Source organism: Eschrichtius robustus, chromosome 10 (assembly GCF_028021215.1).
Source record: "Eschrichtius robustus isolate mEscRob2 chromosome 10, mEscRob2.pri, whole genome shotgun sequence".
Lineage (NCBI taxonomy): Eukaryota > Metazoa > Chordata > Mammalia > Artiodactyla > Eschrichtiidae > Eschrichtius > Eschrichtius robustus.
Genome location: NC_090833.1, coordinates 53,468,989 through 53,540,816, shown reverse-complemented (window position 1 = coordinate 53,540,816; position 71,828 = coordinate 53,468,989). Strand labels below are relative to the sequence as shown.

The window sequence follows — 71,828 nt, the reverse complement described above, 5'->3', positions numbered from 1 at the left end:
ACTCTTTGTCTCTGCCGTGGTACAGAGGACTTTGGCATTAGACAGAATTGGCTCAAATGTAAGCCACACCCCTGGTGTGGAATTGGTCAAATTAGTTAACCTCTCAGAGTTCCAGTTTTCTCACTGGTAAAATGGAGATGACAGAAATACTGAATTATTATGATGTGAGAATGTATGTTATCATGTATGTAAAACTCTTTAGCACAGGCAATAAATGGTCAGTTGATGTCTCTCTCACTCTCTCCCCATCTCTCTATGCTCACCACCCTTCCCAGCGTCCTCTTCTATCTCTTCCATTTTACAACATGTGGTGCCCTAATCCAGGGCCTAGATCTCTAACAGATGGTGTTCTCCCTGGCTGGGCTCAGGGAAGAGTTCCCAAAGAGAAAGCCGTTCCTGATCCAGGTGTGTGTTTTGAAACCTTTCTGTGCAGCTATTTCAAACTTGAGCTCCCGTTCCTTTTGTTGTGCCTCTGGCATTGCCTACTCAGCCTACACATTCCTCCTTGCATCAGGGAATTCAGAGTCCGACCTGTTTCTTGGATCATCTTACCTTCCTTAACACCAAAGCTAAAAGAACTTCCTCAATCCTATGGGTTGAGGCCATTGGAGCCCTTGCTTCATTCTCTCTTTTACAGTTATTTTTATTTAAAAAATTATGTAGGTATAGTTTTGAGAGTTAAACATTTCTACAGTGATTATGATGAAAAATAGTCTCCTCCCTCACCTCTGATCCCAGCCACTCAGAAGCAGGTGCTATTAACTATTACTGCTGTTATTGCTAATCTTGCACTCCACTTTCTAAATGATAAGACTTTATTGCTATACCCTGTTTTTTCCCTCAAGTTAGATATTTTCTATTGACTTCTTAGAATAAAAGATGAAGATTTTACTCACTTAAAAATCTTTCCCAATTTTCTACCTCCACGTTCTCCCTCCCTACATCTTTCCATTATACAATTTTGGATTATATTAACATTTAAAGTTTAGATTTTTAGAGTGATGTAAATCTTATTCCCAATGGTAGTATTTTTATTATTTTACTTGTACAACTTATAGTATTTTTATTATTCTTCTTGTGCAACTACTTTTAATTTCCTTGGAAATAATAATCACTTAACTTTTTATTTGTTTGGTAAATCTTTTTAAGACCTTAAATGTCTGAAAATGTGTTAACTTCACCACCACGTTTGACTAGTAGCTCGAGTAGAGAATTCTAGATAAAACTAATCTTTCTTCAGCATATTAAAGCCATTATTACATTTCTTCTAGTTTTGGCATTGCTGTTGAGAAGTTCAGTGACATTGTGATGTCTGATCTTTTATATCTGACCTACTTTTTTTTCTGGAAGTAATTATGACCTTCATTTTGTCCTCAGTTTTCCGAAGTGTTGTGGTGCTATATCATGGTGTGTGTGTGTGTGTGTGTGTGTGTGTACTGTGCTGGGCCTTCAATGGGCCCTTTCAACCTAGCAACTCATGTCTTTCTTTTAGTCAATACTCATAAATTATTTCTTTGATAATATTCTTTATTTCATTTTCTCCAAACTCTTTCTGAAACTCTCTCTTTGAGTGTTGGATCTCCTAAACTCATCCTCTAGTTCTCATATATTTTGTCTCCTATTTTCTACTTTGTCTTTTGTTCTGCTTTTGGGAAATTTTTTTCACCTTTATCTTTGAGTCCTTCTACGGACCTTTTAATTTTGGTTCCAGTGTTTAACTTCCAAGAGCTTTTTCTTATTCTCTGAATGTTCTTTTTTACAGCATCCTGGCTTTATTTTATGCATGCAATAGCTTTTGTCTTAAAGTTATGAATTCTAGAGATATTTTTGGACAGTTTCCTCTGTTTTCTCCACTGACACTCTGTCTTCTGAAGTTCTTTTTTTCCTGTTTGTCTAATTTAGTTCATTTTTCATTGTGGGAGATTTTCCAAAAATTTTTGTGACCCTTGGTTGTTTATTCATATGTAAGAGTAAGGGGATCAAATGCTGATTAAAGCTCTGTGAGCACTAGGTGGGCTTGCTGGCTGGTGGTTTTCCCCATCCGTGACTGGGTTCAGGACCTGGCCATTTTTAGAGGGAATTCAACCATTGGCAACTAAAGATACTTTTCCTCGGTCAAATTAAAACCTTCAAATTTTTGTGGTGTGTGTGTGTGTGTGTGTGTGTGTGTGTGTGTGTGTGTGTACAGGAGTATAAATCTGCCTGAATCATTCTGGGAACTAACACAGTTGGGGCTCTTAAGATGGACAATGTTGACTCCCAACTTGATTACCCTGTTTTCATCCAACGTCTTTCTGGTTTATTCATTCCAGAGTGTAAGCTTGCAGATTTCTATCAGGATTAGGGAGTAAGTCATCTGGGCTATGAGAAAAATCTAAGGGGTTTCTTATTTATTGTATAGGTGGGAAGTAATGGAAATACTCTTTAAAATGGCAAATTTAGAAAAATTGGATACAAAATGAATGCTCATCAACAGGGACAAGGTTAAGTAAATTGCGGCACAGCCATATCATGACATACTATATAGCCTATAAAACATGCTTTAGACAAGATATATTACATAGGAAAATTGTCATCTTGTATGGCTAAGTGAAAAAAGATGAAGGCTATAAGAGATGTGTAAAATGTGACTGTGTTTTTATTAAAACAAAACTAAAAACTGCCTTACTGTAAACTTTCTATCTCTATAAATATTTTAGTAGTAAGACAAGGGATGTGTTCATAAAATAATCCAGAGGATAGAGCTCTTTAAAAATAAGATGGAAAAGTTTCCAAAAATTTTTCGTCCCATCTGATAAATACAGCTGTAAGGAAATAGTTTTTCCAATTACTCTGGCTATTTATTTTCTACTTCTAATCTTTTCATCTCTATGGCTCACAGATGCTTCTGCATGATTTTTTAGCCAAATTAGGAAGTGGGGTGCAAGCTCTCTGATACCAAGTTATCCAGGACCCTGCAGCAAACTTTTGTGGCATGAACTCAGGAAACCAAAAAACCCTGAGGCCAGGAGGCGTATAAAATGAAGAATGAAAGCGAGCAAGTTGCAAACATCTTTGGAAAAAAACAGCATTTAGGGGGAAAACATTCAGTCTTTTATTATTAAGATGTTAGCAATAAGCATTTTGACAATGCTCTTTGTGAGGTTGAGGAAGTTCTATTCCTAGTTTGCCTAGAGTATTTATCAGGAGTAGATGTTATATTTTCTCAAATGCTGTATCTGCATCTATTGAGACAATCATGTTTTTAAAAAAATCTATTAATAGTGTAAGTACATTGATTTATTTTCAAATTGTAAACCAGCTCTGCGTCCTTAGAATAAATCCCATGTGGTCATGATGTATTAACTTTTTAATATATTGTTGGGTTTGATTTGCTAATACTTTGCTAAGAATTTTTACATCAGTGTTCATGAGGGTTATTGATGTTTTCTTATAATGTTTGCCTGGTTTTGGTATTAGAATCTTTTGAAATGACTTGGGAAATATACCTTCCTCTTCAATTTTCTGGAAGAGATCAGGTAGAAATGGTATTTTTCTTTCTTCTTGAACGTTTGGTTGAATTCTCTAGAAAAGCCATTTAGAGGACCTTGAATGCTAGGCTCAAGAGCTTGGCCTTCACTCTGAAACCTTCACTGGTCTCTATGGTAAAGAGATGATGTCTGAAAAGTGTGTTTTGGGAAGATGGATCTGGAAGCTGTGGGCAGGAGATATGTTGGCAGTGAGGGCCTAGACAGAAGCAGCAGGAAAAACATTATAATTTCCAAAATTTCTGCAGATAAAGCTTTGCTCAACTTTTCACAGGCTTGAGGGAACTCCCCACATAAAAAGGAAAGTGACTCCATTTGATGAAAACTGCAAACAGGCTGGAAGGTGGCTTTTCTTCACGGAGAGGCTCTAAGGGTGGTGCAACTGTTGTCACTGAAAAATTAATCTTGGTGCCCAAGGTTTCTAGTTCAGCTAAATAAGTCCAGTCTGGCTTTACGCCTGCTGTATGAAGTCCCCAAACCAGAGTTAGATTTCAGCATTTTTAAGTGATTGAAAGTTTTTTTAAAGGAAAGTGATTATTGTGGTCTGAACGCGGGTTGGAAAAGAATTTCTAGACACAAGGCAGAATGTAAAGGAGATAGAATTTATAAGAGGGAAGGGTCGCTGCCAGAACAGCGAGCTGACTTCTTAGTAGTCTGGGAGAGTCGAGCCCGAACTTGTGCTATTGATCAGTTTTTATAGCCAGAAAACAAAGGGATGGTCTGAGGTGAAAATTTCGTTTACTGATTGGTCGAGGCACATATACCTTCCTTCTGTAGGGTGGGAGTGGGACAGGCCAGATGCCTTTCCTTATTTGGGACAGGTCCCATGGCCCAGGTGGGCGTCGCCCAGGTGGTCTCAGGAATTTCGTAACCATCGCAACATGGTGAGTAGGGGGTGTAACGCTGAAACTTTTCAGGCAGGGTCGTCCTTTGTCCTTGAAGCATCATTGTCCTTGGAGCGCCACAATTATTTCAGATTTTCTTTTCTTTACAGGTTTAAAGAGTCATAAAGGAAACACACATCTTAAGGACTCGTTCATAACACAACTCTGTAAATTTGCTGCCTGCCCTCAACACTGGAGATTTGTCATTTTGAATAAGCACAGTCTTCTGTTCTGGGCATAATATTCTACATATTTCCTTCTACACTGTTAATTATTTTAAGAACAATATTGCAATTTGATCATCTGATTGCAGTAGCCACTCACAATGAGTTTCACTTTATTGCATCAGCTCTAGGGATAGGATAGGCCAATGCCAACCAAGGAGCTTAGTAACTCAAACTGCAAAAATAACAATATGTTATTTGTTTTAAGACTGAAGCCATCATATTTTACAAGCTCTTTTCAACTCATGAGTGAAAATACTTCCCCAAATATAAGTTTCATGAGAACATTTTTCAGCATTTTCTTCTGCACCGCAACTCAAACAATGCCTATATATTAGTAAAGCAGGCACACCTTTCTAATATAATGCAATGCTGTTGGGAGGGAGACACAAGTGACATCAATGGAAAATTCAATGTATTAGGGAATGACTTTCATTTGGCATCAGTGTGAATGACTTGGCATTGTCAATATGGGTGGTGTTATTTTAAACACAGAACATCGTGCACAGTGATTTTCATTGTAAACAAAAAGTCCGTGATGTCAAGCTTCAGTAAAATGCCCTTCTGGGAAGTGAACCTACAAAATGTACACAAGGCGAAGGTCTTTTTTTCAAGCATCCCTGAAAAAAAAAAAAAAAAAAGCTCACATTTGGATAATACACATTTGTTAATCTCATCTGGCCCTTATAACAACTATGTGAAGTGACTTAGTCAAATTTTATCGTTGACTCATTTTTCAGATGAAAAATTGGAGGCTTGGAGGTGAAAGAGAATTTTCCAGGATTATAAAGCAAGTAAGTGGCAAAACTAAGATGGGAACTCAAATCTCTTAACACTGGCTCCCCTGCTATTACTATTAATGGCACACTGCCTCCCTGGCGTGAAAACACGGATATGATGATGAAGCGATTCCTAGCTTGCAGAGCTCAAAATACGCACACCTGGTATGTAACAAAGGGCGAGCTGATATTACACCCCTGGTGTTGAATAGTTTGTAAGTCAACTCCCAAATGTTATAGTTCCACAGAGAAAAAACTGTTAGGTTTTTGTTATTAAATAAGATTAATTCTGTCCATTAATATACTGTTTTGATGATATCTCAGACAGCGTATGTGTAGAATCTTAGGGAAAAAGGAGACAGTCATGGAAAATGTGAATGTATTTAAATGTATAAACCGGGGTTTATAGGACAGTTTTAGAATCCATAGATAGGTACCAGGAGATACAGGGATCCCTGAAATTAAATGTAAATTTTTGTATGTTTTTAAAATTTTTTTGTTTTGTTTTTTTCTGGGCAGATCCTTTGGTTTCATCAAACTTTAAAAAGGGATGTGATTATTCTTGAAGAACAATTACTCTACTAGACATAAAAACAATTCCCCCTTTCCCACACCAAGGCAACCCCCAAAGATTTCTCCATCTCCTAAGCAATCAGAGAGCTTATTGTCTGTTTGCCACGTTTATTGGGTACCCATTGAGCACAGCTTTGCCTTGTTACCTAACTGTATCTATAAATAAGAGAGAGTTCATCTTAATCATCTGTGTTTGTTTCAGAGTACCCAGAATCCTCCTGTGTGTGTAGTAGTGCTTAGTAAATCACGGATTCATGAGTGTTGACTTTCAACTCTCTGATAACTAAGTCGGATTTTATCATTGACTCATTTTACAGATGAGGAAATGGAGGCTTGGAGCTGGAAGAGAATTTACCAGGATTGTAAGGCAAGTGGCAAAACTAAGATTGGAACTCAAATCTTTTTTTTTTTTATTTATAGCAGAATAACAATTCTTTACTCTTTTTTTGAAGATAAGGGATAGAAATGCTTTTCAGCTTTGTGTTTTGTGTCGCTGATTACATTTTCTACAGTTTTTTTTTTTAAATTAATTTATTTTTGGCCGTGTTGGGTCTTCGTTTCTGTGCGATGGCTTTCTCTGGTTGCGGCAAGCGGGGGCCACTCTTCATCTCGGTGCGCGGGCCTCTCACTATCGTGGCCTCTCTTGTTGCGGAGCACAGGCTCCAGACGCGTGGGCTCAGTAGTTGTGGCTCACGGGCCCAGTTGCTCCGCGGCATGTGGGATCTTCCCAGACCAGGGCTCGAACCCGTGTCCCCTGCATTAGCAGGCAGATTCTCAACCACTGCGCCACCAGGGAGGCCCTGGAACTCAAATCTTGTAACACTTTTCCCGGAATACACAAAGGCGTGTGGGATCAAGCTTTTTGTAGCCATGCTATGTAAGGTACTCCGTTAGCAAATTAATTCTAAACACTAAAATGAAGTAACAGTTGTGATTATCAAGTTACAGGATAACTTTTAAAATTGTCTCAGCAGTATATAGTAACCTAGATGAGTGTTACCCTAGTCAGTGTAATTCCCTTGGCTGGTTATGTGTTTATTTCAAAGATGGTGCTGTTGGCTGGAAGTATATTCTGTTAGAGTTCCTCATTAGGACGGCCAGGGAGGGTGTCAAAATGGTTTTAACCAACATGACAAATTACTATGGTCCCTGACAGAACGCTCAGTGATTTTTGCTGTTTCAGAATATTCAGTCTACCCTCAAGGATATAAGTTTTGCTATAACAATATGTGAGCAAAAGACAGCCTTGTGCCCCCTGAACCTAAGTCCACAAAAGGACCTCCAACTTGGGTGGGGTGTGGGATATGTTGGAATACGTAAATAACCTCTCAAGGGTACTTCTTGAATGAGATTATGCTCACCTGAAGGCGTCGTGCTGGTATGCTTGTTTATAAAAATTGCTTGCATTTGTGGGGTTAAGCTTAACGAACGGTATTCGAGCATTAAAAAGTGCCCAACTTTGTGCTATACATGGGGGAGGGAGGGTGCGGGTAGGGGGACAAAGATAACCAAGACCGAATTCTTACATTAGAGAAGCTTTTATTTCATTCAATCAAGAAGGTATACACATAAAAATAGATAATCTCTATATAACGGGGTAGATAAGAGACACGTGAGCCAAATTGGGTCAACAGGGAAGGCTTCCTGGAGGAGGTGACATGTGAACCGAGTCTTGAAAGAAGAGTGAGAGCCAAGTGAGGAGAGATGAGAAGAGCACACAAAGCAGAGGGAAGAGCATGAGCAAAGGCACAGCTTTGTCTGGGAAGCAGCAGTTTGTGGAGTGGGGTGGAGATTACAGTCAAGTGTTACCAGAGCGTGGAGTTTGGGCTGAGGAATTGCAGGATAGGGGAGAATTGAGTAGCAGGGGTCGGGTCATGGTGGTCTCGAGCCTGAGCCTAAGAATGCCGGCTTTCATTCTGTCGGCAGGCAGCAAGAAGTCATCTAAGACAGGGAGTGCCACAGTCATATTTGCACTTTGGAAAGATGACTCCATGGTTTGAATTACTCCCAGCCCCTACAGGCCATTGCTATGATAAGTTCTGTACACTGACTAACTAGCAAAACACTGAGCATGCATCATCTAAAGCCACCTGACCCCACCTAATACATGTCATAATTTGTGGCATCATCTGGAGTGACTCTGTCCCTTAAGCTCCAGATAATATGGGCTTGAACTTCCATCTCACATTCTGTAGAAAGTCCATGGTCCCCGTTCTAAGCGTCCCTGGGGGGCTTCTGCTCTCTAAGCTCTTGCAGCTACTGAGTTCAGTTCAGTTCCTGGATTGTTCCGTTAAGTCCCTTCCCTGTCCTGCTACCACGTCTACCCAGATCTGGGACTGGGCTCCTTTCCAGGACGTTCATCAAAAGCCACTCACACAAGGTGTGAAGCCACACGCTTTCCTGAAGGGCTGAAGAGGTGGAAGGGTTCACAGTGCAGAAAATGTCAGCGGTCCCAAATTGCCTGTTAGACGTTCCTGCTGTCCGGCAGCTGGAGCCCCAGAGGTCCGTGCACACCACGTGGCTCCACCCTCTTCTCCACCTTACTGCTTCCCAGCACTTCCCCACCCCCCTCCTGAGGCCTCTTTTCTAGAATGCAGAGCAATTCAGCAGTCTGTCGCTCACTCCCCAAACCCAGCCCAGGACTTCCTTTGGCAACTCCAAAGATTTTCCTTCTCTCACAGCAGTATAGAAATTTCCTTTCCCAGGACATTCCCAGCCCTCCTGCCAAGGCAAAAGAAGCTACAGTTAGTTTGGGTTTTAAATCGTCTTTTTTTTTCACCTTCACGTCACTGGATTTCTAAGAGAACTAGAGATTCCGTCGAAACCGGTGTGCCACTTTTGGCGAATTGGCACTATTAATGAGGTCCGTGGAAATCTTATCTGTCTCCTAGAGGAGACAGTGCGCAGAGCGCTGGGCACACAGTGCCTGCTGCAGAGGAGGGAGAAGCCGGGGGGAACGGCACGTAGCCTCTAGTCCCAGCCTCGTCCTCTCCGGAGGTGACCGGATCCTGAGATAGGAAAGGTTGCTTCTCTTGTCTGAATGGAAGCAGGTACCGGGGCTGACGTCTGGGAAGAGGCTGTTTTCTGTTTCTAAGCTGTTTGTTAATTAATATTTGGCTTCTGTTCTGTGACATGCATGGGTGCCCTTCAGAGACTCACCTCGCTTAAAGAGCCTTTCCTCTAAAAGAGGAAAGAAAAAAAATTCCTTTCCTCAGATTTTGGGTCCTAGGAGGCACTTGTCTTTCAAAACAATGTTCTTCTTTTTGTTTTTTTGGTTTTTTTTTTTTTTTTTTATATTAAGGCTCACGAGCTCTTGTTGAATTTCTAGGCACATTAGGAGAGTAACTGTTACTCTGTGGGTCATTGTCTGATGAATGGGGTCTCCTTGCTGGGTAGATATAGGCAGACATTATCTGCTTCCCCACCTGGGACCTGTTACCAATGGTATCAGACAAGTACCTGACTCAGTGACCTTGGGATCCCTTTCAACTGAGAAATACCAGGATTCTGAGATTTGTTGGGGGAAATAGTTTCGATAATCTGCCAATGCCTTTAGAGACCAGGTGGGTAACAGGGAACATATCAATACATAGCAGTTGGATAGATGGAAAATGCTGGATCCTGTCTAAAGCCATTACATTGAAAAAAATATTGTGCGACCTATAGAAAACATGCCTGTAGAGGACATTGCTCAAGAGCTAGCACAGAACTCTGTACAAAAAGGACCCTGTCAGATAGGAGGACTCCCTTTGAATGGGTGCAAAGCTTGTACTTCTGTGCACTGGGATTTAAGCTCCAGGCTCTTCTCTTCTTCTAGATGCAGACTTCCTTTGTTAGGGAGGAGAAGCATGACTTTCCCTCCAGCTACCATGCAGCCTCATTGAGTTTCTCCACCAATGCTGCGGTCATGCCTGTCATCCCTGCCCAGTCAGGGGGCAGCCAAACTGATACCCGCAGGTAGAGAGCACAGCTGAGATAGCAACCAGCTAGCTTTTCCTGGAGGAGGGGACCAACTATCACGACACATACTACAATCCAGAGACACGGCTTGTACACGTACTGTGCCCTCACCATCCCCATGACTGCTGCATGTGGAGTAGAGCTTTCTTCCATCCCCCCCAGCCCAGCCCAAGCCATGGCCATCTACCTGCCCTACTGCCATAGTCTCCTAACTTATCTCCCTGTTTTCACCGCTGCTTCCCTGCAGCCTATTTATTCTCAAACAAAGCAGTCAGCACGATCCTTTTAAAATAAGATGTCCCTCTACTGCCCCCAAACCCTCTTAAGTTGTCCCATCACTTAAAATCCCAAATCCCAACCACAGCCCTAGAAGTCTACATCACTTGGTCTTTGCTGCTCCTTTCTCCCCTCCCTCTCTGCCTTGGTCACCTCCACCTACATGGCCACCTTGCTTTATCATAGATGAAACAAGCATGCTCCTGCCTCAGGACTTCTGCTTCTGCTGTGTCCTCAGTAGGCCACTTCCACACTTCTGCCAGGTTCTCTGCCCAAGTCACCTCCTTGGAGGGCTTCCTTGACAGCTGTTTCTAAAATAGCTCATTCTATCATTCTCTGCCCTCTACTCTGTTTGTTTTTCTTTGGAGTTCTTATCACTACCTGACATATTAAATGTCTGTTCCATTCCTGACTCCCAGCTAGAATGAGCACCATGAAGGATGGGGCTTTGGCCTGTTTTGTCCTCCACTGGTTCCCCAGAATCCAGAACAATGTATGGCACATAGGTGGTATTGAACAAATGCATGAAATAAGGACAAATGAAGTGTGTGTGTGTGAGTGTCTGTGTGTGTGTAGAGGCGGTACCTTTTGAAGGGGTTGGTTCATATATATCCTTCCTCAATTTCATTAAAAGTTCAAGAGCTTTTTGAGTTCCCTCCTAACTGATGATCAATTTAGGATATGCCAATTATAAAACTGTCCTAGAACCTTTCAGAAACTCTCACTGTAAGTCCCCTGATGCCAGAGAAGGAATGCCAGTTCTTATCTAGTTATCTAAAATCATCCTCCAGCATTTATAAGCCCTTCTCAGGAAATCACAGGGCTATTTGTTTGGGGTCAGGTAAAAAGGCAAATTTGCTTTTAGCTTTAGAGAACTAGTCCTCTAAATGGACGAATTTAAGAAAACATACATGACTATGGGTTTAAACCATACTCTCTGCCCTCAATCAACCAGTAGGCAAGAGATACCTCTAAATAAGAACCTAGAGCATTAGTTAAATGTTCAGACCCAATACTTATCATTCTTCCACATCTCTTAGGTTATGGGCCCATCACATTTGCTGAGCATGATAAATCCAAAGATCATGCTAACCTCACCTTCTGGAGTGGTACAAAGTTTAACATCTTTTCCCCCCACTGATTAAACAGACCTCTCTGTATAACCGGTGAACTTAAACCAGTCACCTGGGCTCTTTAATCAGCAGAAGGTCACACATACAAGGATTTCTGCAGAGCTCTTAGGGTACAGCACGATTAATCTTGATTTCTTGGAGTGAAAAAAGATCTCCAAATGCTAGCATTTCGAGGGGAGACCTAAGAGGGAACACTTGCAAATGGGATTGAGTATGAGTGCAGACCAAAATCAGATCTCCAAATGGACACAAGAATTTTAACTTTAAAAAAAAATGAATTATGATTTTTTTGGCACTGGAGAAGAAATAGCAGCTGTTACTTGAGTAAAGCACTTTATAAGTGTTGCCTCTCCGTCGTAGGAGGACCCTATGCAAGTAGGTGTTATGATTTTCAGAGGACAGAAGTTTGGATGATAAGCAACCTACCCGTGGCCACAGCTAGTCAGGTGGAGGAGGGAACACCCAAACTTACATTTCTGTCACTGCAAAGCTGGTATTCACTCAACATTTCACTCATTAAGTGAATCTTAAATTCATTAAGGACTCTCCTTATTTTCTTCCCACTACTCCCTGAGCCAATTCCAAGGTTTAGCACCTCATATCACTCAAACATTTGGGAGCCATTGCTTGGAAAAAGTTTCGGATGGAATATCTATATCTAAAGGCTCACAAAAATTTAGCCTTATCATAAATGAATTTCAACACAGACCACTTAAGAGCTGATGAAGGGAAAGTATCAAAATGATTTTTCTTGCTTGTCAAGGCCTGTCTTGTCCCTTCACCCTGGGGCTTCCTACCTTTAGGGCCTGTTCTCCGTCATCCACAGGGAGGAAGGTCTGGCCTAACATTCTTTGGTAATAGTGGCTTTGATTTTCGTTTCTCTCATGGGAGGGGTGGAAAGGGGGAGTTGGAGAGGGTGACACATTGGCTGTCTATGGTGAGGCACTAACTATACTTCTAAGGATGGCAAGAGAAGGGACATCTCTCATTCTTCCAACTTGATGGGTCCAGATCTGGTGGTCCTGGTTGGTTCCCAGAAAGGGGTGACTGAGCCATATTCAGTTGAGAAAAGGAGAAAGATTTGGGTAAAAACTTTTGGAAAAGTTCTCTAGACAAAGGAAAGGCTCACAACAATTCTCTCAAAAATAAACTTTATTTAGGTTAAACGTACAGTTCATTAATAAAAACAATGTTTATCTACAGGTCAGCAGGATGGGATGTGTCCCAACATGTGCCTCTAGAATTCTGAAGATTCTGAGCGTGGTAACTGGTTGTACGCTCTGGACTCCTGAGGCCTTACATGCTCTTAAATCACATTTTGGTATCAAGTGACATTTTTAAAAGGGCAAGAGAGTTTTGTCCAAGCCAGTCATTTCGTTCAAAGAAATCTTCCCCCTCCTTGCGCATGTGTGAAATGTGAGCAATGCCCAGGTCTCGGGGTAGATTCCAGAATACCTAAGATCCAGTCATAGTTACAACATCATCACTCTGTGGACGCAAGTTCCAATTCGTTCTGTCTTCTTGGACATGTATCTCCTTATAATAACCTTAAAATTTAAGACTTGTTGTGTTACAGCTTGTTTTCCCCAGTGTCTTCATACACAGGAATGATGTTGCATGTCTATAATTTCCTTTAGGGACTCTTTATCTTTCACTTTGCAATCCAATAATCTACTCCTGCTTCTGTGATGGCCAAGGAAAATAATTCTGGAACTTCTAGCATCTTGTAGGCATGGCACAGAACTAATACACTTATTCTGTGCCAACCTGATGTGGAGGTGCTAGCGTTCCACCCCTGTGTGCCGCCATATTGGAAGTCAGCCATTGTGGGCATCTGAGAAACTGTGGAAGCATCCTAAGGTCATTAGTAAAGGGAACTCAGCAAACATACAACGTGACATTTACCTTAACCTTTACACAGCACTGCCTCCTGTCCTGAGAGGAGATGCCAGTAAGCACATAGGGTTTGGAATCATTTGTTATTTGTAGCCTCAGTTTTCACATCTATAAAATGGAGGTAATACTTACCTATTCAGTTTGTTGTGAAGATCAAATAAAATACATGAGAGCATTTATTTAGCACATTATTAAACGTATGGTGAGAAGTTAAGGGAGATTCAAAGTGCTTTAGCTGCCATCCAAAGCCTGTGCAGGCCCCCAAATATTTATTTCCACGTCTTAGACAGTGAAGTCAAAAGGTTGAGGCAGAAACACACCCGCTCTGTTCCTAGGGTTCAAAGCATGTAATCCTTTAAGCCTTTTAATCTATATAAAGGTACTGTGTCTACCTGAATTTCAGACTTAGATCTCATCAGATAGGTATAGTGGAAAACAGTTGGGACAAGGTCTAATGCGTGTTACACTCAATGAGTTAAGTTACCTGTAATTCTCACTGGGCAAGTCGCTTACCAGTTTCTAGACCGTGCCACCATAAATACAATTAGAGGCATACCTTTGAGAGTGACATAGAGCAGTGACGTGTGCCTTGCACCCTCTAAATGCCAGATGCAGGGCTGAGCTTTCGTGTGCCTTCTCACAATCCTTACCGTGTCATAGCAAGACAGTCCCCAGCACCTCTGTGTACAGAGTGGCTTAGTGACTTGCCCAAAGGTACCACATGCAAGGCTGACGCAGCAGCCAGCACTCTTAACCTCCTTACTGCCAATCTGACTTTGCCCTTGAGCACAGTGAAGAAGAAAACTGTTTATGATGTGCCATAGTGTCGCCCGCAGAGCCTGTACCTCCACCCTCAGCCTGCCTTCTGCCTGCCTCAGTGACTGTGGATGCAAGGAGACTGACAGCGGGGCTGTTGGTCAGTGGTCCCGCTTCGTTCCTGTCTCTCAGATGAGCCAGGCTCAAAAACACTAAATGCATTTGGGAGACAGGACAGAGATGGGCCACTCCTGTGGGCTGTTTCTTAGTAGCTTATCCCTGGACCCCGACATTTCACATATAGGACCTCACCACTATCTCACATTCAGCTTTTCATGTAAAAAGAAGGCTGATCACCCTTCCCATGAAGTTATTTTGAGCTGGAAAGCTTCTATGCTTGATTTGAGAGAAATAAGTCCCAAAAATGTCATTGTTTAATCTTCAAATTCGTTCCCGCTGCATTTGGAAGTAAGATAGCTTTGAAGCCTTTTTTGACTTTTATGTATTCCTGAACTTCCACAGTTTAGGTCCACGATATGGCTGAAACATGGACATACAACTCTCAATTTTCCCAAAGAGTCAGGCTGAACACTTGATTATGAAACTGAGAGCCCAAAAATCAATGATAAAGACTAGCAGGTTGTATTCTGCATTCTCAGACCTAAGTTGTCGCAGCAAAAGTGTAGATGCTTTTTGAGAGTTTCCCCACCATTAAAAGCAAGAAGTCCAGCTTCTACTGGGTTCAAAATAATAAACTGCTTCCCAAGGTAAGAATTCTAGGAAATTACTCGTTAGGCTGCATGACACGGGAGTACACCCCATCAGAATCTTCTGGTTGGGTGTGAGGATAGTTAAAAGGCAAACTTCTGTGGGAGGGAGACGCAAGAGGGAGGGGATATGGGGATATATGTATGTGTATAGCTGATTCACTTTGATATACAGCAGAAACTAACACACCATTGTAAAGCAATTATACTCCAATAAAGAGGTTAAAAAAAAAACAACTTCTATTTAGGTCTCCCGTTTCTAAGTGTTAACTGAGGGGTTAGTCCTTCAAATGCCCTATAGTTTTGCTATTGAAAGCCTGTCTTCTCATTTTTTGAGAAGGGCTATCAGACTTCCAAAGATATAAGGAACAGAAGCAAGTGCCAAAGTTGAAGTCTCCATTTTTTTGCCTTGTGTTCATCAAGAATTGAATACCATAGGTTCGGAAATGATACCAAGGCTTTAAAATAGCTATAAGAATGTTTTAAGAGAGGTGGTTGATCAACTGGGACTATTTCTTGCCAAATAGCTTGCAAAGGCCACTTAAAAATTTGGACTCAAAGACTCGACTGGATTTCTTTACCAGAGGCCACAAACCTGTTTATTCATCTATCAATATCAGTCTTTCTAGCAGTTGGTAAAGCCTCTGGAGGACTTCCTTTCTGTGACTTGTATGACAGGCTCATTTAACTTCAAACAGCCACCTTTAACGTTTGCTAAGCTTCATATTTTATCTCTTAATTCATTCTCATTTCCCACATTAAACTCTAGAGACACAGCAAACTTACAGCAAAAGGTTTCACATAGGATTCTTTTTTTTTTTTTAATTAATTAATTTATTTTTGGCTGTGTTGGGTCTTCGTTTCTGTGCGATGGCTTTCTCTGGTTGCGGCAAGCGGGGGCCACTCTTCATCGCGGTGCGCGGGCCTCTCACTATCGCGGCCTCTCTTGTTGCGGAGCACAGGCTCCAGACGCGCAGGCTCAGTAGTTGTGGCTCACGGGCCTAGTTGCTCCGCGGCATGTGGGATCTTTCCAGACCAGGGCTCGAACCCGTGTCCCCTGCATCGGCAGGCAGATTCTCAACCACTGCGCCACCAGGGAAGCCCCACATAGGATTCTTAAAGTTCTTGTGTGGATACTGATGCACAGGCTCTAGTCTCCCATGAAGTCTTACTTTGTGCTGAATTGGCTAGCCATGTAACTATGCTAATTTCCATAGAAATATCTAGTTACTTCATTTCTTCAAGTGAGTTTGTACCTTTTAAGTCAGAGTTTCTGTCCTTGGCTACTTCCTGTGGAGAGCAAGGTAAAAGAATGAGATGCTTTAGACTCTTTGAAGGTTGGAAATTGGGATCTAGAACCTGGAGGAACACACTAGGGACTGGAATCCAGGAGATGATGGAGAATCTGCTTGATTTTCCTCTTAAAAACTATGACTTTGGGCGTTAGAGTTGACTAATACTGTATAATCCTTGTAATGGGGGAAAACACTGGTGTCTTTAAGTTTCCTAGGAGGGAATTCTGTATTGCTCCAAATGAATAAACCAATCAGTGCGTTTTGTACCACAGCAGGGTCAAAGTCCCAGTCAACCAAATGGCCTTTAGAGTTTACATAAGATGAATGCTCACCTACTTATCAAATAGGCACTCCAGACACCTCACATCAGCAGGCCACATCCTGTTTAGTGTTATGACTACCTGAAGATGAAGCAACAGGTGGCCAGAAGAGAGTCCTACCTTCACAACTACGTCCTTTTGCGCTACATGTTTGACCTCCACATCTCCCATAAAAAAAGGTTCACGCCCATTCTTTCTTTCACTTTCATCCATTTGACCAAAATCTCAAGAGGGTATCTATTAAACAACATGACAGAAGCACCTTCTTCATCCAGGATTATTGATCTCTTTGCCTAAGCCACAAGCCACGTGTCCACTGTCTTATTGATATTCCATATGAAGGTGGACTTTGACTCATCCACTGATCCATTTAGCTACTCAAAATATCTTCTCTTCCTCCTTTGGCTACTGCACTGATCATTCAATCCATGAAGATTGCTGCACCTTCTGCAGCGGACTCTCACCTAGAGCATCTTCCCAGGGTTAAAGCCTTGTATCTTCCCTTGCTTGTTGGCTTCCTGTGGCTTTGGAGAAAGAAATGGCCAATCTGATGGAAAACTTACGCAAGCTCTGTGCTACTTTTTCTTCTACCCAAAGTTCTTATCTACTCTTCATATTACACGTTTCAAAAACTGTCCATAGAAGGAGTCCATCCTATGCCAGCCAGCCTAACAAGTTAGATCATCTTACAGATTCTCCATGAAGTCACTTTAGAACAGTGGTTTTCAAATTTTAGTTCACATCAGAATCACCTGAAGGGCTTCTGAAAACACATATCCCTGGACCTTACCCTCAGAGTTTCTGATTCAGCAGGTCTGGGGTGGGGCCTGAGAATGTTCACGTTTAACAGGTTCCCAGGTGATGCAGATGCTAACCTTAAGTCCACTGAGAACCACTGCTTTAGACTGTTCAAGAATGGCATTTCTGCTTGTTACCTCCTCCCTAGGAGCCTAGCTCTCCTCAGGGTCGACTGTCTAGGCGTGTAAAAGGAGGAAGTCCTTACCCATGCTTTGCCAGGCACTTGCCCTTGAACAGTATATAATGATAGGACATGTAAAACAGAGACTTAAGTACAGAGAAGCAGAATTGACAGAAATCTTGGCATATGTTTCTGGATCAGGCAACAAATGAAGAGAATAGGAACTTTCCTCAAAGAAGAAGAATTCCAGGTGCAGGTTAAGCTAGCTTCTTTTACAAAATAAATATTTGGGGAGGCAAGTATTAAGTGGTACCTCATCCTTTTAGCACTTGATTGTAAGAGAAACAAGCCAAATTGTGGGCTTCCTTATATAATACAATATCAAGATCTATAGCTCATATATTTAGTTAGAACACCTGATACTACTCAGCTTGTTTATAGAAGTTCATCCTAGAGGAATAGGCACAAACCATGGTTAAGCTGCTTAGTTTAATTTTTTTAGCACTTGGAAAAAAAATGTACAGTAGTTTGAATACTTAGTCTTTGCAAACCTCCACTGAGGTCAAAGATTTCATTCATACGTACAAAATTAGTTTACAAATTTTTTGGCAATTTCATCTTAGTAACCCGTTTTGTCCTATTGCCATTGTCCCAACCATTGAAAAAGTTTACAATAATTTACATAGAAATATTTTCAAAGTGCTTAAGAATAGTGACTGTTCTCTGGGATATTTACAGATGGCCTATACAATGTATGTACAGGTGGTATACGCTATAGCACAAGTTTCATTGCTGGAATATGGCTTTCTAGGGAAAGTGCATATTTGGCCAGAGGTGGCAATACTGTCTAGAAATTCAAGGGTTACAGATACTTTTGGTAACCACATCCAAAGCTGAAGTAGAGTGTGGACAGGAATATTTACAAAAGTAATATAAAAATGGTTAAGTATACAAGCTTGATCCACGCAAAGATATTTCGATGTTCTTCCAAACTGGAGGAAGAAAGAAGCTTCAGCTGCTGGCTCGGTTACCATTCCGAAGTGGGTTATTACTGGTTTAGACCTCAGAGGTCACGACTTGTCTCAGAAGTCAAGCTAGATCATCGTCTGTGCTTACAACGGATATCTGTGGAAGAGAAAAAGCATGGAATGTGTCTGGTGATTCCCTCACTGGTAGCAACTTCAGTCTCTAAAATGAACCTTGCTTTTGCATTGGTCATTCAGAGACCAAAGGTGCATAGAAGGGAAGCCAGATCCCAAACAGTATTGAGTTGCATCACTAATGCATTTTAACTTGAATTCAACTCTATCTACCTGGTAGAGAGAGAAAACAGTGTGACTAATTCTGCCTGTTCTACTTAATGATCTTAGAACCTGGAGAAAAATGTGAAAAGACACACGTGTGCCGTGAACTGACCATACTCTTGTTTCACCAGAGCTTGAGGGAGTGCTCAGCACTTGTTCTGTTCAGAGTTCTGTAAGTGAAGGCCAAATACTCCATGTGAGTTTCAACTGAAGAACAAGTGACCGACTCTACTGTTGAAAGGAAAGCTAGCTCTATGAGGTGTAATAGGTCATTTTCAAATATTTGGTCATTTTGGCTAAATGAATCTTGCTCAATACACTGACTTTAAGTCAACCCCCCTATATACGATATGCTAATTTACTTTTAAGTATCCAGCAGGCAACTGATGGAACAGTTCGGAAAGGAGATACTTGGCTCATGCTAATGTTTACATGTAGTTTCTATAACCCAAAATATCTCAAATTGTAGAGTGATGTCCTTAATTGACTCGTCATTCTGTTTGGGGCAGATACTTGTCAACTGACTTACTTAAGTTCTAACAGCCTAGACTGTCTAATCTCCAGGTAGCAGATGAAGTATTTGGTGGCTCCGTGATTCTAAATGGCTCTTTCTAGCCCAGGCAGCCATAGCTTGAGTTGTGGTCTCCTTTCCAAAAAGTCCTACCGCGAGTCATGGTACATAAAGACACAAAGCTGACTTACTGCTGGGTACGTGTGTCCGACAGAAGCACTGTGTCTACCGATGTCTATTGACAGGTCCTCTTCAGTGGTCTTCAAGTACACAGGATTGTCAAAGTTCATGCTTTTCATGTTCTTGTGTTGCCAATTCCGCCACATCAAGTAGCCACCTACTGCTGCCATTGCTAAGAGCACTGAAAAAAAGTTAGAAGGTGACTAAACAAGGTCTAGTTCCAAAACATACAAAAAAGATCATGCTAAAGAATCCATGATAATTGACATTAATCAAAGCTTTACGTTTTAGGAAGCTGGGATGACTAGAAGTTAGAATATAAATGGGCTGAGAACTTAAAACAAGTTCAGACCAGAGGTTGTGTTATTCTATAGACTCTGGTGCTCAGCACATCCATCTGGGCAAGTGTAGAGTCCTGGGCCCCTCCCCAGGCTGACTGAATTCGAATTGCAGAAGCTTCTGGAGGGCTCTTCAAGTGGTCTTCCTGGTTTGTTAGCCAAGTTTGGAATCCCATAATTTAGGATAAAGAGGCCATTTGGCATAGTGCTTTAGAATTCACATGCCCTAGAATAGCTTTAGAGGGTTTGAAAATTCTTAACTGTTTTTAATTTACCCTCTACAAGTTCTATAACTCCTCAAGAACTCATTTTAGCATTTGTGTAGCTCCTCTGTATGAAGTGTTGTACATATTTCGAAGGGGAAAAGAACAGTGCACTTCACTGGAAAGGACTTATTATGAAAGGGGATAGAGCCAGACGAACAGCTCCGAAGTAGAAAGCAGTAAGCACCATTCATCACTGCCGGTCGCTGTGCTAAGGATACCACCGTAGAGAAGGCTGTGGACTCTGAAATCAGTGTGCTGGGCTGGTGAGGGGAGCAAGGGTAATTCAGTGTCACGAGTGCTATGACAGTACAAGGGGCCATGGGAAGGGCATCTCTAGATGAACTAGAAATACCCATCGGGTATTTAAGAAGTTCCTTGGATCCAGATACGTGGGGAATCTACTTACAGAGGGGAAGGATGGCCCAGGCAGCAGAAGTCCCTTTTGGGGGAACACTGACCTCCGATACTGCTGTGGTCACATTGATCGCTACAGGGGAATAAAAGGAATCAGTTTAGAAGGATCTGCATTCAGACTTAGAAATTCAACCACCTGGTAGAGAGCCTCATGCCCTTTTGCATCCATCACTGATGTTCAATATCTACTACAATCATGTACCAAGAATAACCGGTCTAGAAGTATTTGCGAGTCTCATGCTATAATAGCCATTTCATTAACAGCTGTCTCAGAGAAATCTTAATGAGTCAGGTCAGGCTAAGAGTTGCAGGTTTTAAGTCTTTGGAGTTTAAATATAGGTTACCAATTAGGGGCAGAACGAGTAGTTAAAGGCTGCATTAATGATTTAAGGAACAGGTAGGTACAAAGAGTGTGGCTGTTAGCTGAGATGAACAGTTTGCAGAACGGAACCCAATACCTCCAGGAGCTAGTCCACTAGTTGGTGACATTTCTGTTGTGTTGGTATCTTTTGTCTCACTGTAAGTCACAGTAGTTGCAGTACCTGAATTATAAAACCAAGAACCGGGTCAATGCCAAGGTTCCAGAGTGGCTAGCCGTTTAGCCCAGACAAGCCATGTGATGGGTTATTTGAATGCTGTGGGAAATTGACAAACCACTGCCAAACCAAGTTGCAGGGTGGGTGTGCCATAACCAAGGGAAACAGCAGCAAAACCAGAGAGACACTGGGGTCTTCGGGCAGAATCGCAAGCATCTGCAATTGGACAATTCAAAAGGACCGACGGCCTCACTTAAGGGCCCCTCTAAGCAAAGTCCCAGGCTCCTGGAAGCTGCAAGAAATGCTCTCAAAACCAGACCACCAGGCATACCAGTCTTCCTGCCTGTCTGATAACTGCTTTCTCAGTAAACGGAGCTAGTCCCCATAGGGACTCAGTATCACGCTAATAAAAACCTCACAATATGAGATCCTTGCTCACAACCTGGGAGTTTAATTTGCCAGTTAATCAAAAGCTAAGAACAGGAGACTAAAATGCATGTTTCATTTAAGTAGCAGTTTAAGATAATGTCACCCATTGGGACCAGAAGGTTTCCTGTAACCACGGCCTTTTTTTTTTTTTTTTTTGGCTGCGATGGGTCTTCCTGCTCTCTAGTTGCGGTGAGCGGGGGCTGCTCTTCGTTGCGGTGCGCGGGCTTCTTATTGCGGTGGCTTCTCTTGTTGCGGAGCATGGGCTCTAGGCACACAGGCGTCAGTAGTTGCGGCATGCGGGCTCAGTACTTGTGGCTCGTGGGCTCTAGAGCCCAGGCTCAGTAGTTGTGGCGCACGGGCTTAGTTGCTCCGTGGCATGTGGGATCTTCCCGGACCAGGGATCGAACCCATGTACCCTGCATTGGCAGGCGGATTCTTAACCACTAAGCCACCAGGGAAGTCCCCCAAGGCCTTTTTTAAGCCTAATCTCAGGCCTCTCTTTTTGGAGGACAATGTTAAGACTTTGTTTAATTATCTGCAAGTTGGCTGGCTCAGTGCTGTAATTGGTATAAATCAGCATAGTCACCTATAGACTCATCTAATGTTGAAATGAGTTAGTCCTGAAGTAGTGATGTGAACTCCTGGCATGCAACAGTAGCAGATATGTTCTCCAATCTATTCCAAGAGTGAGTTAAAACAGAATTCTTAAAATCCAGGCTAGTTTTTGTAGCTAGTGTTTTACTCTAATGCCTGTTGTATGTCCTGCTTGTGTTTGAAAAGTAAAAAGCCTTACTTTGGCACTCTCGGCCATTGTCCTCTAGATTGTATCCATTGGGACAGGAACAGGTATATTTTGGAGAGTGGTCATTAATCTGTGGGGCTGGCAGGCAGAGGTATTCACATCCTCCATTCTCCATGTCTTCTTCGCACCAGTTTTTACCTGTTCAGAAAGAAAAGTCCTTTAAAATGGGTCTTCCAGTGCCTGCTATACATAAAGCTTGGTTCTAGATGCTGAAGACATGACTCCTTGTCTCCAAGGAGCCTAAACTTGTATACTCTGTCAAACCGTAAAGTTAAAGCAATACCAATGAAGGATAAATTTAAGGGTACAGGCAGCATGCTCTAAGGACAGCAAAGAGCCAAAGAAACTTCTTGGAAGTAGGATAAGAGTTACGCCGTAAACAGATGGGTGGTGAGGGAAGAGGTGGGGAAAGGAGATGGGTGACCGGACCTGGCCTCACTATTGGTCCAAAGCTTACAAACTGGCTAGTCTGAGGCTCAGAGGAAGGAGAGAAGCATGCTCTGTGGCTTTGCCTTGCTCCCACAAAACCGAAGGAACCCAGCTATGGGGAGGTTTAAGGGTTTCATTTGGATAGAACCAGTCAAGTATTCTGAGCAGGAGACCATAGTGTTTGAGGAAGCACACAATTCCATACAAGACATGCCATGGTGGGGAGGGAGGAAAAGGCTGTGGCATAAAAGCTACTTTGGAGGCCAGTGCAATAGTCCTAGCAAGAAGGAATGAATGCCAAGGAGATATGGAAGGGACTGAAATAAAAGACAGAACACTGTTGGTTGGGAGGGCAGCTAAGAGATGAAGTTCTCAAGCTCTTTGACTTGGAAGTCAGAATAAAATATACCGAGCACCAGGTTTGAGGGAGGGTCCAGGAGGGGAAAGTTCCATTGTAGGGCAAGCTGAGTTGCTAGGGAGCTACAGATACCCAGGGGCACTGTGTCATGCTGCTACCCTGAAAGTAGCCACGAGGGGCTCTGCTTCCCCACAATACCTGATGGCTGTACAAGTGCATGATAGATGATAATGTCTTGGGCATCGTTAAGGTTGTTAACTAGAGTGGCCAGCTCCGATCCAGTGAATTTATTGGCGCCGTAGACGGCTTCATTTTCCCCATCTATCCAGTAGACACGATCCTAAAACAGAGCCCCCATATTAGTATGTACGTGTAGGATTAACACGAGTCAGTCTCTAAGGTCATTATTATTTACTGGCAATTTAATGGACCAAGTTTATTTAAAGCTGGTCTGGGACATCGGATGTAAAACTCTAAGAGAAGCATGAGTTCAGGTTTCTTAAAATGCTATGAGGAATCAGTATGTCATTTGTCCCAGGTTTTAGGTGAAAGCAGTTTCTCAAGTCATGCCCCTCTGTCCTTCCCTCCTTCCCCTGTTCTTTCTCCCCAAGGTGCTACAGTAACTCAGAGGTACACACTTAGATGTGAGACACACGTCTTACCTCAAATATTGTGAGTGCGAGGGGATGAGCTAGGAATTCCAGAGACTTTAGGACTATCCTGCGATCTTGGCCGTTCAAGTCCACACTGGATAACATGTGCAATTTGGAATCCAGCCAATAGAGGCGGCCCTTTATGAGGTCTGGGTAGGGGAAGAATGGTCACTGTATAAGAAGTCAGTACTGCTCCGCTTCCATTTAAAATAGCTAAGGAATCCAGTACTCTACTTTCATGGTTCCTTCTCCAGCAGGGGTTGTTAACAGGGTCCCACCAACCTTGTGAAGCAGCATGCAGAATCTGTACCCACACTCATTTGGGGGGACTCAAGGGGTACCTGAGATTGTCAAAGTAACTGACTTAAGAAGTGTTAGTGACATTATAGAAGTATTAAAAGAGGTGAGCATTTTGTTGCTCTCCCCTTAGGAGCCAGAAGAAAACCATTATGAGCCTGCAATTCAGGAAATGCTAGGGCACCTAGGCCAGGAGTATGTAGGATGAGAGTTCACAAGGCCCAAGATTCACCTAATTCATGTCACATGTTAGCTCCAAATGGATAGAAAGGCTAGTAATAATGGAGCATGTCATCTGTTAATCCACCATTCCACTTGTACTGTTCGGTTCCTCTCATCCTAAGTCCCTGCTAAAGAAGGCACCATGAGAGTTGTCTGCTGTAGTCCAGAATTAACTATGGAGATGAGTTAAAACTCTGCAGACAGTCGAATTGTGGTCGAGGACGGAAGAACATACATACCGAGTGTAATTCCGTTAGGCCACTGAATGTCCACTGTCACCAGCGCCCGTCTATCAAATCCATTCATTCCTGCTTTTTCGATTTTAGCTGGTTCACCCCAGTCTGACCAGTAAACAAAGCTGGGAAGAATTAAATTAGAAATAAGCCTTGGTGGTTTAGAAGGAATAAAGTTGCAGCTTGAGACAGACATTTTCAAAGAGTGAGCAGAAAACTCTAGGGTACAAATTGTGCCACTTGAGGGTCTAACTTATGTTCTGGGTAAACAAAAGTTAACACTGAATCTACAAGCTCATTATTAACTATATTAAACTATATAAGTCTGATATTTAAATTTCAGCCCAAAGTCACAGGTTATAGATTTCCTGTATAAAAGGCCAATTCTTTCAGTGGAGTAAAAGATGAATATCTGTTAAGTTTTATAGTAGGGGCGGGCTGACTGGGTTCTAGTGAGGCTTCGTGGGGGCCAATTGTGATTACTACAGCCTTAGTCAAATACCTTTTTTTTTTAATTATTAATTTTTATTGGAGTATAGTTGCCTTACAATGTTGTGTTAGTTTCTGCTATACCGCCAAGTGAATCAGCTATATGTATACATATATCCCCTCTTTTTTAGATTTCCTTCCCATTTAGGTCACCACAGAGCACTGAGTAGAGTTCCCTGTGCTATTCAGTAGGTTCTCCTTAGTTATCTATTTTATACATAGTAGTGTATATATGTCAATCCCAATCTCCCAATTCATCCCACCCCCTTTTCCCCCCTTGGTAGCCATATGTTTGTTCTCTACATCTGTGTCTCTATTTCTGCTTTGCAAATAAGTTCATCTGTACCATTTTTCTAGATTCCACATATAAGTGATATTATATGATATTCGTTTTTCTCTTTCTGGCTTACTTCACTCTGTATGACAGTCTCTAGGTCCATCCACGTCTCTGCAAATGGCACCATTTCATTCCTTTTTATGGCTGAGTAATATTCCATTGTGTATAGGTACCACATCTTCTTTATAGTCAAATTCCTAACAGCTGCTTTTCTATATTATTTAGGGGCAATTTGGGGGAAGTCCTCAATGTTTCTAGAGAGGTCTGTTTATTTCCATTGGACTTTCAGACAACTTGCACATTTAGATGAAAGCCTAGAGGTAATGTGGTTACCAAAATCCTTACAACTCATGCTACTACTTAGGTTGGATCATCCAGAGCTGACCTGATAAAGTGTTCAGACAAAAATTAAAAATCATTTGCATAGCAATACGAACTTATCTATGAAAGAGAAACAGACTCACAGACAGAGTACAGACTTGTGGTTGCCAAGGGGAAGCGGCGGTGAGGGAAAGATAGATTGGGAGTTCGGGGTTATCAGATGCAAAGTATTATACATAGAATGGATAAACAACAAGGTCCTACTGTATAGCACAGGGAACTATATTCAATATCCTGTGATAAACCATAATGGAAAAGAATATGAAAAAGAATGTATATATGTATAACTGAATCACTTTGCTGTGCAGCAGAAATTAACACAACATTGTAAATCAACTATACTTCAATTAAAAAAAATCACTTGCATAGAAGCTGGGTGGGCATAAGGGTTTAGATACAGCTTTTGGTGTACCTCAAATCAGAAATGTTGTTTCACTAATGTGAACCAGCAGTCATCTGCTCAGGGAGGGCCTGTCGTATAGATGAGGCCATTCCCGGGTTGCTCAACCGTGGCACCACTGACATCTTGTACTGGATGATTCTTTGTTGTGGGGAGCTGCTAAGTCTTGGGATTTCAGTACTGCTTTAGGCATGAGGAAAGCTCCTGACCTATGCAGATAGCATCCGAAAGGCTACGTGATGAAAAGCACAGAATACAAACCCAGACAACGGGTCCACAGCTATGGAGGCAGGCTCTCGCAAGTCAGAGTTAAACAGGAACTTCCTCTTGGTTCCATCTAGGGTAGCTACTGAAATAGTCTTAGAAGCCGCATCAGTCCAGTAGATGGTCTTGTACACCCAATCAACAGCAATGGCTGCAGGATTATAGACATTGTCGATCATTTTAACATGTCTACCAACCTTGTCATCAATTGAGGCACTGAAACAGAATAGGTCACAAGAAATTTAAGAGTTTGACACCATCGGAGCCTGGAGAATGGACTTTCTGCTCACAAAATGGTCAACGACTTTGTTCGGAAAGAACTCTAGTAAACCCCATAGCTCAGCTCACCACTCAAATTATGTAACCATGCTGCTTACTGATTCTAAACAATACTGTAGGTTATCTCGTTGTTGGTCTGTATTCTACACGCAAGAACACCACACTTCTAAGTGAAGCTATTTGTTTCAGTAACCATCACCTGAGTTTCTATAGCTGCCGTTAAGAAAAAGCTATCACTACCATTTCTATTTGTAGCAACTATGAACAGTTCTCAACTAACTGGAGAGAAAGGGGGGAAAATTGGAAAAATCAAGATGTTGTCTGTTATAATCTTATAGTTGTAGCCATCTTTTATTTTATAGGCGATTCTTACTTTCTAATGAGGAACTGACAGTAATTTAATAAAGAATCAGTGTTTAGAATTATTATTCCCAACTAGTTAGATGCTAGATTGGAGCAAGACACAAGAGAAATTCCTCCAAACCTTCCCAAAGGCCAGTGACAACGACTTAGGCGAAGACACCAAGAACTGAGAGTTACCTGAAGATGGCCTTTTGGCTTAGATCAGCCCAGAATAGTTTCTGAGCAGCAATGTCAGCATCGAGAGCCACAGTGTTTCTTAGCTGTTCAACTAGTTGGATATATTCTTTCCTCTCCAAGCCAATCTTCCTGATGTCTCGTCTATTAGTGAAGATCAGACTTGGCTCTTTGCCTACAAGACAGGAGTCAGGTTAATTTAGTTTTGCTGTAAGAAGGCAAGGTCCTTCCAAGTCCCCTCCTCCCAACAGAGGAGCACTTAAAAAGTGAGGGCACTGCTGAACACCTCAGGAGTACTCTTGCTGAAGTCCATGCCCTGGGACCTGCAAGCACTTCAGCACTTCCTATGGTTTAAGAAGGCAGTCCTGGAGTCACAGCATTCAATAAGAGGGTGGCTGATGATAAGTTACTTATTTGAATTGCACTCAAGTTTTGGAAGCAGAGAGTAAGCAGATATTCAAGGTGCCATATGCAAAAGGAACTGACCAAGGCAGGAGTCTGGGGCAACAATTTGCTATTTAACCTATGATATTGCACTGTGAGTTTAGTATCATTGCTCTCAAGTACTTTTTAAATTTTATATTTCGTTTGACTGTTGTAGTCACTGGCTGTACCTTTCATAATCACGTACTCATAAAGGTACCAGAGCAACACCAGTCCAAGTCCATTTACCTACTGCCTTGCACACGCCAGTGGCAAGATCCATTTGATAGCCACGACTACATTCACACTTGTAACCGCCTTTTAAGTTGATACAAATTTGACTGCAGATTCCCGGATTTTGGCATTCGTCAATATCTAGGAGGGAAATTAGAATTAGTCTTGCTGTTCCTAGATAACCTACGGAGATCTACTGACCTTTCCCATCACCCCCGGGGCTTGGGCTCTGTTCTTCGACTCACCTCCACAGGTTTTCCTATCTATCAGTTCAAACCCAGCTGCACAGTCACATTCGTAGCCTATAACTAGGTCTTTGCAGATATGGGAGCATCCGCCATTATTAACCAAGCATTCATTTACATCTGAAATCAAAAGGTAGTAGAGTATAACTCAACACTCAAATTGATATTCGTCCTATTAACATTTAAAATCCAGGCTGTTTGAGATAACTTGTCTAGATGGTCTGGTCAAGCCCATGATTTTTCTAAGAGCTAATAATCCGTCTTATAGATATGCATCTCAGCGTGTATTGGGGGAATAGTAAACCCAATCTCCTTGGCATGTTACCAGTTAGTTAAGCAGTGTTTAGTCAAGTTTCTCTATTGCTGATTGGTTATCTTAAAGGGGGTGAAACTAGGGACTACTTTGTCACTACTTCTAAGTCATAAAATTTCACTTTTAAGCCCAACAATTGAGCCTAGTTCATTAAAGTAGTTTACCCAGGCATTAGGCAGGCTCCAAACCACATTAGCTCTGCCGGGTCTAATTAACCTTCCCGAATCTGTCCTCAAGCAACCCCTTCACTTACGACATTCTTTCAGGGGCTCATCACTCCAGTCCCTGCAGTCCTGCTCCTGGTTACACACTTTACTGACATCTATGCACTCCCCGCTTCTGCACTTGAATTTCCCAGGGCCCAAGCACTGATTGACTACAAAGAGAAACACAGAAGAGAGATTCCATTCGTGGGTCTGATCAGAGCAGTCCTTTGACTCACAACCCACAACTAGGGACCCTTACCATTTTTGCAGTTGACTTCATCAGAACCGTCGACACAGTCTCGGATGCCGTTACACTGCCTGCTGCCGTGGATGCAGCTACCATCCTCGCACTCAAACTGGTCAGGTTGGCAGGTTCGGGAAGCTACAGCGGGAGGGAACGGCAGGGGATGAAGCCAGCCAAAGCGTCCCTGGTTGATACGTGGGAGAGAACTGAACGTGCCATACTGATAGGAAAGCTACTTACGACAGTTGACCTCATCGCTGCCATCCTTGCAATCAGGATCCCCGTCACATCGCCACTTCTTGTGGATGCACTCGCCGGAGCCGCACTGGATCTCACTGGCTGGGCACTTGGTGTGGATCACTGGCTGGCGGCCACACTGCTCGAGGGACTCATCTGACTGGTCCGAGCAGTCTGCGTCGTCATCGCACACCCAGCTGATGGGGATGCAGGAGGAGGTGCTGCACTGGAACTCGTGGGCCCCGCAGGTGGGTGGGGTGCAGTCAAGCTCGTCGCTGCCGTCGCTACAGTCATCCTGGCCATTGCACACAAAATTCCTGGAGATGCAGCGGCCGCTGGAGCAAGTGAACTCATCAGGGCTGCACGTTATGTTGCCTATTGAGAGAGAGGACGCCCCACTGAAAATGCATCCAGACCCGTCCTTTCAAGCATCTTGTCCCAAAATCTAACATGCAGATCATGGATCATGAATCCCAGCTTTCTTGCCTAACTTAAAAGCTAAAGTCGGATTATATCAATAGGCAGTTCCCAGAATACTAGGAAACAGTCTTACCATGTAAAAGATGCTAGGACATCTGAATAAGAACAGAAATGAAGGACCGAGAAAATAGTTGAAGACTAGAAATTAATTTGAGATGAGATGCATCTTAAAGGGACAGTGATTAATAACTTAAACTGTCACAAGAGACTTCACTGGGGAAGGCAGACATGAGTTATCTTTAAATGGATATACTGCTCATCAGGCCAGGCCACATATCATGAGCTGAGGTTATCATGCATCAGGTATATAAGCAAACATTCACTCATAATAAGCATTATGACACCATCACCAAAAAGTAGCCCCCGTGTATTATAACACCATACACAGTTCCTTCTCTTTTGGTCCTTCCAACCAGGATCAGGAATAACAGGTCTTCAATACTTTCAAGTTTTAGAAAGTCACTTCTGGGGCTAGAACCGCAATCTAGCAGCCAGGTGCACTAATAATGATAAGCTAGTCAGACTAGCCAGTTTGTACTTTGACTCAAATTCCTGCCAAATTAATTAAGGTCAAAAATTGGTGGTAATTGGGGTGGAGACCACGACTCTCTTGGGAAGCAAAGTCTGAATTTAAGAGGGAAACACATGGCAGTGCCACAGCTTACCAATCCATAAAGCTCAGTTCTAGGATTAAATGCCAAAACTCATTGGACTAGGTGCAGTGGTAATGACCTCAGGAGGTGACTTCTACGCGCAAGACTGGTGTTTCAACTACAAGTACCCTCAGCTCGCTGTACACTTATTGCATCAAGAGGCCTGTGCTTGTCAGTCTCAGGAGGCCCTATAAAAAGGGCGGTAGCTTGAAAGAACATTCAATGCAATGTTTGTTTAACCTAGAGATTTTCCCAGGGCCTCACCTTTAACACTGAGCATTTTATTACATATTTTCCAAGAGCAGAAACATGAAAGGCTAGGAAACAGAGTTAGCTTTTACAGGCAGGAACTGTGATAGGAGACAAAGGTACCACCGGTTGGGTAGAGTTATCTTTGGGTATCTGCCAGCAAGATGTTAATTCCTACTTCTGTGCCAGTTTAACTTTTGGAAAGGTTAAAAGAAAAACTAGTTGCGGGGCTGAGAGGTGCTTGTGTGAGACTCAAGTAGTTTATTCCACTAAGCAGATCCAATTTTCAACCTAGGGATGTGTTTGCTGCCCCTCGTCCCTTTCTAGCTTGATTGAGCCCAAGTGAGGAAGGCCCACAAGTTACTGCCCTGACTGAGACAAGAGTCCACACAATTGCGGCTTCACTGAGCTACTTCTACATGGAAGTGCCTTGGATGACTTACCTTCTGATTTCTATTTGCCTAGAAGAAACACCCAAGCAAGCAATGGTCAATTACCATGTGAACTTCTCTCAGAGTTTGAGGGCAGTTAGGAAGGACAACTAGTAGAGCAGAGAGTGAAGTCATTAAAAGGCAAGTCAAGTCAACTGCACCTTCATGCCCACCCTTCTTTGAGCAAAAGGGTCTGTGGGATAAGCCACTCAACACTGATCTTCTTACCACAGTTTTCTTCATCTTCTCCACTGTCACAATCATTTTCACCATCACATCTCCAGGACACTGGGATACACTGAGTGGAACGGGCACCACAGCTGATTTCATTTATGCGGCATGTTCTCATATCTGTTGATGATATACAGTCTCAAAAGAGCCTCCAAACTCATGAGTGCAAAGCTGCTGCTCCTGTGCTGCCTGGAAGTGGTGACATCTGTAACTCAGTGGCCGGGCACACGGGTGAAATTCGACTTACTAGCTGAAGCCTGGGCAGATCCTTCGACAGCTCCATGGCTTGGGAGCCATGCCAACCTAGGCTACCTGGCAGTCCACCCGAGAGCCTTGACCGTGCTATTCCGTCAAGGTTCCACGGTGTGCGCAGTCCTGGATTTTGTTTTACTTGGCGTGGTTATGTTCATTGGCTGGCCTGCTCCTTGACCATTATTTATCTGCTGGGTATCAAGTGACAGACCCAGATACTGGCAACCTAATCCCAACTTCATTAAAAGCCAGATGGTCTATCACCTATGAAGTCTTCCTTTGCCTGGATTCCTTCACAGGCCTCCTTCACAACCTCCTTTCCACTGACATCTTGCAAAGTAGGGACACCCCCTAATTCTTGACTTTACGGGGTCATCCCCCACTAGGGGCTGAATCTTTATGGAACCCGTCTTCACCTATGGTAACTCACCTCCCTTGGCCAATGCTCATATAACTTCCCTTACTTCTTGCCTGGAAAAAACTGAAATTAACACACGTCTCTTCCTTTCTGCTTGATTCCGGACCTAAACTTTGTTCATGTTAGATTTCCACTTTTAGTGCTTTAACAGGTCTCTACTGCCTTAAAAGGAACACCGAGACTTTCTTCACCAGGACATGCAAATGATTCTAATTTAACTGTCCCAAATCATCTTCCTCTATGATCTCATAGACTTTTTCCTGAATATCATCCTAAGGACACACACGTATTTGCATACCTATGAAGTTTCTCTTATTTAAGAACAAGCTGTAAGCTCCCTACTTTAATAACTTTACGTTACATGTTTCTTAAAAATTGCTCTATCATCCTATTTCTAGTCACCTTACCCCTTCAGTAATAGATTTTTTTTTCATAACATGAGACGCTGTGCATCTAAAAGCTTATACTTGGCCCACGGGGGGACCCTCACATCTTGACTTAGCTTCCAGGACCAGAGTACCATCCACTCAGAGTCATTATCATCAAACATTAGAAATCTATGCACCTAGTCAAGGAGTTCTTGAATCTTCTGGCTTCAGTCTTAAATGTTCAATAGTGAAGCTACCCAAGAGAACGTCAGTCTTGTTAGACTAGGAAGAACATTCTTTATGTTTTTAAAGACTGGCTGTTAATGATTTGACTGACCTTGGATTCAACTGGCCTAACTTTAAGGGAGGCCAAGGAAAACTAACCAAGTTTTAGATCATACAATACTTAGAGCTATGAGACACGGAACAGCTCGGAAAAATTCAAGTCCAAAGCAAGTCACACTCACGGCACTGCTCTGGGCTTTCATCAGAACCATCTTCACAGTCAGGATCCCCATCACACTGCCATCGGTTGGGAACACACTGGCCATTGTTGCACACAAAGTCAGACTCGGCACACGTCTTCTTCACTACGAAAGTTGATTTGCAGGGTTAAAGTTGAAGTCACTCACCCAAGAGCCCTACATTCCCACTGGGGGTACAACTGCATTTTGATGTTTTACTCTAAAAAATAAATCTGAGTCAGTTAGCACACAACTGCCAATATCCAGGAGAATCTTAGAAAAATCTTTTTTTTTTTTTCCCCCAATCTTTTTTTTTTCCCCCTTTTTCCCCAGAGGAGGAAGGTGATCATTTGAGAGACTTAGAGGACACTGAGGTCAAGGGATCCCTTATAATGAACTTCTTGCCTGCTTGATAACGTTGAGATTAAGTAATAATTTTGTTCTTTTCATGCACTTCTTCCAAGTCATTCAAGTTTAACAGTCAAACGACTGGATTATAGTACAACTGTTCTAGCGGCATCTTGTAACAACACATGGGTTTAGTGCAGAGGCAGAAGACCCAGCTCCAGTACTGAATACTGTCACCCCTACAGGTCTATTGGGGCAGAGGTAAGAAATAAAGCTCAAACCTGAGTATAAGAGAGGTTGTATTTAGCATCCGAAGGGTGGGCTCACATCAACCAGCTAAGAGTCACTGAGCCTGCTATGGAAGCTGCCAGCACCCGTAACTGACTACTAGAGTTAAATAGCCCAAGACAAGGTATCAGTTCTGCTACTAATTCTTACTAGGGCAGCCTTTTCTCCTTAATTAGGGTGACCATGCAATTTGTTGTCCAAATTGACGCAATCTCAGTAGAAGGGGGACAGTGTTAATTTTCCCAGGAAGATAAGCATTGACCAGGACCGTGCTAAGCAAAGCAGGCAGCTTGGTCATCCTACCTGGGAGGAAGTCAGGGAGTAAGAAGAGTCTTGACAAGGAGCCACATCGGGTATTCTAGGGTTATCCTTCTCAGATTATATTCTTCTTTGCCCATGTGCCTATACTTTCTACTTGAATTTCCAGTTTAAAACATTCTTCTCTAACGAATATTCTGTAATGGGAAATCAGCTAAAAGCCAACAATTTGCTGAAAAGATGACAGGGACCACCTCAAGTCAGGGGTTTAAGCCAGGTACAACACTCAGAGTTCAGAGTGTAGTAAACCAGAGAGCCGCTCTGGGTTAGCCTCAGATATTGTTAAAGGGGAGACAGTGATTATAGTAAATTTCTAGAACTCAAGATGGGATGATCAATTATGATGATCTGAAAAGGATTATTTATCTCCTAAAATTGTGTAGCCAAGGGAACATGAAAGGCCATATTACTTTTTAGATTCATACCTGCTTCTAAAATCACTGAAATACTCAAACACCAGTATTAACAGTTTAAGTGATATCCAAGGCCCATCTTCTCCTGAGCATGCAGGAAGGTGCCAGAGGGTCTCAGAGTCAGTTATTGTAATTCACCCTGTGATACTCTTCAGAAGTTGCAAAAGAGAGAGTACGGAATGGTTGTAAAGAGACCTCATGAATTTAAGAAGTATAAGATGTTACAGGGATAGAAAAGACTCGTTATACTACAAAGTGAACAAGATACACAGGGTCAGAGAGATTGCTAGGGTTCCTCTCTCTCCATTCTGAGCACAGACTGGGAGGGTAAAGACAGGCTGTTTGAACTGGGTCTTGAGAGATGGATAGAAATTTAGATGTGCCACAGGGGAAGAGAACTACCAGTTCCATTCTTGGGGTATTCGAGTTACTGATGTATCAGTTCAGCCTAACACTTGTAGAAGAATGAGTTACTAGGAGTGAGAACATGGCTTGCAGAATCCAAGCTGAAGTTGACTAAATATGCTAGTCGACATGCTTGAAAGAAAAGGCCCTGCTGAAATTGTAACCAAGTTCAACATCAAGAGGTTGGACAGGAAAAATAGGAATTGCTTTGGAAGTTTTAAGTAATTGTGTAACTTTTCCCTTCCATGGAGGAACATCTCAAAATAAGCATTCAGAACTTCCCCGAGCAAAGCTCCCACTTTCCTTCTCTACCTTCATATCTGAGAGGCAGAGACGAATTCTGACCAAGAATATATTTACTTTTTCCCACTTTGCGTGATCTTGATTGTAGGTACATCTACCTCCTTACCTCTTCCAAACCTTCCTGTTACATAGCTAGAATTGATTTATGCAGAGACTATTTTAGGAAAAGCCAGCGATGACCCCTACAATGACTCAGGTTAGTTTCTACTGAGGTAGTCAAATGGTAAAGTAAGACTTCACACCATGGAGAGAATAATTACTCTCTAAAAAAAAAAAAAAAAAATGGGTTTTGCCAAATGTAGTTTAGCACAGAAGAAGAATGGCTACTTACACCAAGAGAACAGTGGACAAGAGTGAGGTCCTTTAGTGAGAAAATTAGTGAGAGAATTATATCACCCAGGTAACCCAGAAAGAGCACGGAACTCAATATCTTGTAGAATAGATTAAAATCTTAGTGTTAGAATGCAAATGATATAAATGTGTCACATTGGAGAACTATTCTTGGTCCTGAGACTGGAGATAAGCTTCTTTTCTGATATTGCAGCATGGGTTTACTCTGCTTCCAAATGAGCTGCTAATTTACATATTGGCATGCAGACATCCATGATACTGCTCTGAGAGCTCAAGCACAGGACTGTCTGCCAGTATGTTTATACTATAGCATTTTAGTAATGATGCATGAAGAAGTAGGTAAGGGCATAACAAGATGGCAGTTGATGAAATCTACATTTAGCTTCTATTTTTCTTCTGGATTTTTAGTTTGTAAAGTGGACATCTTTATGTAACGTCTTTTAAAAGGCAAATGACAATGTTACCACCGACAAGAGTTTTACAACACAGAACAAAGGGATCATAAAGCAAACTTCAGCATGTATTCAAGGTACCTAAATGCCATCTTGACATGTAGTTCTCAGCTGTCCTGGCTTAATGAGAGGTTACATAGGTTGCAAAAACAGGCATTTCTCATAATGATCTTTTAATAGATGCTAATCGATGGGTATGATGGCGTATCCCTATTTTCTTGGGGGAGAGAATGTCTTCCATCTTGCCTAGTGCTTTAAAATCAGCATCTCTGTAGACAGGGAATTAAAAAAAGAATCCTTATCTGATCTTTGATCTGGGCTGGCTTATAGTTTCTATACCAGGAGTAAATTAATTCCTGAAACTGCAGGGGATTTCCTACCGTCCACGGCTTGCTTTTTGGGGATCGGAACCATTTGAGAATTAAAAAAAAAAAAGTCTGTTCTAAGCAATCTTCTGTCTGTCTCTCTTCCTGGTCCTCCCCTTCCTTCCTCTAGCTTCCTATACCAAAATTTTGTCTGATCTAAGATCAACCGGGTCTATCATTTGAAAGGAACTCCACTGTATCTTCAAAATTCCATACTCAAGTCGCTAACTTCACATCAAACACTCAATCATATCCCTCCAGACCAGGAAGTATAGAATCTTTGGACTCGAGTTCAAAGCAGTTCTTAGGAGTGGATTCTATTTCTCAGAGTCTTGATACATTTGTAGAAACTAAGATATAATATCATCATCTGTCAATACAATGCATAAGTCCTAGTGGGGTGGCAGGTGCGACTGTCCAGCTCTTTACTCACCACAGTTCATTTCGTCACTGCCATCAGCACAGTCTTCGTCCCCGTCGCATTTCCACAGCAGTGTAATACAGCGGCCATTTGTGCACTGGAATTGGGAGGGTTCACATTTGGCTTTTCTTCCTAAAATCAGGAGGGAACACTTAGCTAAGCTGGGACACAAGGATGGTAAGTTAGAGATGCTAGTTACCTGAAACCCATGGATAGGAGTCCTCTTGGAGGGACAGCTGCAGACTCAGAGGCTATAACACTGTAGGGGCCAGAGCTGGATGGGCCTTGGGGCAGTGACTGACAGTAACTGAGTTCTTAGCTGGGCACACGCCATCTGGATAAGACTAGATTCCCCAGCCTCTCTTGCAGGAGGCATAGCCATGGGACTAAGGTCCGGCTAATGGGATGTAAGCAGAAATGGTATATACAACTTCTGGGAAATATCCTCAAAGGCACAGGGGATCCAGTTTCCTTAATTTTATTCCTTTCTGGTTCCTGAAAACTAGGCATGGTGGCTGGAATGGTAATCTTGGGTCAATGGAGCCAGACCAAGATAGAAGGAACGTAGATTGCCCAGAGACTGCAGGTGGCAGGGCAGGGGATTCACCTGTGGACTCATTTCTCCCATTCATTTACCTCAGCTGTGTCGTTATAATCATGCCACCAAATCCTAATCCTTTAATGGCATTTCTTGTCCACATTCTATACTGTTACTCATCAATGATGCTTCTATTACGAGCAAAGTAAAGGATATTTAGAAAAGGCGAGAGGTTTAATACGTGGTTCCTTGTCTCAGAATTTGAGGACCAATTGGAAAAAGACATGTTTACAAAATGACTCTAAGATAAAAAGCACGAAGAAGGTACGGTTAAGAGGTGAAGGGAGATCATTTTTTTAATTTAATTTTTATTTTATATTATAGTTGAGTTACAATGTGTTAGTTTCAGGTGTACAGCAAAGTGATTCAGCTATACATATATATATATCTCCATTCTTTTTCAGATTCTTTTCCCGATTCCTTTCCCACATAGGTTATGACAGAATATTGAGTAGAGTTCCCTGTGCTATACAGTGGGCCCTTGTTGATTATCTATTTTATACCTAGTAGTGTGTATATGTTAATCCCAAACTCCTAATTTATCACTCACCCGCTGCACCTTTCCCCTTTGGTAACCATAAGTTTATTTTTGAAGTCTGTGAGTCTGTTTCTGTTTTGTAAATAAGTTCATTTGTATCATTTTTTTAGATTCTACATATAAGTGACATCATATGATATTTGTCTTTCTCTGTCTGGCTTACTTCACTTAGTATGATAATCTCTAGGTCCATCCATGTTGCTGCATTATTTCATTCATTTTATGGCTGAATAATATTCCATTGTATATATGTACCACATCTTTTTTACTTTTTATTTATTTATTTATTTATTTTTGGCTGTGTTGGGTCTTCGTTTCTGTGCGAGGGCTTTCTCTAGTTGCAGCGAGCAGGGGCCACTCTTCATCGCGGTGCGCGGGCCTCTCACTGTCGCGGGCTCTCTTGTTGCGGAGCACAAGCTCCAGACGCGCAGGCTCAGTAGTTGTGGCTCACGGGCCTAGTTGCTCCGCGGCATGTGGGATCTTCCCAGACCAGGGCTCGAACCCGTGTCCCCTGCATTGGCAGGCAGATTCTCAACCACTGCGCCACCAGGGAAGCCCCCACATCTTTTTTATCCATTCCTCTGTCGATGGGCATTTAGGTTGCCTCCATGTCCTGGCTGTTGTAAACAGTGCTGCAATGAACATTGGGGTGCATGTATCTTTTTGAATTATGGTTTTCTCCCGTATGTGCCCAGTAGTGGGATTGCTGGATCATATGGTAGATCTATTTTTAGTTTTTTTAAGGAATCGCCATACTGTTCTCCATAGTGGCTGTACCAATTTACATTCCCACCAACAGTGTAGGAAGGTTCCCTTTTCTCCACACCCAAAGGGAGGTCAGTTTTAACTTAGTGATGTGAGAAAAGCAAAGCAAGGTGGGAGCCACAGACCTGGATTCTATTTTTCTGAAACTCAGTTTTCCTATGCTCAATGTATGAATATAATTCACATAATGGCATGAATGAATACTTGGAAGTAGGGCACTTAGTTTTTTTTGCTTGGAATGGGACAGCTGACATTCAGGTGTTTCCTATCATTAGCAGGTCTATCCTTCTGGAGGATGTAATTTCTTCGAGATAAAAGGCAAAGATCTGGTTGCTTACAGCAAATACACCGCAAATATTCGAGAAAACCAGTGGAGCCATATAGTTCATGCAGATTCCTTAGGGAGGTCTTCCCAGCGGAAAGCCTTGCGACTTCCTGTACCTTTCAGCATCTGCAGCTGTGGCGTGTGGGCATAAGAACAGATGCTACAGTGACAAGCACAGACTGGAACTCTTGTGTCATGTACACAATGCTCTAGTTGGCATCCCTACTCTCAGCTACCCCCTACTGTCTGGGAGCATGCTATACTTTGTGGCTAATTCCCAGGGAGATGAAAATTTGGTCCTAGTTTACCATATGGGTGTGTGGTTACTTAGATACTAAATGTACTCATTTAAAAACTATATGTACCACTCTGCCCGCAAGAGTGTAGTTAAGCTAGGACCCAGATACAAAGCAGGATGAATCAGTGGCACTTCCTATCTGCAGTTCATTTTTTATTTTATTTTATTTTTTTATAATTATTATTAGTTTTTTGGTCACACCACGTGGCTTGCAGGATCTTAGTTCCCCGACCAGGGATTGAACCCAGGCTCCAGCAGTGAAAGTGCTGAGTCCTAACCATTGGACCACCAGGAAATCCACCCCTCCCCTCCCGACATTTTTTAAAATTTACCATGTTAACCATTTTTATTTATTTATTTATTTGGTCGTGCTGCGTGGCTTGAGGGATGTTCCCCAACCAGGGATTGAACCCGGGCCATGGCAGTGAAAGCCTGGAATCCTAACCATTAGGCCACCAGGGAACTCCTCTTCCTACCTGTATTTCAGACTATTCATTCAATCCACAAATATTTTATTGGGCACAAGAACGGGGAACAAGGACAGGGTAGAGGCCGTCAGGAAGCATCGCATGCTAGTTTTTATACCGCGAAACCAAGTATGACGTACCTGGCTGCCTCTCACCCTCCCCCTTTTATCGCTGGAGTCTCGATATAGTCTTAATATTCTCAATGCTGGGGTTATCTGTTCCAGGGCCCACTGGCTGTAGTTCTTTATCCCCACGGCCTCTGACTGTTGTGGGAGTGGTAAGAATCTACTTAGAGTACTTTACTTGAAAAGTAAAAAAAGAACAATTTATAGTCAGAGAACAGAAATATACATATACTTGGAAAGAAAAGTCAGGTTGCAATTAGAATACCTTTTGAAAAGGTGTTAGTTACCAAAGCTTTTAGTTGTTTGGTCAAAATGAGACAAAAACATCGATGTTGATATCTATGCTGTCAAAAAGGTAACCATATAATCCGACTTGGACAGGGACTTAAAAGTAGGCGTCAGATGATGGTTTTCCACTTGGGGTTAGGTACCTGGCAGATCTCTTTAAAAATGAGCCTTGATTGTAACTACAGATTTTATAGACACTCAAGATGGCCTGGGATTAAATATGGGCGCACAATAGCCTAAGGCTGGTGTTTAGTCCACTATCACCTTAAGGAGGCTCTGAATGTAACTGTAACATACAGGCAATCAACAGCAATAAATGCTGGGTTAAAATCCCAGCAATGCTGCTTTAAGAGTCGCTGTTGAGCGGGCTCAGGACAGACACAGGCATTTTCTTAGTGTTTATTCCAATATCTCAAGACAAAAAGGAGTTTAATTTCTACCTCTTATCTCAAGACGTTTCCCCTTCACCCAAGCTTCTGCCCGATGGTCATAAAGCTGTGTTTTACCATGACACACACGGCTCTCCATTAAGAAAGGAGAACAATGGCATTAGGAATGGAGTACGCTACTAACCTACCATCCCTGCTTCTTTAAAAGAGGAGAGGGGTGGGAGTGGGGGTGGGTGAAGCTGGCTGGCTTTATAAAGGGCTCTTTCTTTAAAGAGAAGAGAAGAGATGTCCTAAGCTCTATGGCCGTGCCTCGGTTTCTTAAGTTTCCTAAGCACCTTGTTCTGAAAGATTGCTCCTGGGTAGAAAGGACTCCCTAGTTCTGTTTAATTCCCTGCATCGTGCAGAGCGGGGAGAGCTCAGACACCTGATTGCAGCGTGGTGGGTTTTCTGCCCGAGTTTCAGGAAGATTCTCCCTTTACACCTGTGGTGCCTACCTGGGAATGCTGCCGTACAGAGCTCCAAAAGAATGGAAAACACCAAACGAGTTAAGCTTTGGGTTTGCAAAGCTTTGGGGGATTACAGGATTGTGGGCCTGTAGTCTATTTCCATCCATGACAGTTAAGTCTCAAGTTCAGCATTATACTTTCATAAAGGGAACTGGGTGAGCTTGAAATTATTGACACCCAAGGTCTTTTCAGTGCTTAGGCTAAGCTAAAGCCAATGATGCCTCAAAAAATAAATTACAAGTAGAAGCGCTCGGCATCCTACAACCCAGGGTCTATCTGCTCAGAAAGGTGAAAAGTCGGAGTAAATGTGATTTTTAGCGGGTTCCTCAAAGTCACAGGGTTCACAGGAGCGCCTTGGCAGCATCGGGGTGGCTGCAGTCAGGGGAAAGGCTATGACAGCAGGGAACCTGGGCATTCCGCCTCTGTTTCAACCAGTATTTCTTTTCAACATTGGAGTTTTGTGTAAGAATTTGAAAAGGGTTCCATAACTTTAAGAAATCAAACGGTTGGACTAGATCTGGGTTTCCTTTCAGCTCTAATACTTAGGATGAATATCCCTACCCCTTTGGGCCAGGGGGTTGGAAGTCACTTGTACCTAGTCGTCTACACGGCTGTTTACACTTGTAACGAATGACTGAATGCCCAGAAGAGCTGAAGATTTCCTCACTAATTCTGGGCTTACACAGTTGATATCAGACTCTGCAAACTTACTTCAAGGCGCCCATGTCCCAGGAGCCTTGCTTACCTAAATAGTTAACGTTGCTACCCAGACATGTTGGCAGTTCACTGGCTCCAACCAACTCAGGGGTTTTAATGCATTTAGAAGTCAGCCTGCCGTTGTTGTCTAATTGTCCCTGCAAGGGTTAACATGGAAGAACAGTACGTAAGCTTCGGTAAAACAAAACAAAACAAAACTGCATAGACCTTACAGTAAATGCCAAGCCTTCCAAGTGGGCTACGAAGTTCCCTGTAGGGCTCCGAGTGGCACCTTTGCAGGAGTGCTCCAAAAGGGATGCCCACAGTAAGGAGATGTTTCTGCGTGTCAGGCTCAGACTTGAACTTCAACCTGCACAGAGGGGCTGCGGCTGCCACACTGCTGGGACTAGCAAGGCCGAGTGTTCACATCTCTCACAGCCCTCCCATTTGCTTGATTGTACGGGTGTTATCATCTCCTGGAATTTTCGTCAGTCCATATGTTTTGGCACTTCTGGGGCTGCCAAGGGCATTTATTTTTAGTCCAGCTCGCTCCTACTGCTTGCCACTTGAACGCCAATCTTTCTATTCATAGGCTAAAACTCCTTTTAGGACAAGCAGCTTTTCAAGTCTGCAAAGAAGTTTTCCTACAAGGGAAGAAGGTTAGGAAGAGGAACTGAGGATGAGAGACTGAGCTGTGTTCTGGCCTTACTGTCAGCCTCTGAAGCCTTGTGAGAACCAGGCGGGGGGCCAGCTAAACGCTGTGAAATACTTGGGTTAATCCTTCTGATTCACTCAATCCTATAGTTCAATTGTCAGTTTGCCCATTTACATCAGATTGAGATGATCTTGAGAATCATGGATAAATAACTTAATTTTTATTGTTAGCCAAACACTGTTCTAAGACCTCAGTCTCTTGATTTAATTCTCAATCCTACACAGTCAGCGCTACTGTTCCCCTTTTACATATCAGGAAACCTGTTTGGGGAAGGGAGGACAGTACTTGCCCAAGATCACCTTGGGCAGAACTAGAATTTGAACTCAGGCAGTCTGGCTCCAGATACCATGTGATTGAGCACGCATACCAACTACAGCACCTGACTCAGGACCACTTCCTTCCAGAATATTCTGCTGACTTGTGATATGGGTAGTAGTGTCAGTTTAAATGAATCCAGAATTAGGTACTATCACTTATCAGGAAGTCACTATCCTAACAGAGCCTTATTGTTGAGATAGAGCCCACCCTCCCGTCCCCATTTTGATTTTTAAAAAATGCTGCCTCAGTATCCTTAGCAGGTCTTTTCCTAGAAGGACTACAGTGCTTGGTTTTCTTGTCTAGAAAGAGCTAAGGCTCTCCTGATATATTTGGGAAGTTATTAGTTTTGTGGGTGGTAAAAGTCAGTAGTTCTCAAGATCACGTTTGTATCAGGAGCCCCTGAAGGACTTATTAAAACACAGTGCTGCCCCCTCACCAGAGATTCTGACTTTGTAGGTCTAGCATGGGGCCCAAGTTTGCATTTCTATCGAGTTCCCGGAGGCTGTTGACCCTGCTGGTCCCTGACCACACTTTGAAACCACTGCGGGAAGGTTAGGCGGCTGAGATTCTACCCACAATGCAGGTGACTACTTCATTCTCAGGGTTGGACTCTATAGTACTCACCCCATAAGTCCTTGTGTGCACCACTGGTTGGACATAGATGACAACTGCCAATCTAACAACAGAGATTATGATGACGACCTTTGTGTCATTAGGTAAAATCTACTTGGATATCCTAATAGGCATACACGGTAAAGAGGTTCTTCTAAAATCTGTCTTCCCATCCCCATGTGCCTGATCTTTTTTTAAAAATAATTTTATTTATTTATTTATTTATTTATTTTATGGCTGTGTTGGGTCTTCGTTTCTGTGCGAGGGCTTTCTCTAGTTGCGGCGAGCGGGGGCCACTCTTCATCGTGGTGTGCGGGCCTCTCACTATCGTGGCCTCTCTTGTTGCGGAGCACAGGCTCCAGACGCGCAGGCTCAGTAGGTGTGGCTCACGGGCCTAGTTGCTCCGTGGCTTGTGGGATCTTCCCAGACCAGGGCTCGAACCCGTGTCCCCTGCATTGGCAGGCAGATTCTCAACCACTGCGCCACCAGGGAAGCCCCACCTGACCTTTGACTGACCCACCACTTACTCTAAATCAGTAGTCCAACAGTGAGCCCAGATTCTTCTTCCCCGACATTTTGCCATCAAGTCCTGGGCATGTCCAAGCACTCATCTCTCACTTGATCTAAATTTGTCTCTTGTTCCTCCGCCTCCAGGCTGCCATGTTCTCTATCCACATCAAGATGGTGAATCAGGCAGCCAAGAATGGCCCAGAGTGCCAGGGATGGGATCACTTGCAGGCTTCTCACGGGCTCTAGGATTGTCTAGTTTCCTACCCATTTCCCCTGGCTTCTCCCTATCGCTTACCACTCGTTCAAATGTCATCCTTGAACGAGGCCCTCAGTTGCTTTCTTGACCAATTAGGTGTGGTCTGACTGCTTTCTCACTGTCTCCTGTGCCTGTCACATAGCTGTCACATACTGAGATGTGCTCACCTACCTGCTTCCATCTCTACAAACGGAGATCCCCTATGGCAGGGCCTGGAATGTGTCTTTGTAAGTTGGGACCAGGTGCCTGACATTTAAAAATTTTTTTAGGCACTAGCAAGTATTCCCCAATGCATCCGTTGATTTGTTAGTTCGCTAATAAAGTTGGTCTGAACTACAGATTTTTTCCCCAAAGCATTCTTCCCAGGTTTTCTGAACTTGAAACCAAGTATGAGCAGTTGTTTCACTAGTTAGCATACTTTGAAAGACTCTTAGGTTACAAAGGCCACAGTTCCCAATGCCTACGAGGGTACTTTCACCTCATCTTCAGAAACTTTATCATTTAAAAACAGAGCACTTTCCTGCACTTATATATCAGAATGAGTGTGTCAGTGTGGGTACGTTAGCCTCGTTTCCACGTGAGGAGAGAGGTTCCGGCACGCAGGGAAAGTTAGCAGTGGCTCACTGGTAAAGTTAGAAATTTCAGGGCTTTTACCTCTGACAGATTTTAGCGCTCTTTGGTAATGTTCGCAGCCATCCATTGTTGATTGAGTGCTATCACCTTTGTAGGATCATCTGCAGAGATGGAATAGTTCCTGGCTTTGTCACATGAGAGTCTAAGTTCTCGGTGATTTTTGAGAAACCTTCATAAGCTCTAACCCATGTGGCGTGTGGGACCTCCAGCAATCTTCAGCTGCTACCTGCCTCTTTTATGATTAAGTCTTGACCACTGTGTCTGCTCGCTCCCATCCAGAGCTTCTATTCCAGGCTGTCTTTGGATCACTGATTTCCTGGTTTGACTTCCCCACTACACTAAATGCCATGAAGGAAGAGCCCAACTTCTTGGTCACTGTGTCGCCTATGCCTGGTGCTAAACGGCATGTGGTGGGCACTCAGTAAATGGAAGTCAAGTGGTTTTGAGCAGAGGTACAAAGGAGGCTGGTATCAAACTACCACCTACTTAGGGAACCTACAGATCAGTTAGTAGCTCAGACCTCGGGAAGGTATCTTAAGAAAACTAAAGATTAGAGACAGTCTATAAAAGAACCTTATTTACTCATAGTATCTGGGGGAAGAATTATGTTATAACACACGAAGTAACTTGCAAATGTTGTCTATCACCATGGGTTTTATCGCCTCCCTTGTTTGGCAAATTACAAGCCCGACCTGATAGCCCACCCCTCCCCCTCCCACAACCACGTCTAGACACATAAAGGCAACTAGGCAGCAGAGCCAACTTGGATGACCCAGGTCGGGGGCAAGGTCGACCACTCTAGCCAGTGGTCCTATCTTATAGTTTCTGCCCCCAAAGTTCTCTCTAAAATACAGGGCCATGAATGCCCTTTCCCTGCTCCGCCCACCCATGCAGCATCTTTAAAATACAAAGTGGGCAAAGGATCTCTAAGCAGATATTAAGCCACTTCTAGCAGAATCGCTGTATTTATTCTCACAGCACCTGGCAGGCATTCCCTTGTTAATTTAGAGCCCCCATAGAGCCATCAGGCCCAAACTTTTCTAGGCAACTTCACATGAAGGGAACCGTGTGCTAAGTTTAAGGTTATCGCCTGCCACCTCATTCAGTCCCTGCACTGCATCTAGTGTCTCTAACTAGGCAGTGTTAACAATGTTTAGAATTTTTACTGAAAACCAACAGAAAAGCTTAGCGGAGACACCAATTCGGACTGAAAAAACGCACAGAGTGAAACTGAGGTAATTGTCATTTACAAAGCCAGATTCTCCTAGAGCTAAGTCATTCCTCTGTCTTTAAGTTTTATGAAAAGCTATCGGTCTTCAGATTTCCTAGCCAACAACTCTTTAGGTGGGCCAAAAAACTGCCCCCGGACCACTTACTTCTGCTCAGCAGGTGCATCTCATCCATCTCTGCTCAAGGTATGCTTGGACCCTTTCTCTTGAAAGCAGTCTCCGTGCTGTGGCCTAAGCACAGACGGGAACAAACTAAGCAATTTTGAGTCTATCACCTAACCACCTGGAGAGCAGCCGTATTAGCCCACCCTGAGAAACGCTTCTAAGGCAGGAACTTTTATCATAAGCTTCATTATAGACTTTATCATAGTCCTTTGAGGGATTTAATTTTTTATAGACTAGTAATGTGAAGGTGGCTTTCCAAAGAAAGGTCAGTATCCAAAGTAAATTTAATTATGACTTGAAATTGTATAGATGACTGCCTAAATTGGATCACTATTCCCTCTAGAGAGGGACAACTTTACTCACATTCTGTAAGAACTAGAAAATGGTCTAAATAGCTGATATCCATTATCTGTATTTCTATGCGGTGCTCCACGTCTTCTGGTCTCTGCACCAAAACCTGAAGCCATACGGCTGGGGGCTATCTGTTCCCTTGATCTTATGGTTGTGCTCTACTCTAGGAGTTCTTGCTAAGTCTGATCAGTCTGACATTCCTCCTGGAACAGAAGGGGCTTGTGACTATTTTTCACGTCTTCTAGAATTGTAACAAAACTACTCAAGTGAGATTGAGTTTATGGGTATCCAATTTTATAACAGGCAGAAGCACTTCTTTTGAGCATGGAGGCTGCTATAATTAAAATATACAGTATGGTTATATTGAAGTCCTAACATTTGGCAGCTCTACTGAACCTGGCCTTTATACATGCTTTAGGTATCTAGGGACTCCAAACAATTCGAGCAAAGAACCAAAATGAGCCAGGGCAGGTACTTAGCTAAATGTCAAGTGAATCGGGCAAAGGGGCGATCTGGGGAGCATTGCTGCTCCAGACCACAGGCAGCTGTCATTGCCAATGAAGGCCTGACTGGTGACCCTCCTTTAAAGAGTCCCTGCTCACATGCTCATTCTTTGATCTAGATGAGGATTATGATTATTGTCATATCTCCTCTTGGTGCTATCTGGATAAGTCAGGTTTATTTTCCCCCTGCCCTCCGGTCTCCTATCCCTCCAGGTACTGCCAATTTCACCAACCCACTCCCCACAAGAGGAGAAGTTCCGTTGACTCTTTTGTTGGTGGTTAGCCGTATCTGAATAGCTCTCACAAAACCCTGGTTCTTCTAGGCTCTGGCCTTAATGAATATATGGTACCCCAGATCCTAATCTTGACTACCTAGGCTGGAGGAAAATGTCCTAGAACTCCCAGGGATTTTTTTCCATCAGGTATGCTCCGTTACTGAATTTTAATTTCTCTTGTTAGCCTGACTTAAGTTCCTTGGCAGAGTCTTAAAGCACACGTGCCCTGTCCTAGAGTATTTTAGACCAGCATCATGCGTGTGTATGGTCAGAGTGCAGAAGACCAGGGCCAGAAAGTCAGTCCATATGCCTTGGGGCTTTGACCTTCAGACAGGAGCCAGCCTGGGTTAGCTTAGGGTCAATACCTGCCTCAGCCAACCCCAAATCTCCTCCAGCTCAGAAAGGATGTGTCTCCTTTCCTTCAAAGAATTTAAATCTTACATGGGCTTCTATTTTCCACTGTTCGTGGCATGTCACATATTTCACATGTGACCTAGGGGAGCAAAAGGGAGGCTGATACAAGTTGAACATATGGCTTCAACTAACTCATTTCGACAATTTAGGTGCATTCATAGCGTTCTATAGGATAAAGTTAACCTCTGATGGAAAGTTATTATACATTAAATTAAAAGAATATGAAAAGAACGCAGCAAAAACGAATCTTCTCTCCCACCTTCCTGGACAGTCATCAGTGTCTTAGTCTTTTGAAATGATATGAAAGGTGTAATGTAAGTCATGGCACTACTCTGAAAAATCGTTTAATAAGTTAGTATTGCTCAACCATTAATGATTAATGTTAGAGTCTGAAAACTTTTCAGGGCTTTTCCAATCTCTTAGTTTGGTTACACATCAGGGGCCATCTTCACTAGACACTCGCCTTTTTTCAAGGAGTCCAGGCAGGGGAAAGCATTTGAAAGAAAAGTCCACTGGAGCCTGTCCGTTTTTCACGTTCCCTTAAAGATAACATTTCTCAGGCTGCTAAATTACGAGCCCGCGGAGCCACGTGACCAACCTAAACGTGATCGGGCGGCCAGCCAATCGCAGAGCGCAGAAAAGCCCGTCCCAGCTTCTCACGCTCGGGACAGTCAAAACCTAAGGGCAGGGGGCATTCGGAGACTCAACGCCCCCCCACCCCAAGTATTGCTTGAGGGGCTGCTTGACCACACACTAAAGTTCGCTCTCACTTCAGGAGACACATGCCTGCAGGCAGGCGGGTCTCCCAAGCCACCGGGCGACAGGAGCTAGGGACTCTGGAGTGGGTACTTGGACGGGGGCAGTTCTCCGTCCCATTTCCCCAGAGCTGGCGAGCCAGCCCCTTGGTGTCATGTCGAGATCACTTCAGGGACCTGCCAGGATTCTCACCGAATCCTCTTAGAAGGGCTTCTTGTCGCCTGCCTGAGAAAGTTGTGCGGCCCCAAGTGAGAGAGTGGCTGAGGACAGGGCTCCCAGGCCCAGTGCGGCAGACCCTGGGGACCCGACAGTAGTCCCCACCGCCCTCCCCAACAAGCCACAGTCACACACCAGCTCTCCCAGCTCTCGTGCTACTCCCTTTGATCTACTGGTTAGAATGAAGGCTAATTGCAGTCACCAGATTAGGACCCAATTCCTCTCGAGGAAATCTCACCGGGAACGAGGCTCAGCAAACTAACCTGATTAAGTCTTCGTTCCACTCCCCTCCCCCGTTCAGCTATCCTGGAGACCCGAGAGGGAGAGTCCTATTTCAAGCCTCACTCTTCCTCTAACCCGCACTACACAGAGACGGCCCGGCGCCCGGGGAGTCGCAGTCCGGGTGCGCAGGCTGCGCACTTCTAGTCGCTCGGCGGAGACTCCCGGCGGCAGCCCACCGAACGTGCGGGTTCCTCACCGCCGCGGGGAACCCCAGTCCCGGTCGGCACCCGGCGCCCTTCCTCATCCACCGCCCGCTCCCGCCCTCCGTGAAGTCCGAGGAGCGCTCCGGGGGCTGCCGCGCACGTCCCGGCCCACTGCCTCCTTCCTAACACTCCGCCTGGCAGAGGAGACACAACCATTGTTCAACGGCTCAGAAGCCCATATTTCCCATCCCCGGCCAAGCGGAGTGAAAAACGAGGCGAAGCACAGGTTTTAGGGGAGGGAGTGTAAGGGAATTAAGACTAGTTCGGGCAAGGCTTTAGGACACCCCAAATCCCACTATCCCCCCAGCCTGGCTCCCGGGAGCCGCGGTGCTGACAGCTCAGAGGCGCCACCAGGGTGGGGAGGGAGAGAAGGCGACGAGAGTGGAGAGGCGCCTCCTAGGAGGGGGGTGGGCAAAAGGAGACCCGCGCCTCGGGGCCCCCTGGCGCGCCGGCTGGGTCCGGGCAGGCCGCGGAGGGGCACGTCCTCACTCACCCGCTCCGGTGGTGCCGCTCTCCCGGGGCGCCCAGCACAGCGCGAGCAGCAGCCAGAGCGCCCAGCGCGCGGACGTGCCCATGGTGCCCGTCTGGATGGTGCCGCCGCCGCCGCCGCTCGCTCCGCACAACAAGTTACCAGCCCTTCGGAAAGGAGGAAGGAGGTGGGGGCGGGGAGGGAGGAGGGGGAAGGGGAGGAGGGGAAGGAGTTCGAAGGGGGGGAAAGGGAGCAGGGAAGAAGAGGCGCACCCCCCTCCCCTACAACTTGCACAATCTACCCCCCACCAGCCAACCCACCCACCCACCCACCCACCTACCTACCTCCCCGGGCTGCAGCGGTAGTGCAAGCCGAGCCCGCGGGCAGAAAATAATGCAGGCGCTGCAGAGGAGGGGAGGGAAGAGGAGGGGAGAAAGGGAGAGGGGGTGGGGAGCCGAGAGCGGAGAAGACAGAAGAGAGAGGAGCCGGCCGCGGAGCACCCACCCTGGCGGCCGCTGGAGCGCGGGGTGAGGAGCGAGGAGGGGGCAGGAGGGGGAGTGGTCAGCGGGGGGTGGGGGCGGGCGCGGCGGCTTCAGCCCTCCTTCCCCACCCTCGACGCGCTCCTCTTATAAGCTCGGGGCAGCCAGGTTCCTGCGCCGGGGGTGTGTGAGTGTGCGTGCGAGTGTGAGCGTGAGTGGCCGTGGCCGTGGCCGCCGCTGCCACCCGGACTGCTCCCGGGGCCCGGCTGCTCCGCGCGTCCGCCCGGGGCTCACGGGGGCCCGGGGCGGCCGCTGGTTGGCTCGCGCGCCGCCCTCGCCTCCAATCCCCGGTGCCTGCCCTAATTTCCTGATCCAGGGAACCTGCCGCCGCAGCAGCTGTGCGCTCCCTACAGTCATTACTGTACCTTCCCGGCAGCCGCCAGCAGTAGATGCAGCAGAAGCAGCAGCAGCAGTTAGCACTGATGCAACTACTGAGGCTATTGCCACCGCCTTCCCACTAACGCGGCTTACAGCCCGGGGGGGACTTGCAGTTTCCAGGGGCAACAAGCGTCTCTCTGCCACCCTCTCCTGCGCCTCAAAGGAGGCTGGTCCTGTGAGGCTGGTAGGTAGCTTCTTCCTTGGGCCTCCTCTCTCCGCTTAAAAGTGCTGAAGAGGAGTGGGTCTAAACGTTTGGGCTACTTTGATGTGGGGTTGGGGATGCCTGTCTCAGTCAAACGCTGAGATGCCATTTTTGCTAAAAATTAAATGTGTCTTTAAGTGAGAGCGTGTGTGTAAGGAGAGTGCGCGCGGTTGTGGTTTGTCCTCTGTAATAGAATGGGACGAAAGTAACCCAGTCTGGGATGAGGAGGAGGGGGATATCGCTAGCGCAGCTCTGCATTCTCTCATCAACGATTATAGTTAATTGCTAATTGCACAAATGATAGTCGGAGGGCCTGTAATTAAAAGCTTAACCTTTGCTTGGGGGAGGGGAAACCCGTAGGTTTATTCTTCTTGATATAGTTTGCAACATTCAATTACAAGGCTCAAGGAAAGAAAAAAGGAAGCAAAGGCAAGATTCCTGTAAAGGATTGATTCCTGTTTTGTGTCTGGCAATACTTAGCCTGTAATTTGCTTTTGTATACTTCAGTTTTCTTGCACAATTTCCCCTGGTTGTCCCCATTTAACCAGACTGGGAGGACACACCGAGCTATTTCACCTTCTTAAATAAAGGGTTTATATATTTTTTAAAAGTTGTTTTGATCTTGAATGACTCAAACTCCACTGATTTCAATAGGACCAGCTCTGACGCTATTCTATTGATGATGTGAGAAGTAGAGGGCTCCTGCCTAGCTGTATTCCTCTTGTCTTGGTGCTCCAGGGCATTTGTCAAGGCTAACCATCAGATGGGATGTTTATTAGGAACTTACTGGATCCAGGAGATGGAGAGGAGAGGAAACTTCCAGGTCAGGATACACTTTCGTGGGGTCAGAGGATACCCAGATTGTGAATGGTCTACACGAAGGGGCTTAACTCTGTCAATATGTATTGGTGGAGACTTGCACTGTAGTTCATTTTGAACTCTATTTTGCTCGCTCTGTGGTTGCACGTTTGATATAAACTGCAGCAGCTGCACATGTGTTGCATGTGAAACTGAGTTGAACTCTGCTTTATGCCATTAGTAGTGAAGAGGCATGCAGGTGTTGCTCACCTAACAGGCATTAAGGGATGGTGGTAAAACAGGTGTGTGGCATTTTCAATATTCTCGGGGTTCTGAAAGAGAGGCTGATAATGAGCTGTGTCACTGACGGAAGAGAAAATGTGGTAGAGGGGATGAGTGGAAGCAATATGAAAAGGCACATTAATATAGTCATGTGGTTTGTTTTTAATATTTTACTCGGAGATAAATATGTATACTGTAAGCTGAACATTGGTATGGTATAATAAGATTTACCTTTGACAAACACGTTATGCTTTCTGTCTCTCCAAAGGATATAAATAAACTGTTGGTGAACTTAGCTGCGGCTCTGTGTTCAATCCTGTAGCTCTCTTGTTGGATCAAAGGGAAGCATAACTTTTGGCTCCACCTCTCATTTGGCTGTGTAACTTGGGAGAATCTCAGTGCCTCTCTGTGCCTGCTTTCTGACCTACAAACTGAACACAAAACCAATTCACATAAAGTCAAAGTGCTCTGTGGCCTCCAGGACCAGCTCTCTGCAAAGTGTTGATTATTAGAAGGAAAGGTTGTAAGGAAGAGTGAATTTGATTAATATAGGAAGTAACCGAATAACCAAAATGATACATTTATCATGAGTGGAGATGGGTGTGCTTGAACTAGGCTCAGAGAGGCTGACAGTGCTGCATACAGAGCCTTCAGGTAAATGCATAGGCATCCCCGCTCCCACAATCTACCACATTCGTCAGCCTGTTGAAGCAACACACACTGAGCATCCCTGGGTAGCAGGCGCTGTGCTAGGCAGTAGGTATACGGAGATGCTTGTCTAAGGAAGCTCAGGATCCGGTGCGGGAGGCGGAGAAGTTGGCGATTGTGGTACCCTATGCACAGCACACGCTTAGGCTTCAAGGTGCTATAAGGTGACGGGGAAAGAGTAGCTAATCCGACTGGGGGACCAGAGGGTCAGAAAAGGCTTTCCAGAGCACTTGTCTCTGAGCTGAAGTCATCATTTTTACCAAGCAATTCCAATTCTCTTTACTGCTGGACACATGGTAGGATTGCACTTCCTGGCTCCATTATAGTTAGGTGGGGCTGGAAGACCAGTTCTGGCTAATTATTTGTGAGCAGAAGTTCTAGGGTGTCACTTCTGGACTGGGGCATTTAGTGGGACTTGCATGAGACCCTCTCTTTTGGTCTGCATGGTGACTAGAAATGCTCAAGTGATGGCTGCTCCATTAGCCTGGTCTGAATGACTAGATTGAGTAGTTCTCTGCTGTCTACTTGTCTCTGGCAATGATCACGTAGAGTAGAGGTCAGCAGATGGCCAGTGACCTGTTTCTGTATGACCTATGAAAAAGAGTGGTTTTTACATTTTTTAAAGAGTTATACAAAAAAGTGAAGGAGAAGAAAATGCAACAGAAATTGTATGTTGCTCACCAAGTATGTAATATTTACCATCTGGGTCTTTAGAGAAAAAACTTAACCACCTCCTGACATTGAGTGAGAAGTAAACCTTTGCTGTCTTTATCTACTGAGCTTTTGTTACTTCAGCATGACCTCTCATTAACTTGACTGATACTCTGGGTGAAGGGGGAAGGAAGACCCTGGTGAACAGAAGGAACAAAGGCAAAGAGAACATCAAGTGTTGAAGGAAATGCAGGGGCTTCAGGATGGTTCCATAATGGTGTTCCAATGGGCTGACAGCGGGAAGTAAGGCTAAGGAAGAAAGGCAGGGCCTGGATTACATGGAAATGTGTATGAAATGCCAACACTTTTTTTTTGCATTAAAAAATTTTTTTAAATTAAAGTATAGTTGATTTACAATGTTGTGTTAGTTTCAGGTGTATAGCAAAGTGATTCAGTTATACATATACATATATGTGAGAATATGTATATATTCTTCTTCAGATTCTTTTCCATTATAGGTTATTACAAGATATTGAATATAGTTCCCTGTGCTGTATAGTAGGTCCTTGTTGTTCATTTATTTTATATATATATTTTTGAATATCTGTTCATCCCAGACTCCTAATTTATCTCCCCCCCTTTCATGCCAACACTTCGGACTTGATCCTGTTGGCCATTGGTGAGGACTTGTGATGGATTTCTACCGTGATAGATTGTGATCAGAGGCCTGACATTCAGTGTGTTTTAGAAAGTTCACTCTGATGTGAAGTGGTCTGTAGGGTGACTTCTTTGGGAAGCAGTGTAGGATAAGACTAGAGGAAGAACAGTTAGAGGCCCTGGTAGTGAGGGAAGGCACCAAGAAAGGACAGGAAGAAGCTATTATTTGCAGTCAGAAATATTCGTGTAATTTTTCATGAGATTTTTCTCCCCAGTCCTCTGCATATAGCTTTTAGAACAGTGTTTTCCAACCATGGTCAATCCGTAAGAATCCCTGGGGGCTTCCCTGGTGGTGCAGTGGTTAAGAATCTGCCTGCCAATGCGGGGGACACGGGTTTGAGCCCTGGTCCGGGAAGATCCCACATGCTGCAGAGCAACTAAGCCCGCGAGCCACAACTACTGAAGCCCGCATGCCTGGAGCCCATGCACAGCAACAAGAGAGACCACCGCAATGAGAGGCCCAAGCACCACAACGAAGAGTAGCCCCCGCTCGCTGCAACTAGAGAAAGCCCACGCCCAGCAACAAAGACCCAATGCAGCCAAAAATAAATAAATAAATTTATTTTAAAAAAAGAATATCTGGAAATGTGTGTTAAAAACACAGATTCCCAGGTCCCTCCCTTGGAGATCCTGACTCTGGGTCTAGTCCAGCCCAAGAGGCTGGACTTGTACCCTTACTCCAGGCGACTCTTAGGATGAGCCATGATTAAGAAAACTTCCTAGAGAATGTCTTCTTCAATGCAGTCTTAACTGCCAAGTAGCTTTACTTCTCTCAAACCTGTATGTATATATTTGTCCAATTTCCCCAGGGAGAGTGGGTTAGGGCCCACAGAGAATGGGAAGGTTAATGTTGGGCATTTCGTTTTCTTCAAGCCCTGGAAACTAATAAATATGGGCAGCAGAAGTCATCGTCAAACCATGTTGCTAGGCTGAAGCACTCATTACTGTGTTTTCTACTTCATAGCCTTACCATAGGAAGTAAGAAGTGAAATGAACTGTCCCCTTCTGGAGCCTTCTCCTTCTAAAGTATTTTGACGGTAATTTCTCAGGCCTCCACTCCACCATTTTCTAATTGTGTGGCAGCCAGTGAAATAAACGGGATTCACCCCACTCTAGGCTCTACAGGTAGGATCTGATGGTTTAAACCAGTGGCTCACAAACTTCAGCTTCCATGAGAATCACCTGGAGAACTGGTTAAAACACGGATTGCTAGGCACCATCCCAGAGTTTCTGGTTCAGCTGGTCTGGGGTGGAGCCAGAGTATTTGCATTTCTAACAAGTTCCCAGGTGATGCTGATGTAACTGGTCAGGGAACACATTTTGAGAACCGTCGCTCTAAATCCATCAGCATAACTTCCCCCCTCAGCCACTGTGTTCAATTCAAGGGTCTCAACCAGTCAGCCTGTGGTCGTCTGGCCACACTGATTGGATACTTCAGCCCTAAGCACATTATTCAATCAATCCAGTTATAATGAAGTTCAGGATTTTTGCTTGGTTAGAAAGGCACCCTTTTTTTTCTTTCTTTTTCTTTTTTTTCCTTTTCACTGACTTCTATTCTTATTTTGAAATTTTTTTCCAGTGTTGCTATTTTTATTTTTAATTAATTATTTAATTTAAAATTGTATTTTATATTGGATCATAGTTGATTAACAGTGTTGTGCTAGTTTCAGGTGTACAGCAAAGTGATTCAGTTATTCATATCTATGTATCCTTCTTCAAATTCGTTTCCCATTTAGGTTATTACAGAATATTGAGCAGAATTCCCTCTGCTATACAGTAGGTCCTTGTTGGTTATCTATTTTAAATACAGTAGTGTGTACATGTCAGTCCCAAACTCCTAATCTATCCCTCCCCCTACCCTTCCCCCCCGGTAACCGTAAGTTCAATCTCTAAATCTGTGAGTCTGTTTCTGTTTTGTAAATAAGTTCATGTGTATCGTTTTTTTTTAGATTCCTCATATAAGCAATATCATATGATATTTGTCTTTCTATGTCTGACTTACTTCACTTAGTATGGTAATCTCCAAGTCCATCCATGTTGCTGCAAATGGCCTTATTTCATTCTTTTTAATGGCTGAGTAATATTTCATTGTGTGTGTGTGTGTGTGTGTGTGTGTGTATATATATATATATATACACACACACACACACATATACACACACACACACACATATATATACATGGCATATATGTACCTCATTTTCTTTATCCATTCATTTGTCGATGGACATTTAGGTTGCTTCCATGTCTTGGCTATTGTAAACAGCACTGCAGTGAACATTGGAGTGCATGTATCCTTTTGAACCATGTTTTTCTCTGGATACATGCCCAGGAGTGGGATTGTTGGATCATATAGTAGTTCTATTTTTAGTTTTTTAAGGAACCTCCATACTGTTCTCCATAGTGGCTGTACGAATTTACATTCCCATCTACAGTGTAGGAGGGTTCCCTTTTCTCCACACCTGCTCCAGCATTTACTGTTTGTAGATTTTTTGATGATGGCCATTCTGACTGGTCTGAGGTGATATCTCATTGTAGTTTTGATTTGCATTTCTCTGATAATTAGCGATGTTGAGCATCTTTTCAGGTGCCTCTTGACCATCCGTATGTCTTCTTTGAAGAGATGTCTATTTAGGTCTTCTGCCTATTTTTTGACTGGGTTGTTTGGTTTTTTTTGATATTGAGTCACATGAGCTGTTTGTAAATTTTGGAGACTAATCCCTTGTCGGTTACATTGCTTGCAAATATTTTCTTCCATTCTGTGGGTTGTCTTTTCGTTTTGTTTGTGGTTTTCTTTGCTGTGCAAAAGTTTTTGAGCTTAATTAGGTCCCATTTGTTTATTTTTGTTTTTACTTCCATTTCTCTAGGAGACAGATCCAAAAAGATATTGCTGTGATTTATGTCAACAAAGAGTGTTCTGCCTTTGTTTTTTTCTAAGAGTTTTTATAGTATCTTGTCTTACATTTAGGTCCTTAATCTGTTTTGAGTTTATTTTTGTGTATGGTGTTAAAGAATGTTCTAATTTCATTTTTTTACATGTAGCTGTCCAGTTTTCCCAGCACCATTTATTGAAGAGACTGTCTTTCATCCGTTGTATAGTCTTGCCTCCTTTGTCATAGATTAATTGACCATAGGGGAGTGGGTTTATTTCTGGCCTTTCTATCCTGTTCCATTGATCTATATTTCTGTTTTTGTGCCAGTACCATACTGTTTTGATGACTGTAGCTTTATAGTATAGTCTGAAGTTGGGGGGGTGTCTGATTCCTCCAGCTCTGTTTTTCTTTCTCAAGATTGCTTTGGCTATTTGAGGTCTTTTGTGTCTCCATACAAATTTTAAGATTTTTTGTTCTAGTTTTGTGAAAAATGCCCTTGGTAATTTGATAGGGATTGCGTTGAATCTGTAGATTGCCTTGGGTAGTATAGTCATTTTGACGGTATTGATTCTTCCAATCCAAGAGCGTGGTGTATCTTTCCATTTGTTTGTGTCAGCTTTGATGTTTTTCATCAGCATCTTATAGTTTTCAGAGTACAGGTTTTTTTTGTCTCCTTAGGTAGGTTTATCCCTAGTATTTTATTCTTTTTGATGAGATGGCAAATGGGACTGTTTCTTTAGTTTCTACTTCTGATCTTTCATTGTTAGTGTATAGAAGTGCAACAGATTTCTGTGTATTAATTTGTATCCTGCAACTTTACTGAATTCATTGATGAGCTCTAGTAGTTTTCTGATAGCATCTTGAGGATTTTCTATGTATGGTATCATGTCATCTGCAAACAGTGACAGTTTTACTTCTTTTCCAATTCGGATTCCTTTATTTCTTTTTCTTCTTTGATTGCCATGGCTAGGACTTCCAAAACTATGTTGAGTAGAAGTGGCAAGAGTGGACATCCTTGTCTTGTTCCTGATCTTAGAGGAAATGCTTTTAGCCTTTCACCATTGAGAACGATGTTGGCTGTGGGTTTGTCATATACGGCCTTTATTATGTTGAGGTAGGTTCCCTCTATGGCAAGGCACTCTTTTATAAGCAATGTGGTGTATGGACTTAGGCCAGGACTTCTGTAGCCATTGTGCCACTGTGAAGGAAGCCAATCTGAAGACCACCTGACTCATGGAGAAGAGGAGGCTGAGAGAATCAGGGAAACAGCACCCAAACTGGAGCTGGAGCCCAGGTGTGATTCTCCTGAAAGCTGCCATTTGTAGGACTTTCACTTTTCTTAGCAAATAAATTCCCTTTGTTGCTTAAGCCCAGTTTGGATTGAGTTTTCCATTGTTAACAAGTAATTAGCTGATAGAGGTGCCCTCTTGAGGGAAGTAGCGTGTATATGGTAAAACACTGGGCAAAACTCCACCTGTGGACGTATTTACAGTGGAAATAACACGCCCACCCCTTCTGGCGCGGTTTTGGAAGAGGAATGCAGGTATCAGTAAGGACCATCTTAAACAGTTGCTCTCTTGGGCATCCTGACCAAGTCAACTCCCACCATACCTCAGCCCTGAATCAAACACTCCATGTGGGCTTATTACAAATGAACCTTAATTGAGGGTTACAATCTAATAAGAACACTTTTTTTGAAATCCCAAGGCCAAAGACTATTTTGCAGATGGCTTTTGAAGAATTTCAGAGAGTAGAAGTGTGGCCAAATGTGGTAAAAATAGAGTTATGGTTAGAGAGAAACTCCAAAATGGGTTGAGTATGACGGTAGACCAGTGATTCTCAGCTGGGAACAGTTTTGCCCCCAGTGAACATTTTTAAGTTGTCATGCCTCAGGGAGAGGTACTACTGTAGTTGTTTAGGGGGTTGAGCCCAGGGCTGCTGCTGCTTATCCTACAGTGCACAGAACAGCCCCCTCAACAAAGAATTATCTGTATCAATGTCGCCACAGTTGAGATATCCTGGGCTAGACTAGGTAAAGTCAGGTGATTCTGAAATGTATGAGCTTTTTACCTCGAACAGGGTAGGGGAACATTATTTGGAACTTGGATGGCCCATTAGAAAGATGTTCTCCCTTTGAACAACGAAAACACAAACTGGGTTTTGTCCAGTCGATGACAGCTGTGAATGCAGTATCAAAGGGCAGTGTGTAGATTTACAGACCTGGGAGATGTAAAGCAAACGACAAGTAGATTACATTCAAATTGAGGTAGACCGATGTAGGCGATCTACATTCTGGCTGCATTGTGAATTCATAGTGCCCTTTAGTTTGCAAGGGTTTTGTTTTGTTTTTCAAGGCAGGGATGAAGTGCTTGACCACTTCTACTTTAATTCTGATAGTTAATTCCTCTGATCCTGGGCCCAAATTTGATTGCTTTCATTTGTCATAAATGCAATTTACAAGAGGTTTTAGAATGTAGTGCTATAGCATTTAAAACGCTCTAACAACTGGAGTGTTTTTGGAAGTAGGGGCTTTGTGGTCCCTACTGTGCTAGCTAAGTATAGATGCTTATTAGAACGTAAGAATTTTAATCTGCAAGTTATGAGTAATGCAGTGAGCTGTAAAGCCTGTACCATTTCACCAGGATAATTCCATTTTCAAACTTTTAGGAGTTTTGTGGAAATGGATAGTTGATATATCTAATGTTGTTTTACTTGGCAATGTGTGTAGTTTAAATTCGTATGACATTGCTGCTTGCACTCCTTGAAGGGCTGAGTTTCTAAATGGATATGCTTCTGTCCCACCTGGCTCTTTGAGAAGGTTTTGTCCTAGCATCTCTAAATCCTTTAGAAACACATTTACGAGGAGTTCAAATGCTGATGACTGTGTCTGGAGTGTGGAGGGAAGCCTGGGTTTTCCAGCCTGCTTTTTATGGTTGTTTGAAGGAGGTGCAAGTAATTCTGAACTGTTGAAGGGTAGAGTCGCTTAAGGTGGGAGTAGATACCAGAGGGGTAGCCAAGTACAGTTGAGGAAGTTATCTGTGTATCGTTTGGATCTGTATCCCATAAGCAGTTAGTAAACCATTGAAGGTTTTGGATCAAGAAATGATGGGATCAGATATATGTCTTCAGAAATATGATTATTTGAGACGGTGATTATGGCTGTATAGGATCCAGAGGTCACCCTATGTGGTCCCTGAAAGCCTTTGTGCCTTGAATGAATGCAGGGGGGCAATGCAGGTTAACAATTATGAGAGAAGGTGCTGGAGCCAGTCTTCCTGGGTTCAAAGCTTGGCTCAATCACTTACCGGCTGTGAAATTTTGGGCAAGTTATTTAACCTCTCGATATACCTCAGTTTTTTCACCTGAAAAATGGAGATAACAAGTATACCCACTTCTTATGAGAATTCAGTGCACTCATATTGATACAAGTAAAGCAGCTAGAAATATGCCTGGCATATAATAAATGCTCAGGAATTGTTAGCTACTCTTGATAATAGTAATGACATTTATTGTTATTGTTGTTGTTTTTATTATTATCAGCAGCTCCCGTGTAAAAGAGAGGCAAAGGGATTACAGGTGTGGGCCCAGGATTGGAACGTTGGAAGGCAGTGGTACTGGACCCCGTCTGCACATTAAAATCCCCCGGAGAGCTTTTTAAGACTATCAACCCTGGAGTCCTACTCAAGATCAATTCAATAACAGTGTCTGGGAACAGGGCCTGGATGTGAGCATTTTTAAGCTTCACAAGTGATTTGCATTCTAATTATGACTCACTTGGTGTCAGACCTGATGCCCCCTGGCCCAGAGGAGACAGGGAAAGCTGGGTGGTAACACTTGAATGAACTTCACCCCGAGGGCGACAACGATGCCATGGCGGCTGCTGCAGAGGAAACACGAGCAAATCCCCTGTCTGTGTTCCAGAGCAGCCTCCCTGTCCTCGCTCTGTGTGTCCTGCTCCTGGCATCCCACATTCAGCTAGATTTGTCGGCTGTAAGAGAGCCAAGGACCATGGGAAGTCAGAAGCTCTGCACCACCAGACTGCTAGGAACCCAGCTGGTGTCTACCCATCAGGGATAGGTTATGTATCGCCAGTCTCATGCCTTCGCACATCAATCCCCCAGCAAGGACTTGCTGAGCACTTTCTGGGGCCCAGCTGCCTGCCAGGTGACTGGAGGGCAACAACCAGATAGCGTTTTGGCTGCCACTGAGGAGAGAGTTGTTATTGTTTTGTTTGCCTTTTCTACAGGAGCCAAAATTCAGGCTTGTTAAGTGGTAATTGACAGTCCTTTCTTCTAAGGAAGTTTCTCTTGGATTTGCTGCCAATAGGAAGTGTATTATTCCTCCTAGCACTATAGCATTCATTTATCAAGTGCCCACTCAATTATGAAGCATGACAGAGTTTGCCATCTAAGAGAGGAAAGACCACTTAATGATTCCTAGAGTCAGAAGTCTGGAATAAATGGATAGACAGATCAAAGAGTTAAGGGGATTCCGTTGTACTGGGAGAGGCACTTTGAGCAAGAGCTGGGTCTTCCACTGAAGTCTTAAAGGAGCCTTTGAATAAGTTGTGTTGGGAGAGAAATGTGTATGTTTTTGAACATTAAGGAATAGTGATTTCAGCTGATCATCTCATAGGATAACAACGTGCAAGTTGTGGTTGTTTTCTAAACCGTGGTGGGAACACATGTAAGACCTGGTAGAAATTGAAATTCTATCTTGAGATCTTAACAATTATTTCCCCTACCCCAGGAGAAATTGAACTCTCTCAGAGAGTATGTTTACCACAATAATTTTCTGGGTCTGATTGTTTTTCTGGATGGACAATTCTTACATGTGAGGGAAATAAAAAAGCTTCACCCTTTGGGAGGGGTTTCCTTCTAGAGTTGAAGAAAGGTTCATGGTTACTGATCCAAATTGAAGGATGATTGATGGTTAATGACCCAAATCAGACCTTGTTCCTTGGATTTGACTTGGGAAGAAGATAACATGGACTTCCCTGGTGGCGCAGTGGTTAATAATCCGCCTGCCAATGCAGGGGACACGCGTTCGGTCCCTGGTCCGGGAAGATCCCACGTGCCGCGGAGCAGCTAAGCCTGCGCGCCACAACTACTGAAGCCCGTGTGCTCTAGAGCCCGCGTGCCACAGCTACTGAGCCCACTGCTGCAACCACTGAAGCCCGTGTGCCTAGAGCCCGTGCTCCGCAACGAAGAGTAGCCCCCGCTCGCCGCAACTAGAGAGAGCCCACGCGCGGCAACGAAGACCCAACACAGCCAAAAATAAATAAAATTAAAATAAATAAATAAATTAAATAAACGCATGTGGACCTTTAAAAGAAAAGAAGATAACGGAAGGCCATTTGGAAGCACAGATCAGAGGTCTTATGTAGATAGAGATGGAGTTGGGAGGGTACTGGGATTGGGATGAGGGAGCTTGGGAAATGACATAGCTGAGACTTCTACTGAATCTTGCCTTTCACCTTCTTAACCGTAACACCCCAATATCACCAGTATTCTTCTTTGCAATCAAAACTTACTCCTTTCCTGATGTAAATAGTAAGCAAAAATTATGGTTTAAATATTTGCCATGTTTGGGAAATTGAATTGGAATATATGAACAGGTCTTTTAATCAGGTTCTCTTGGTGAACTCCAGAAAGGCATCTTTCTGTGAATAAGTGGCTGAAAGGAAGACGGGTCATTGCTGAGGTTTCTCTCTTGACATTCCTTTACTCCTCTCTTCCGTTTGCCAGAGACTCCAACAAAGAACAAAGAGATGAGGGAGAAAGGGCAGGCTGGCTGGCACAAACACTGTGCAGAACACTCAACAGAAAATCTCTGAAGGTCATGGAAGATCTTCTCTTCCTTTTATAGTGATTCCATAGCGCTTGCCTGGCTAGTGGGGCTGTTTTCTAAATGTGAAACAACAACAAAAAATGATGGTTATGTCTTACATAGTGTGAGAAGAATGTCTTGAATTTGTGCACTGCCTTTCTTCTGAGAATGTTCAAAGTACTCTACAAACATGACATCATTACTCCCTGGGAGGAGACTGTGGACAGACTTTAAGGGGAATAATCCCTCTTCAGCAGTTTGGAAGGAGCTCAAGCAGAGATCAGTGTCCAGACTCAGCTTAAGCAAGTGTCCCAGATTGGCTGGGTTCTAAATCTCACATAGAGAAAGATGGGTGTTAATACTAAACATGGCCAGATAAAGTTTACATTGCAGTCTCTTGGTGAACTCTATGTCTCATGCTTTAAGAAGGCACACTATGTTTTTCTTGTTTCTTATTCTTTTTCCCAAATGGCCATGCTTAACTCTAGTCTCCATCCATTTTGTTTGTTTGTTTGTTTTTTGGAGCAAGGCAAAAATAAAATGACAGAACAAAACAAGAGACACCGAGAAGTATTTGTATTATCATGACAACACCAAATTGACTCACCTCAGCAAAACCTGGAGTCTTAGAGAAGATTCCTTGAAGAGAGAAATGGAAACGTCATACCTCCCTCTGTTGTTCTGATTAGGATCTTGTGGCAAAGTAGGGTAGTTAGAAATTCCGTTAACTTGAAGGAAAGAACAAATGCGGTAGTTATTTCTTTTTCTGCCTTTGCAAGGGAAATGTAATCACATCCAATAAATTTGCTGATTTTTCTTTTTTTCATTCCACTTCCCAGTCCCTGCCCTGCCTTCTGCCTTCTGCCTGGCTCTCTGAAGAAATCTCAGGAGGTCCTGCCCATGGCAGAAAATTCACAGGATATGAAGAGGAATGGAAGGGTGCCTTGTAGATCTTATATCATTTCCTCAAATCAAGGTCCACTTCAGGGGAAGATTCACTGGAGAAATTACTGGAAATATTGCAACAAGGGTTATTTAGAAATTGAAGGTGAAAACAGGAACTGTTTAGCAGTATAGGTCAAATTCTCTTCCCATTTCCTTTGATGCTGATATGAACTGGCTTCAGTTTTTTTTCCACTGACAGGTGTGATACTCTGTCAGATAAAGTAGCTGTTCCATTAGAATCTTTATTTTCTTAATCACCAAAGTATCTCTGGAAGGAGATGGTGCTGGCCATTTAAATCATGCTATAAATATTTGTCCTGTATCTAGACATGACAGTGTACTTCTTAGGTTTACAATCACAGCAGCAAGCTCTGTGCCTTATTGTGTACTTACCAGGATTTTTGGTGGACTCTTTGTGTTTCTCTCCCCAAATACTCCCTTGTTAATTAAAAAAAACACAACCAAAAAACTTCTTGTGGGTATAGTGGGAGTCTTTGATTGATTGAATTGGATTGAAAAAGAGACTTGATGGTTTGTGGCATTTATTTATACAGTTGACCCTTGAACAACTCAGGGGTTAGGGGTGCCAACCCCCCAACCCCATGCAGTCAAAAATCTGCATATAACTTTTTTATTTTTAATTTTTATTTTTATTTATTCATTTATTTATTTATTCATTCATTTATGGCTGTGTTGGGTCTTCGTTTCTGTGCGAGGGCTTTCTCTAGTTGCGGCAAGTGGGGGCCACTCTTCATCGCGGTGCGCGGGCCTCTCACTATCGTGGCCTCTCTTTTTGCGGAGCACAGGCTCCAGACGCGCAGGCTCAGCAATTGTGGCTCACGGGCCTAGTCGCTCCGCGGCATGTGGGATCCTCCCAGACCAGGGCTCGAACCCATGTCCCCTGCATTGGCAGGCAGATTCTCAACCACTGCGTCACCAGGAAAGCCCTGCATATAACTTTTGATTCCCCCAAAACTTAGCTACAAATAGTCTACTGTTGACCAGAAGCCTTACTGATAACATAGTCGATTAACACATATTTTGTATATGTATTATATACTGCATTCTCACAATAAAGTAAACTAGGAAAAAGAAAATGTTAAGAAAATCATAAGAGAAAATACATTTACATCACTGTACTGTTTTTATCCATACTGTAAGTTTACTTTGTTTACAAGATGCCTTGTCTGTTAATACCTGCATCAGTAACGTCTTATATGATATAAAACACTGTAGATGTTATACTAACACTAGCATCAAAAGTAAAAAGATAATGTACAAAGAAATTCATATTTATTTACAGGTATAATGTTTCATGCGTTGATAACAAAGAAGCAGCAATATGATTGCTCTGTGGTAGCCTAGTGTCATCAATACGATTGCTTCACAGTAGCCTAACCTATACACTAAATGAATCGTTATAAAATTTTTATGACATACAGTATTACAGTGATATTCATATTGGATATTGTATTGGAAACATTGTTACATTTAAAAACCCACCTGCCTGTGATGATAGGCTGGTATGCAGTTTCTCCAATTACCAGAGTGAGGCATATTGTATGGTAATGTAATTCTTTGAAAGCAAAGTTATAAAACAGTAAGGAAACTAATATGTGATTGATTTTATATGCAATATCACTTACCTTTATGCCTGTGTAAGGATAGACTAGTATCTGCATATATTTTATGCATTCATGACATAACTAACTTTTTCTTAATTTTTTTGGAATATCTAGGCTATGTAGTTCACTTGCATGTTTTTTAAATTATCACAGATCTCCAAAAAATTTTCCAATATATTTATTGAAAAAACCCCATATATAAGTGGATTCATGCAGTTCATGCGCATGTGTTCAAGGGTCATGTGTAGATGGACTGCCAAATTCATCTTCTCAGCTTTTCCTACTGTACACATTACTCTTGCTGAGAAATTTCCAGTGTCTTTCCTTCCAAAGGCTAACCCCCTTATTATGGACACTTGGAGCCTTCTACCCCCACCTGTCTCTGTGAGTGCATCACCCTCTCTTCCCGCCCAGAACCCCCTGCTATGGTCTTGTGTTTTCTCGTGGCTTATTTTGGTCTTTGGTTGCTAGTGTCATGTGAGATGGGGTCTATGAAATTTTGGCCATTATATACATGTTGTCATATTCAGTAAGGTTGGGGATCACAAAACATTACTCTTTGTTTGCTGTGTAACTTTGCCCTCCTTTTGTTATTTTTAACCTTTTAAGGCTCTGTCCAGTCTCTTCAACTGTGTTGACATCCCTGTAATGTTTGGGACCACAACCGTGGAGCCCACACTGGGAGGCTTCAGTACATACACACATGAGGAATGTCTGTCCCCAGCCTGTACTGACTGTACCTTCTGTAACCTACTGAAATTCCTACTGGAATCAGAACTGAGACCCCAAATGCTTGAAGCCTTCATAAAGTTCTGTCCTTTGGAGCATGTAACGTGGACCTCTCATAGATGTGACACTCTGTACTGGAATCCTTGTGTAACTTGGCAGCTTAAGTCTGGGACTGGACACAAGAAACATTTACCTTGTGCTAAAGTTGCTTTGTGGAGAGAAGTTAACAGTGGGGTTCCACTGTGTGTAATTTGAACCACTGAATGTGATCTGTGGTACTTGTTCATTGATAGAGATTATGCAGAACAAGTGCCATCCTTAAGGGATGAACTCTGATGGGTGGGCACTAGGGGTGCACATCTGTCCCATGCATACAGCCTGGAGGTGCTCCCGTTGCTGGTAGCAAGCACTGGTTTCCAGATCCCAGAAGCCCACAGCCCTTCTCGCTCACGGAGCTGCATGCTGCTCACAGATCTAGGTTAGTTCTGAGAGGCAAGTGGGAGGGCTGTTCCATCAGCTCCTGGCGTGCTCTCCTGGAGTTCAGGGGCACCCACTGAGGAGAAATGGTGAGGTGCCCATGTTCAGTAAGGGAAAGGAAGAATAGCTTTTGTCAAAGCGATATGGAATTTCAGAGCAGAAAGCAGCCTTAGCTCCCCTGCTGTGATGAGGAACACACACGAAAAAGAGGCATTCTCGAAACTTCTTGCTCTTTTTCAGGCTCTGCAGGACCTTTGAGTTCAAGAACGCAGGGGATAATAAGCAGTGATGTTTGATAATTCCAATAAGAAGTTGCAGCCCCTAGGTAAAATTCTAAATTGCTTGGGCATTTTCCATTAATAAGCAGCTGAGTAAGTAACAGGTGGGAGTTTGTGTGTGTGTGTGTGTGTGTGTGTGTGTGTTAAAAGAATTTCTGGCTCCTGTTGGTGACCAAATACTGTCCAAATTGTAAGTCCTGTCCTCTCTACTTGTCTAGGGGGGTGACTCTGGTTACCTTGTTTAAGAAAGAATGAATACATTTTACAGCATGTTGCAGAAGGGGCTTGTTTGACTCTGAGATGGCTTTGCAACATTTTCCATTTTCATCACTTTGATGTGATATGACCTGTGCTGGCATTTGGATTCAAAAACTGGGGTTGGAGTCTAGACTCTGCTGCTCATGAGCTCTGTGTCTTTGAGTAAGCTCCGGAACTCCTCCTGGGCCTCACTTTCTTCAACTGGGGAAAGGAGATAGTTCCTGCCCTACTTATCTCTTACAGCATTTCACCTGGCTCCAAAGAGAGAAAGTGCATATGAAGGGGTAGGTAGGGGTAAGTAAATTTGCATAAGGACTTTGATAACCTTCCTGGGAAGGAAGGGAGCAAAATCTCAACCCTCTTTCCTAGTAATTTCAGGCTATAGAAACCTTCGGGGTGGGCTGAGTGATCTAGTACCATAGGAGTATAAAAAGGCCTCTGTAAAAGCACTCAGGGTGGAAAGATGTGTTGGATGTGAGCAGAGATGCTGGATGTTGCCTTGTTCCCAAAAGCAAAGGGTTTGGCCTTGACCAAATGTCTTGGGTGGGTGAATCTAAAGAGATGGCAGTTGGGAGCCCAAGTCACCTTTGGCATGTGGCACCCACAGCTGAGATAACTCTGAGTAGGGAACCCTCCTTCTTTCTACCTGAAGATCCATGTTGCCTAGACAGGATTTGGCACTCTGTTCGGTGGGAGAGTAGAGTGGTTCTCAATGCTATCAGTTTACCCCTTTAATAAGAAATATCTTAAAATGCTCCTTTTCTATATTGAAATGAAAGTTATAGATAATAGCACATATACACATATATGGTCTACAAAAACTAATCAACCTAATGTCCTAAGTATAATATAAAGAAAAAATGAATGGAAACCAATTTGTAATAAAGCAATATGGCCCAACTATACCAGAAGACACAATCCAAAGTCAGATATTACACGTGTAGAGTCTCTGTGAGCACAATGGCCACATATGCCAACTGATACAGGTATGGTGGGTTGAAGAATGTCATATTACAAGCAGCTTAGCTGTTAGTGATACAGTTTTCTGAAATAGCCACAACTGGTGATGTTCCAAACAAAAAAACCCAATAATTTTCCCTTTACTGAACGTGGTAGCTGCATTCCTGGAAATTTCAGTGTATGTTAAAACCTTGCCAAGATCTTTTGTGCTTATATGTAAAACAGAATCAGGATCTAGGCTCAGATAATTATAAACAGGGGATAAAACTTTAATGCTTGGTGGAGTATTTTTGGATGGTTGAGTCATGTAGGTCATTGTTCTTGATGAGTAAGATGTATCACCTGCTTTGCAGGGTGTCTAGAATCCCTGGCTCTGCCCACTAAAAGCCAATAACACACCTTCCGTCATTGTGACGAGCAAAATGTGCCCTTCTAATTTTAAAACAGCCTCTGGAGGTCATGTCATTCTCATTGAGAAGCACAAAGGTAGAGGTCCAGCTCACCTCCATTGCTCTGGAGACAGTTGGAAGTGGCCAGGCCTTCTAGTGAAGACATTGATAGCCAATGGAAGACCTTATTGAACTTCATGGGACCCCAGCTGTATTAGCTTGAACTGCCATAACAAAATACCCCAAACTGGGTGGCCTAAACACCAGGAATTTATTTCTCATAGTTCTGGAAGCTGGGAAGGCTAAGATCAAGGTGCCAGCTGATTTGGTTCCTCTTTTGCTGGCTTACAGGTGGTTGCCTTCTCTCTGTGTCCTCACGTAGCAGAGAGAGAGCTCTGGTCTGTCTTCCTCTTCTTATAAGGACACAAATGCCATCATGGAGGCCCCACCCTCATGACCTCATCTAAACCTGATTACCTCCCAAAGACCTTACCTCCAGGGCTTCAACGTATGAAGTTTGGGGTGATGCAAACAATAAGTCCATAACACCAGGTTTCTGGTCTTTGTTTTCTAAAGCAACCATCTTCTGTCGGGAGCTATTGTGGTCTTCTGGGATCAAAGGAGACATCTGAGTTCTGGTTCTAGGGGCTACCTAGGAGCAAGAAGGATGAAGAAGCCCCTTGTTTATGAGGAAGTGCCTGGGGAGTTCTTAGATCTGTTGGGGTGGGCAGGTGCTGGAAAGGGAAAGTAGACTTTCTGCTCTTCTGGACAAATAGAGTCCCAATCAAGTCATGTTTAAGAGTGTGTACTTGGGAGTTAGACAGATCTGGGTTTGAATCCTGTTTCAGTCATCTGGTAACTGTGTGACCCTGGAAAAGGTACCCAGCAGCCTGAGCCTCAGTGTGAAAATGGGCACAGACCTACCTGGCAGTTTGGTGGTGAGGAGTAATGAGATCTTTAATAAAAAGCTTTGCAGGGTTTCAGGCACGTGGTTAGAACTCACTCCATTAATTTGTGTTGTTGCTTATGGTGAAACAGTCATCCTTTGAGGAGTCATTTTTGTGGGGAAGGGCATTCGTCACAACTGAGGCTGCATAGAACAACCCCGTGACAAGGTACAGCTCCATTTCTGCAAAAAGTGATGGGAGTTTTTCTAGAAAGTAATTTAGGGGGAAAACAAGCCAACTCTGGATCATATTGCATGGAATGTTTTAAATGTGAAAGCAGACATCTTCCCTCTGACCCTTAATACTTAAGGGAATTTCTTCTTAATACTTCATACTCAGTCCCAAGGGACCTCTGAGTAGCCACGGCGTAATGACCATCATACAATAACCTTTATACAATTGGAGGTATATGCAGTGGCTGCTTTGGAATTACAGGTTTGCCATGTCATGCTGACTTATCTCTAGCTAAGCAGAGTTAGAACCTATTACTATTCTGTTTGGAAAGGACCTGGAACAGGAGTTCATGGGAGTCTTCCTTATCTATACTATTTCCCCCGAAAGCGAATATAATGTGTGCTTCTGTTGATGCAAAACAAGCAACCAGGTCCTCTGATGCGCACACATTTCCCTGGGACAAACCACGGAGAAAAACTGTTTGGATGAATTTAATGAAAACATTTTGCTAGCTCAGAACTTCTTAAAGAGATCCAGCTTTCTTATGGAAAACAGCCCAGGATTCTTAGAGAAAATATTGAAGGTTGGAGAAGTATTCTTTTCCTTTATCAGTGTTGTTTTGCCAAAGAAGATGCTGGCTGTCTTTTTCACTGAAGAGTGAAAGGAAGTTCTGATCATATGCTTCCATCAGTCCATGGACACTTTTTCAAACTTGTTTTTCTTTATAACATTAAGGCAAGTGCTTTTCTTGTAACTATCTTTTTCATAAAGACTAAGACAATTAAAAAATAAGAATATAAAATATAACGAGGACTAAGGACAAAGAGAAATAAGGCAAAGTTGGGGGTAGAAAATGTGTTCTTGTGGGATGAAAATTTGGCAACCAGGGCAAGGAGGAAAATCTCATTTGGTTACATGATTTTTAAAAATAAAGTTTCTTAGAAGGAGCTCAATTGTCCCTGGCACTGAGAGCAGAATTACGTTTTCTCACAGGTACAAATAAAGAGGATATTTTGAGCTCTGAGGATCAATTTCCTCAAATGCCCCACAGTGACTGCCACTGAATTATATAGGACTGCTTTATAGAATGTCCCTCATTGCTGGCATTTTGCCAAAGTGTGATTCTATAAAGGAAAAGAAAGAGCCTTCAGGCAATTCTCCATTTATACTATGTATTGTCAAATGAACTTGTGCAAAATATTGAGCAGCAAAGAGTTGGCGGTCATCTCGGATAAGTAACTGGAAGGCAGTTCTTTGTAGATGGGGAAGTGCAGAGACAGACTTGAAACAGTTCGGTAAGCTGGGGCAGAGATGACATTCCTTTATAAATGTGAACAGGGCTTCCCTGGTGGCGCAGTGGTTGAGAATCTGCCTGCTAATGCAGGGGACACGGGTTCGAGCCCTGGTCTGGGAAGATCCCACATGCCGCGGAGCAACTAGGCCCGTGAGCCACAACTACTGAGCCTGCGCGTCTGGAGCCTGTGCTGCGCAACAAGAGAGGCCGCGACAGTGAGAGGCCCGCGCACCGCGATGAAGAGTGGCCCCCGTTTGCCGCAACTAGAGAAAGCCCTCGCACAGAAACGAAGACCCAACACAAACAAACAAAAAAAAATTAATTAATGAATTAAATCCATGGGAAAAAAAAGGAAACGCAAAGGTATGGGAGGCGAAGAGAAGGCCGTCTACTTCTGCATATTGAAGGGCAAGTGCGTCAGAGAAGATGTAGATAATTTGAGGGAAGTGGAAGAAAAAAGTGAATGATAATTTTATTACCTTAAGATAACTGCTATTCACACTTTTGTATGTTTCCTCCCCATGCCCGCCATCCACCATGGGTAATGTTAACAAAATTAGAATTTGCGTACAATTTTATATTATTTTTCATTTAACTAAGCTGCATAAAGTAAGTGATTGTATTTTCTATTATTGGGGCATGTAAGGTGCTGTGATATAATTCCTACCATGGTTTTAGGCCTTCCATGAAGTGTTATATACCCACACGCTGTGAGAAAACAACGCTTTGAGAAAATTAGGAAAAGAGGCTGTTTAAATGGATCGGTGATCAGTAAAGAGACCAGAGTGGTACTATTTGGCAGGTCTTTTCCTCTTTTAAAGTAGCTTTCCCAGGAGTCCCTTTTTTCATGGTCAAGAATTTTTCTTTTTTTGGGGTGGTGTGGGCAAAAATTTGTTACCGATTATAGTTAGACACTGGTGTTTACATTTAAACTAGTCCCCATATACAAAACTTCCCAATAATCTATTGCTCATTTCCTTCAATTTTGTGTTTCTCCCTCCCAGAAATAAAACATTTCTGATGCTTAAATACAACCGCAAATGCACTGGACTCATGTCCTGAATGACCTCTAGGTTCAGATATTTCTTTGCTGACCTTGTATAGATTTCCTTATCTCCTTACTGTATGGCTTTGAAATGTGTCACTTTTTTCTCTGCGACTCTGAATTACCTTCTGTTCCAGGAAGGTATATATAAATGCATTTTCTTAAATTGAGGTAGTTTTCTGCTAGCCAGATGCCGTGGTCAGATTTTACCTTCTCCCGGGACTGAAGTGTGACTGTCCAGTGAAGAGGCTAAGCGTTTTTATTCCTATCATATGTGGCTTGTAGAAATCAGACCCAGTGTTATGGTTGCTTTGTTCTCTGACAGCCTTAAAAAGTGGGGGGCAGGAAATCTGTCAGCAGATTGTCTCAGACAATCCCTTTTGCACTAAAAGATGATTTCTTCTGAGGAAATTTAACCAAATGTGACTTGAACCTTCTAAATTCTTCCTTTCCCAATAAATGAATTTAAGTATCTGAAAAGACATAATAAAATTAGAACCTTTCATTTGGTTTAATTAAGCAGCTGGGATTAATGAGAGGATGTCTTTTGCCTGCACTTATGAATCCTCCTCTGTTACTAGTATTCAGTTAATGAAAGGAAACAATCTGTACATGTTTGGGATTTTTTCTTCTCTCCAACATTGAAAATTTTATAAGCTGCTAGTTTTGGATATTTAAGGTCTTATAAGAGAAAAAAACTCCAGTTTTCTTTCTTATCGCAAGAGGGAATGGATTTTTGTGCTTCTAG

The 71,828-nt window shown here is 43.2% G+C and overlaps 1 protein-coding gene across 6 annotated transcripts; it reads right to left on the bottom strand.

The window, feature by feature from the left end:
* Positions 1-15,347: 15,347 nt before the first annotated feature.
* VLDLR (very low density lipoprotein receptor) lies at positions 15,348-49,904 on the bottom strand. 6 transcript variants are annotated; one of them, XM_068553696.1, is made up of 20 exons: positions 49,887-49,904; positions 49,007-49,149; positions 36,093-36,212; positions 32,420-32,542; positions 30,912-31,034; positions 28,874-29,245; positions 28,649-28,771; positions 28,437-28,559; positions 27,871-27,990; positions 27,641-27,766; positions 26,972-27,143; positions 26,150-26,368; positions 24,288-24,406; positions 23,539-23,678; positions 23,075-23,216; positions 22,081-22,227; positions 20,781-20,864; positions 20,315-20,395; positions 19,316-19,485; positions 15,348-18,434 (listed from the first exon to the last, which is right to left on the bottom strand). In XM_068553696.1, the coding sequence occupies exons 2-20, from the start codon at positions 49,086-49,088 to the stop codon at positions 18,399-18,401; spliced, it is 2,622 nt and encodes an 873-aa protein (XP_068409797.1). In that variant the 5' UTR covers positions 49,089-49,149; positions 49,887-49,904; the 3' UTR covers positions 15,348-18,398. The 6 variants fall into 6 exon arrangements, with proteins under 6 accessions (XP_068409797.1, XP_068409794.1, XP_068409795.1 ...); XM_068553693.1 differs by lacking the exon at positions 49,887-49,904 and adding an exon at positions 49,327-49,728; XM_068553694.1 differs by lacking the exon at positions 49,887-49,904 and adding an exon at positions 49,487-49,728.
* Between the last annotated feature and the right edge of the window lie 21,924 nt (positions 49,905-71,828).

What these genes read in the sequence shown, in the direction of transcription:
- VLDLR (XM_068553696.1), bottom strand. Translation starts at nt 49,088, where the DNA reads ATGGGCACGTCCGCGCGCTGGGCGCTCTGGCTGCTGCTCGCGCTGTGC. An exon ending in TCGCACTCACAATATTTGAG is followed by an intron (nt 23,217 to 23,538) that starts GTAAGACGTGTG and finishes GCTCTGTTTTAG; the next exon opens with GATCGTGTCTACTGGATAGA. An exon ending in CTGGGCCATCCTTCCCCTCT is followed by an intron (nt 19,486 to 20,314) that starts GTAAGTAGATTC and finishes ACTTTTTTTCAG; the next exon opens with TGCTCTTAGCAATGGCAGCA.